Genomic DNA, 51339 nt, shown 5'->3' on the forward strand with positions numbered 1-51339 from the left:
CTGCGTCGACTAGTAAAAAACCCACTTAGCATCTTAATTTCTTCTTGAGAAGAGTGGATTTACCCTTATTAGGCTATCCTATTTAATTTAATTAAGCTTTAATGTGTCTTTTATGACCATGCAACTTTAAAACACAGACAGTTGTCTTGCAGCTTTTACAAAATGACAAATTGTGCAGGAACGTGTTAAGGTCATTTCTTATAGCTTTTAGTCGGTAACACTTTACAATATGGACCCATTAGTTAATGCGTGAAATAATATTAGGCTATTTAAGAATGAGTTACAATACATTGTTACAGTTTTTGTGAAAGAAAGTTGGGCTAGTGTGATTGCGGAAAGTGTTTTTGCTTTTGCAAGAAGTAAAGGCTACTATGTATAATTATTGCAAGTAGATAGCCTATAGTTTTTTGTTTTTGTTTTCTCTCTGGGTTTTCTACACAGAATTAGTAGCCTACTGCAGTGTGGAACATTAAAGGGGTCCACTTTAAAATGAAAATTCTGTCATCATATCACCCTCATGTTGTTTCAAACCTGTATGAATTTCTTTCTTCTGCTAAACAGAAAGGAAGATATTTAGAAGAATATCAGTAACCAGACAGTTTCTGGTCTCATTGACTTCCATAGTAGGAAAAAAATATATACTATGGAAGTCAATGAGACCAGAAACTGTCTGGTTACTGATATTCTTCTAAATATCTTCCTTTCTGTTCAGCAGAAGAAAGAAATTCATAAAGGATTGAAACAACGTGAGGGTGAGTATATGATGACAGAATTTTCATTTTAAAGTGGAGTATCCCTTTAAAAAGTTACATGCATGGATGTTTCCGCCAACGTCCAGTAGGTGGAGGTATTCCACAGAAATAATGTCATAATCTGCACATAAGAAATTAAGTTACATTTAAGGCTACTTCCAGTTTACTATAATCAATTTACTCTGTATGGAATCTTCTGAAGCTAAGCAGGATTGAGCCTGGTTAGTACCTGGATGAGAGAGCTCCTGGGAAAAACCAGGTTGCTGCTGGAAGAGGTGTTAGTGAGGCCAGTAGGGGGTGCTCACCCTGTGGTCTGTGTGGGTCCTAACGCCCCAGTGTAGTGACGGGGACACTATACTGTCAAAGAGCACCGTCCTTCACTGGCGCCGTTGTACTGTGGCTGCCGTCGCATCATCCAAGTGGATGCAACACACTGGTGGTGGTTGAGGAGAGATCCCCTGATATGATTGTAAAGCGCTTTGGGTGTACAGTAGTACATATGAAAGCACTATATAAATGCCTCATTCTATTCTATTCTATTCTTTGAGCTGATGACCTTGAATCAACACCTAAAACGCCTGAACGATATTAATAACATTTCTGTTCCTTTCCATGATGGTAAGTGTTTCCATATGAAAGAAACAATCTCATGCTTTTTACAAGATAACTATTATGCTCGCTGTAAAGATTTTCTCAGAAAGATAACACCAGGACTATTAGACATATCAGTGCCCATAATGTTGGGAACAGAGAAAAGCCCCATAGCAATTACACACCAAGACTCATTCTCTATACAATTTATCAATCAAGAACAAAACTGATGATACAGCAACGATACAGCATAAGAGTGCGTCAGAATTTGACCAGGATGAGCCAATAATAACCAATATGCCACATAAGATCCATGACTTAAGTGTTCAAGAAAGTAAAAAGGCTAAACCGCACCCAGTATCATACAATGTGGCTTAGCCAAGCAGACCTCTTTGTACAAAGATCAATGCACTCTTCCCACATTTCACAAGTACATTGTTTAGTTGTGTTGCTGGCAACCATATATGTCATAACCACATGTAATGCCAATATAACATTTACAACCTTTTACACATGGCAACCCATAGAATCTAAAAAATCAGACGTAGTTTTTGAAATTAAGACACAGGACAACAGCCATCAACAAACCACCAATTTCCATAACACTCATTCAAATTTATGAAAACCAACATCAGTAGTATTTTAAAACAGCAATTCAACACCGACAGAAAAGCACATCAAAGACTGATTAGAAGTCAGTCAGCACCACTTAGTTTTTGTTTTTTTTAAAGCCATTGTATAAAGCATCCTGAAACCATTCAACGGTGTACAAAAAAAACACAGAGATCTCCCAGTAGTCTTGTGGAATCTGTGCATCCATCACACCATCACATGGGATGAAAAGATTACTGAGATCAACCAGAACATCCAGATTAAAGGACAGCTTCTTTTGTCACCGCGCTGTATACGTTTACATAACACACTGTCAAATAAAAAACACAGATTTATCATTCTTTACCTCCCATGACCTCCTCAAATATACTGTATCACATTTTGTATACGGTTTTATATACTGTACTGTTTATGGTTTATTACTGTGCCTTGTTCAGTAATATATTGTATAGTCTTTCCACAAGATAACAGGTATGCCATGTATAGCAATAAATTATTTTTATTCCCTGTGTAATTCAGTATGAAAAAGCAATTCAATCATATTTTAATGTTTTTTTTAGCATATTGTCGGGTTGAAATATCTTCATTGTTATTCTTGAATACAAACACATTCTATATTCTTCATTTCTAGTTTCAGATAAAATTAGCACACAATCCTGTCATTATTTTCTTAAGGAACATGGTTTCAAACATCAAATTAAGTACATCTTCATTGCCACAGGTGATGTGCATATTGGTCTACAGTATTAAGAAAGTAATAAAGTGCATTATAAATACAGAATTTTATGCAGATATGCTGACCTAAAGGCAGAGCCGGACAGTAACGGAGTACATTTACTTGAGTACAGTACTTAAGTACAATTTTGAGGGATCTGTACTTTACTAGAGTATCATTTTTGGGGAGTACTCATGACTTTACTCAAGTACATTTGAGAGGCAAATATTGTACTCTTTACTCCACTACATTTCTATCCATAACCGTGAGTACCCATTACTTCTTCTAAAAAATAAAAATAAAAAAAGGAAAAAAGAAACATCTCGGAAACCCTCAATTTGTTGTTTCCTTCTCAAATGTGATTGGATTGTGCAGGCGCCACTGATTGGGACAGCCTATCAGCAATCACCTTCAGCTTTCCGCCAAAGTCAACTCCATGGTCAGATTTAGATAAGAGACGAAACCATGGACTAAACAATGGATGAAGACGCAGCAGGGAGCTGCGATATTCCCGGGAGCGATATTGTTTTTCCCCAGGATGGTAGGGGAAGACTGATGAATATTCATTAGGGAAGTCATCCCTGATTGGTCTTAACCCCAGTGACGGGTAGGTTTAGGGGCGGGGTTAGGGAGGTCATAAGACCCCCAGTGACGGGTGGGGTTAGGGGTAGGTCATCAGACCAATCAGGGATGACTTCCCTAATGAATATTCATGAATCTTCCCCTACCATCCTGGGGGGAAAAAAATCACATCCCGGGAATGTGCCAACCCGTGCCCCCACCTCGCCAGACTTTAAATTTTCTGAACAAGTTAATGATAGTTTTCGCTTCAAGTGTTTGCTGTGTTTACCAATGTAAACACTGTGGCAGTAGTAATGCAATATTTAGAAAATGTACTCTTGTACTCTTGATACTCAAGTACTTTTAAAAACAAGTACTGTAGTACTTTTACTTGAGTAAAATTTAGCAAGAGGTATCTGTACTTTTACTCAAGTAATGTAGCTGTGTACTCTCTCCGCCTCTGCCTAAAGGTGTGTCTTAACAATATATGGCAGAAGGACCAATGAACTCAAAGCTGCAAACGTAACTGCTGATAAATCTGGGATTATATGATTGCATGGATCTCACATTTTCATAAATCACAGATTTGAGCTTTAAACAACTACTTTCTCACCTGAAAAACTCTTAAAATTACATTTCGTGACACAGTAACAGTAGTATTATATAAACTGTATATTAAAAAATGGCGCTTCTTATGTTGTCATTCCCCTTGTAGCACGCGCAAGTGACGATTCTCTGTCAACCAATCAACGTCCTGCAGTGAGTCTAGCTCCACCTTTTAGTACCGTACCACTGTGCTAGGTACCCCAATGGAAGGGTACCCAAAAAGTGGTACGGTACGGTTCGGCATTTTGGTACCATTCACAACTTTTGATAGTGGAAACGCAAATAAATGCGTACCGTTCCGTAGCGTACCGCTCAGTGGAAACGAGCCATTATTGATTCGTTCCTGATTGGTCCCAGGTGTGTCTTGTTTGCCAATCTCCCCTTGAGTGTATTTATACCCAAGTATTTCTCATGTTCTTTGTCTGGTGTTGTCCTTTGGATGTATGTTTGGTGATGCTCATTCGGTTTTCTGTTCCCTGTTCCCTGATTCTCTGGTCACAGTGGTCTTATGTTATTTTGTTATTAAACTATAACATTGCATTTGGATCCAGCTCTTCTTTTGTTTGAGTTCGCCCAGCATTACATAGTAGTGGCCAAAAGTGATGTCTGGAGGGGATATTTATTTTTAATGACCCTACAAGTTTTATTAAACCATTAAATGAAGAGGAAAATATCTTATGTATTTTTAAATATGAGGGAAGGACAAAACACTAAACTTGGTTAATATCTGACAAAATGTTTTGACACCAAAAAAAAAAAGCTAATTACAGGTTTATTTTAATTTTAGTTTTATTATGCAAAAAAAAAAAAATGCATAGAAAAGCAAAAAGCTCACAACACAAAATATATGAAGAGTTCAGATGCAAAAGCCTCTAAGTGCCATCTAAAATTTTCCTCTAGAATGATCATTTTTTATCAAGCTCATATATTTCAATCATTTCACTTAAATGGCAATGAAAATTACCTATTAATTATCATTTAAGTGAAATTATTGAACTTAAATATGCAAGCTTGATAAAAATGATCATTCTAGAAGAAAATTTGAGATGGCACTTAGAGGCTTTTGCATCTGAACTCTTCATATGTTGACTACAACATAATCAGTTATTAATATTTCATTGGTTTTGTCATTTTTGCATGTGTTAATGTATGACAGCCTGGACAAAAATTATGTCCACATAAAAATCCAAAAATCGCACATGAGTAATAAAGTGAAATTCTCTATATGTGGGAGGTTTAGCACTGTACAGCATGTCATCTATGACATTATACACATACATTTTTCAAATACCAAGAAAGAACAGAGACGTAATTGTGCATGGGAAGACAGATAAAAGTAAATGATGAATGAGAGGGATCTGTAGGTTTTGTGTATATATGACTCAGTGAACATAATGATTGAGTGTGAAGGTGAGGATTAAATCGTGCTGATCAATATAGCAACATGAGGTTTTGGTACAGTCATGACTCAGAGGACTATAATCTAACCATAGATATGGAACAAAGGTTTAAACTTACTTATCGCTGTAGTTTCCTGGAAACAAAGCCACTTATTAATGTTTTAGGCAATAAAAATAAAAAGCTCTCTCTACAGTGTCAAGGTGGGTTGTTGCAGTGAAGTGCACAACAACATGCAGGAGGATAACAAAAAACATCTTTATAGAATCCAAACAGAAGATAACAGGAGGAACAATAAGAACCACGTATCTACAGTATAACACTGACGATACCAGACCCTGAACTGAACAAAACAGAGTATATACAGATGCAAACATTGAGCTAAATGATACACAAGTGTAATCAGAAACCAACAAGGAATAAAACCACAGGAAACAGGGAAACAAAACTAAAACACAAATGAAACTAAACATAACCATGGCATACAGTACATACAATAAGTACATAATTCATCATAGGGGTGAATTCAAACTGCAAACGATCTACAGTAACATTTTATTGATAGATAATAAACAATACATTTCCAAGCATTTATTATATTGATCAGTGTTCATTTTTACATACACTACTGTTCAAAAGTTTAAGGTCGGCAAGATTTTTTAATGTTTTTGAAAGAAGTTTCTAATGCTCACAAAGGCTGCATTTATTTATTTATTTATCAAAAATACAGTAAAACAGTAATATTGTGATATTATTACAATTTAACATAACCGTTTTCTATTCAATATATTCTAAAATGTAACTTGTGATGGCATGAATTTTCAGCATCATTACTCCAGACTTCAGTGTCACATGATCCTTCAGAAGTCAATATGCGGATGTGAAGGTCAAGAAACATTTCTAGTTATTATCAATGATGAAAACAATTTAAAAACCGCTTAATTTTTGGTGGAAACTGGTATACAAGATCTAAAGAGATTTTAAAGAGATCAAGTTCAAAAGAACAGCATTCATTTGAAATTCAAATCTTCTGTAACATTATAAATGTCTTTACTGTCACTTTAATCAATTTAATGCATCCTCTCTGAATAAGTTCATTTCTTTAAATTCTATTCAATAAAATTTCTAACATTTCAATTGGTACAATGAACACTAGTTCATGTATTATGAAAAAACATGAATTAGCAATAAAAAAACAGTATATCTATAGCCTATAAATGAATAACCTAGATTTATAAATGCTGTAAAAAAAAAAAAAAGTTCATTGTTTTTTTACACCTAATCCATTTACAAATGTTAACAAAGTTACATATTATTGTAAAGTGTTACACAATCTACATGTGAATCAAATCACGCCCACTGTGTACAGGCATGAATACAAGTATATACATTTGTTAAATCTTTTCCCACACCTTTGTGACTTCCTTGTATGACTGTAAGACCGTAAGACCATTAAGTTCCAAGGCCTTTGCAATCAAAATGATGCATCATCTTTTTGCAAACAGATGCAAAAGTTTCAGTTGCAAAATAACACTTCACATTTTGACATTTGGGAAGAACAAACAGCACCAAACCAAACTAAATCCCTTTATTAATTCATGTGTCTTTAAGCACACAGATTCACACACACAAAAAGAAAAAGAAAAAAAAGGTATTTTCAGGTTTTGTTCATAAATTACACAAAACTACTTCTTTTCATCTGAAGACTGCATCCCGTATACAGATGATTCAGTAATAAAGTCAATAAAGAATTCATTACCTAACATGATATAGCACTTTAGAGATCAGTATGTACATTCAGATCTGTTAAACATTATATAACATAATGGTGTTTTTTACAGGCAAACTAATCAAATTATACAACAATTCTTGTGTATCTGATATCTGAATGATCCATTACAATATGGATTACAATAATGAAGTGTGTGAAGAAAAAAAGTGATCTTTTTTTAATTGTAAGTTTAGCCTGGACAAAATACTTTAGCTTAATTTAAGAGAGAGTTGACCTTGAATCATCAAGCTTTAGTGGCTCACATTGATGGGCTGAACCTGATTCGAAACATCATTTTCAGGGCGCCTCTTTTTACAGGCATCATAAAAGTACAGTACATGCGTTATCAGAGAACAGGGTGGATTCTTAGTGATTCCCATCAGTTCTTGTCACATGTATAGGACAGAATTAATTTAGCAACAGAAGTAATACTTGTGAGCACTGATTCATTTTCATCAATAAGAGTCATTATCTCAGTGGTTTTGTTACTAACTTGCTTCATAACTGGAAGACTGAAAATAATATTCAATTATTATACTTCAGTCATTTTGTGAAAGTCATAAAGGAAAACTAAACTTGTTTATGTGTTTATTTTATATTATTTTTTGCAAGATATAACAACAATTGCCACATGAGGTTTCTGTTTTTGTTAGTGTTTACACGACAACGATGTAGGCTACTAAAAACGGAAAAGTTTTTCCTTCGCGTTTTTCACATATAGACGATGTTGTCAAAACAATCCCTGTTCACGCGACTAAGGCTATGACTAAGGCCGTTGGCAATAAAGTCCAGTGAAGAAACTGAGATGCAAAGGCTTGATCAAAGTGCAGCATACCCTATTTAAAACTAGTAAAAGAAAAAAAAAAAGTATAAAACTCAGATAATATAATACGAGCAGTAATTTAATAAAAAAAAAAATTCTGTAGGCCTAATTAGTTACTTCTGATGTAGGCTAATTGCATTTAGTAGGCTACTGTATAGACAATTTTATATAAAACAATAGTGGATTAAACATAAAAATGTAACATCTAATGTTAAAATGTATGTTTTTAATGTAACCTTCCAAGTTCAAGAATAATTTATGCATTTTTATATTATTTATTTGAAAGGATTAAAAGAGCAGTTTCATGTCTATCTTTGTATTGTTCAACTGGTCGAAGATGATATGGGATTTAGAAAGTAATTAGTTTAGGTAGCCTAATGCAGTAGTTTTTAGAGAGAGAGTAATAAATAGCCTACAGTAATCCAATTACACTGTTGAAGATGTAATTAGTAACTATTGTTTAATTTATTTTTTAGAGTAACTTAACCCAACACTGAATGAGCAAATTTAACAAAACAGCATGCAGCACAATACCAGACTAGGGAACAGAACAAACTGAGCGACTTGAATACACAGGATAATGATCTAAACACGTGTGAGTACTGCGTTATTATTTTAGTGTAAACCCCAAAAAGTCAAATTTGTGAAAACGGTGACGTCATGAGCATGCGTCTTAGCTCCCGTCTTCTTTGTTCCTGTCATAGACAGTATAAGAAGGTCCCTGTTCATTTGTTGTCATGGGCTGTGTCCGAAATCGCACCTTATACCCTTAAACGTGGCACTATAATTGAGAGGACAGCTATTCGTATGGTGTCCAAAACCATAGTGGACGTTATCGAGTGCACTCATTCAATCCCATTATGCACAGCAATTACGGGTGTAAATCCGGTGTACGATTAATGGCTAGAGAATACCCATAATAATGCACTGAAGGGTCGTGCCGAATGAATTCCTGTGTCTCACCAGAAGATGCCGCCTAGGCTGAATAATCCATTCATTCATTTTCCAAACCGCTGTTCCAGTCAGTGCGGCTACAGTCAGCGTAATAGCATACAGGTATACATTTATTTTTAATTGATTATGAAATAGTTTAATTAAGGTATAAGTTAAATTTCCATGACAGAGTTCAAGATCTCTTCATATAGTGGAGTTGCCAGTTTGCTAAGTTTCAAATGATTATTATTAAACAAACAGCAAGCACAAAGTATGCAAAGCGGCAACCCTTCCAGCACACTCAGTTTCCTAATTCGTTCACTTGTTTTCATTCACTGTTTTAGCTGGACTTTATTAATGGACTAACGTAGGGAATAGTGAATGAGGGTATAAGTGGCGATTTCAAACACAGCAATGGTGTCTAGGTATGTTCCCATTTGTTTCCATGGTTACTCTTTTGTTCATTTATTAATCCCACCTGTTCCTTGTTTTCTCCCTTCACTGAGTCTATTATTTATAGCCTTCATTTTTTGTTGTTTCTTTGTCCATTCTCATCAACGTTAAGTTGGTTGTGTTACTCCTGCATGTTTGTGTTGTTAAATAATGTGACTAGATTATGATTAGATCCAGCCTCACAACTCTCATAGCTACAACCGACCTTGACAATAATTTAGCTTTCTACACATGCTAATTCTATAAAAATACAATTTTAAACTTTTTTTGGAAAATCCAAATGTTTAATTCATATATCAGAGCTTAATGATGTCAGTAATGAACTCCTGCACTCTCTGAAGAAAATGTTCTATGTATTGTAGAACCTTAAAGGGTTCTGTCAGAACCCTGTATAGAACCTTTTAATTTATGAATTTGGTTTTAATTAAAATATTTAATTCATTTTAAATAAAGTTTTTAGGAATTAAACAGCTTGTTGAAAAGTTGAAATAACCCCTTAAACATGAAAGCATTATGCAATAATTTAAGACATTTCTCCTTATACATGTATATCCTTTTTGGCATAAAGCATTCTTTAAAACTGAGTCAAGAACCCTTGGGCTCTATATACAACCCCATTGAACCTAAGAGTGCGGTGCTATTCAGAGTCAGACAAGTCAAAAAAACATCGTAAAAAAAATGGTAAACCACATGAGGGATTCCTTCTTTGATAGTTCAATTCAAAGGTCTATGTACTGTATGAGCTGAAATTCACTGCATCTTCTGATAAACGCTTCCACCCATAAGACGTAAGAAAACAGGGGGAACACACCCTGGTCCTATCACAAACAGTTACTGATTCACTAAACTGGTTTTGCAATGAGCTATGTAAAATAATATTCATGAAAGTGATAAAAACTGAAACACACCTTCTCATGCCCTGCCCCACCGACCCTACATCAACTGACCATTTATAAACTCACAGATCCTTCTCGCTTCTGTCTTTGTGAACCTAACACCAACCATTAATCCAGACATGGGACATCTGGAGTTAATACTAGTAGTAATATGGATAACAGGTTGCTTTACCATAGACAACAACGAGAATAGGTGAGATTCTCATAATTATTCTGTAATGTGGTATAATGTTTCAACAGTAATGTGAATTTAAACCTAATTTTGGTTTTAAGTATAGATTCAGTAAAAGATGATTATTGTATGTACTGGCGGAAATAGTATATACATACAAATGCACATTCTAAATATTAATGTCTATACAATGAACATGATTTATCCAATACTTGTTAATCACTTGCAGTATGCATTTAAATAGAGCAACACGTTTCTAACAATTAAATTAGGAAAACAGGCAAAGACCCCCAAAATTGTACGGGGAAATGCTCGATAACATATCAGAGTTTTGCTATTTCTTAATTTTGTACACAACATTATGCACAACATGCATTGCCAAGGCATTTATTGTCACTTTCTTACAGTCTTCGTTTAAATGTATTTAAAAAGCAACTTTGATTTTAGACATTAATCATAATGATGGGAACAGATGATAAATGTTAAGGTGATGACTACTATTATGTAACTGAATTACACTAATTTTCTGCCTGTGTATAAGAAATTCTTAAATGATTATCCAGATAATCTAATATTTAACATGAATATTAAAATATAGCCAGTTCTTTTGTCTTTTTCTGGTATTTGTTAACTCAGACTCAATTATTTCATGTTTTTATAGATATGACGTGACAGAGAGAGATGCTGGTAAGTAAATCATCATATAAAATGTTTAAAAGGACAATGATTAACCAGAGAATTAGCACTATTGAAAAATTCCCTGACTTTAATTTGTTCTGTCACATAAAAAACAAAAACGCACAAAATGTTCACACTTGCAATCAAGCAAGGACACTGGTTGTAAATGGGTTGAGTACGGAAGGCCTCCATAAAGCATATCTAAGGTCCATGTCTATTACCAACACATTATGAACATAAATAACATTTATGGCATTGTACAACTGGAAAACAATACAAAAATTAAAGCTGCAAGCAGCGATGAAAAGGGCCCTCGCACCCCTGCCACCGCCACCCGGCGCCTTTAGTAAAGGCCTTAAGATTACACTCACCAAATTTGATCAGATCAAAACTGTAGGAGGAGTTCGTTAAAGTATAACATTAGGAATTACAAAAACTGCCCAAAATCTGAGAGGAAGTTCAAAATAGCTGACTTCCTGTTGTGTTTAGGGCTATGCTCCAAGAGACTTTTTTGTAGGTATTGGGTCATTACATGTATGTACCAAATTTCATACCTGTACGTGAAACGTAGAGCCGGGGCAAAATGTGGGGGCAATAATTTACCGAATTTGCCCCCCCCAATTTTGAAAACCATATCACACGTAAATTTTCACCACTTCTGAAGCGTGTGCAAAGTTTCATGAGTTTTCGAGCACGTTAAGGCCCTCTAAAAAGCGATTCACTTTGGAGAAAAAGAAGAAGAAGAAGAAGAAGAAGAATAAACGGAGCAAAAACAATAGGGTCCTCTCACCATCGGTGCTCGGGCCCTAAAGATTAGCATGACTCATTCCACCCTCATTTTAGGACTGTTTATGACTTAACACCATATCCTTAAATAATTTTAAATTAACTAGAATTCCACGTGAAGTAAATATTGGACAATTTCTACCACTGAAAACTGAAATGTCATGTTTTTCTATCTTTTAAGTAGTGTTGGCCTCCTGTGACTTCAACAAAAATGAAGAACCTTTCTGCAACTTTCAACAAGACAACACAGATAACGGTGATTGGACACGCCATAGTGGACCCACCCCAACTCCAGGAACAGGACCTGATGGAGACTATCCGGATGGCTGTGAGTATGAGTGCCAAACCAACAAACAATAATCCAATGATCAGTCACTAAAGATGCACATTCATTGCCGAATGTTTTTCAGCAGCACTTTTTTAAGAAAATACTAAAATTACAGCAACCACAAATGTTTACAAAATAACAGTGCACTAATTATGTTACACTAATTAAATATGTTTTGTCAGGTAACCTACTAACCTATGAAATGGTAAAGCACTTTTTTGTTACTGTTCCTTGCTCTCATTCATTGTTAAATTGATCCCTTTTCCCCCATAGCTGGCTATTACATATATCATGAGGCTGACAACAGCATAAATGGACAGAAAGTACGCCTCCTCAGCCCAGTTATTAATAATGGACCTGCTGAGATCTGTGTACAGTTCTACTACTACATGTATGGCAGTGATGGCAGTAACACTCTGACTGTGCTGGCCAAACGTTCTGGCTCTGAGGAACAACTGTGGCAAAAAACTGGGATTCAGAGCCCGTCATGGCTTGGAGCTTCTGTCACAGTTCCCATACCAGCCGGGCAGACTCAGGTACATGGGTCTGCTTAAAAACAGCAAAAGATTGCCATTAGTGCTAATTCAAGTGTTCATGTAAGGCTCTAGAATTATTCAAAGGCTCTAACATGCATTTTTAAATGAAATACACATGGGTGCCATCCTGATATACCTGACCAAACTGCCAAAAGGATTGTGACCTTTGTAGAAGATTTTAGCTGTTAAATTTCAGTGTGGTCACTGTGCTTGTGGCTACAAGGCTTATGCATTACAGATTGTCTTATCTATATGGTCTTTATCTTCATCATCAGTTATAAAAATAAGTTAGACACTGCTAAAGCTTTTACTGACAGAATGACTCCAACAGCATGACAGAAAATTCCCTTTCAGCCTGCTTTAATGTAATTGTTCTCTTCTAGATTGTTTTTCAAGCAATGCGTGGGCTCTCTTCATCATGTGACACTGCCCTGGATAACATTGTCATCAACGAGGGAGCATGTGCTGGTACTTTATTCTACCCTTATTGCAGGTTACAAAGATACACATTTCATATCACTATAATAATAATAAAAAAATTATTTGTTTTATACAGGCTGTATAGCTGGGTGTGATTTTGATGATAAAGACTATTGTGGCTGGAGGAATGAGATATCAAATGACGATATCTATGGTTGGGAGCCTTGGACTGGATCGACAGATATACCGGGCACTGGTCCTGATGATGATTTCTCCAAACCAGGACGTGAGTCCAGCATTCCACCCTGTGACTTTGATCAAGACAACAATGATTTTAAGGACTTCCCTATTTCCCAAAATTCCCTATTTTCTCAAACTGTTTCTTTTCAATGCAGTGGGGTCATACTTGTTATTGGACTCCAGCTATAGCATTGAATCAGAATCCGCTCAGCTCTGGAGTCCCTCTACCTCAGCCTCTGGTTGCCTGCAGCTGGACTTTCATTACTACATGTATGGCAGTGCTGCCAACATGAAACTTAATGTCCATGCAGTCATCGCTGGTAAGAGTCATTCTATAGAGTGAAGATTAAGAGTTTATTTAAACATCTTTAAGTTCAAAGGACAATTATATTACAATATCATGAGGATCATATGCACATATTAAAGCAATTAATCAACTTTTAAAAACTGAATGATCAATGGTTTCTAAAAATTTTACAATACAGATTAATTACTGAGATTTTAGCTCAGATTTATTTATTCTTATTTTGTTTTAGGTGGGGCACTTGGAGACCCTATTTTCAGCCTCACAGGGAATCAAGGTCAAGCCTGGAAGCCTGCAAGTGTTCGCTACTTTGGCACAGCTGGTACAGTGCAGGTCAGTTTTATTCTCTCAGTTAGGAATTTGTGACAGAGCTTCTTGATATTTTTTTAAATAATATATTTTGCCAAAATAGCATGTGTTTACATTGTAATTGAATTTTTTTTATTTCAGTTTGTAATTGTTGGTGTTTATGGTGAAACAGACAAGACAGATATTGCTATTGATAGTGTCTGCATTACCAGTTGTACAGGTAGGTGGCAGACTGTTTCATTAATGTCATTTTAAGGCTAAATGTTGCGATTGTCAAAAAATGTCCAAAAATATGGAGAAAGCACCAGTCTATTGATTGTTTTCTTGCTTAATTTTAGCAACTCCAACAACACCTAAGCCATCCCCACCACAACCCACTACACCTAAACCAACAACACCAGGTACATCAACTGCTAAACCATCTACACCCCAACCCACTACACCTAAACTAACAACACCGGGTCCATCAACTCCTAAACCATCTACACCCCAACCCACTACACCTAAGCCAACAACACCAGGTCCATCAACTCCTAAACCATCTACACCCCAACACACTACACCTAAACCAATAACACCGGGTCCGTCAACTCCTAAACCATCTACACCCCAACCCACTACACCTAAACCAATAACACCGGGTCCATCAACTGCTAAACCATCTACACCCCAACCCACTACACCTAAACCAATAACACCGGGTCCATCAACTCCTAAACCATCTACACCCCAACCCACTACACCTAAACCAATAACACCGGGTCCATCAACTCCTAAACCAACTACACCTAAGCCAACTACTCCAAAACCAACACCACCAGGTAAGTTAAACTTGTTCTATTTCCCTTATAGTCTATCAAGAAATGACAAGATTTGTATAGCTAAACAACTCTTCATGTGTTCCAACAGTGAACTGCCCTCCAGACTCTGAATACATTGATTGCGGCCCAGCCTGTATTCCTACCTGCGCAGAACCCTCCACCAACTGCTCTGGTTCTTGCATCAGCGGCTGCTTCTGTAAACCAGGATTTGTTTTCCGTGGCCGGCGCTGTGTTCCTATTGAGCAGTGTGGGTGCCTGGATGAAGAAAACAATTACTTTGAGGTACAAGAGTTGTCGTTGATGTGAGGCTGCATTTTTATCCATTTATGGGACCTAAGCCTTTGCTCTAAACTTGTTCTGTATTTACACTCAGCCTGGTGAGATCATTTTTGGAAATGGCTGTTCCAAGTTGTGTCGCTGTGCTGGCAACTACACTTTCGACTGTGTGGACAACAGCTGTGACCCTGTGACAGAAGAATGTCGGGAGGTTGGTGGAGTGCATGGCTGCTACCTTAAAGGTAATGTACAAAACAACAACAACAATATTCCCTTTAATTATTTTTTTGAATTTTTGAATTTATATCTTTGACATCAAGATATTTTCACTCACAGGAACTTCCACCTGTATTGCTTCTGGTGATCCCCATTACACCACCTTTGATAATCGGCGCTACGACTTCATGGGAAACTGTTCTTACCTGATGTCTGAACCTTGTAACAGCACAGATGTGCCCCACTTTGCTGTATACACAGACAATGAGAATCGCTACAACAATCCTTATATCAGTTATGTAAAAGCAGTTCATGTCCATGCGCTGGGAGTGATAGTGTCTATTCTGAAAGGAGGAACTGTGCAGGTCAGAGAAAGGAACATTGATTTCAATATTACTGCTAATGTACATATACTGTAGACATCTTATTTAGAGGCACATTCAAATGGACAGTTATGTTTTCTGACTTTTCTCAGGTCAATGGTACCAAAGTGAACATTCCTCTGAGTCCTGTCAGTGGTGTTGACATTTTTATGTCTGGCAAGCACTACACAGTGGTCTTGAACTTTGGAGTAACTGTACGTTACGATGGAAACCACTTTATGGACATTAAAGTTATCAAGGAGTGAGTATGGTTCTTATAAAAGTTTTTTTAATAACTATTACAACTTGATCCACTTTTAAATGTTTCTACATGCTTGTGATAATTTTACAGCTATGAGGACAAACTTTGTGGACTGTGTGGGGACTACAACGGAGACTCTAAGGATGACTTCCAGACCCCGACTGGTGAACTGGTCCAAAACCCCAATGACTTTGGCCACAGCTGGAACACAGACCCTGAGTAAGTTAATATGCAATGCACATACTGTTAGTTCTAAAAGACTCATCTACAGTATGTTATCTTTTAATTCATTTCATAGATGACTTAACTCTGATTCTGCCTTTCAGATGTAACAAGCCAGAGGTCGACCCAACCCCAGGATGTACAGATGCTGAGCAGGAGTTGTATGAAGGGCCAGCTTACTGTGGTCTCATATTGGACACCAATGGCCCATTTGCTGCTTGCCATCCAAAAGTCAACCCAAATGTGAGTGAAGTCAGGTCAGATTATTTGAATTGCTTTAGTGTGTAATTTTAACCATATAAAAGATACTTACAGATCTTAACCCTGTGTGTAGGGTTTCTTCCAAGACTGTTTGTTTGATGTGTGTGAGCTGGATGGAGCTCATTCTGCATTGTGTGAAGCAATAGAGTCGTACGTCAACGAATGTCAGGACCGTGGCGTCACAATTGGACCCTGGAGAAACAGCACCTTCTGTCGTATGTCTGAAAAATACATATTCCTCAACCACAAACTCTAACAAAAACTGCTGACATCAATGGCTTGTATTATTTCTCACACTGTCAGATAGAGTGAAGTTTATGACTAGTACTAAAACACGTTCTTCCTGTCCAGCTCTGAAATGCCCACCCAACAGTCATTTTGAATCATGCGCCCCAATTTGCCAACCTTCCTGTAACCAAATTCCACCAAATCAGTGCACTGGGCCTTGTTCTGAAGGATGTGTTTGTGACCCTGGATACATCCTCAGTGCTGGCCAGTGTGTGAAAGAAGACACATGTGGCTGCAGGCATAATGGACATTATTATCAGGTGAGGAAACTGTATGTGGAATCATTTAGGACAGTGATGGTTTGTTATCGTCAATCAAGTAGTATTTTTCATCAAACTAACATATTTCTTCTCTGCATGGATTTAGCCAGGTGAAGAGTTCTACACCAAGGACTGTGAGCTACTGTGTAAGTGTAACCCCCCGTTCGTTTCCTGTAGCGCTGCTGACTGTCCACCAATGGAACAGTGTGGAGTACAGGATGGTGTAACTGGGTGTTACCCAGAAGGTGAGTACTTTGGTTAACTCCGAAAGCGTGTTTCCATTCACACTGAAATAGGATTTCAGTCAGACTAAAGCAATAATATGTCTTTTTAACATGTGAACAATTTAGTCTGAAATAATTTTTTGTATCATTTTGTAATCAAATCATACATGTGATTGTATCTTAACTTTGTCTAGCCTGTACATGTTAATCAGACTACAACTGGTCTCAGTGCTGTGTGCATGCTTTGAAAGATGTGACTTGCAATGTGTATTTAATTCTTCAAATACTCGATTACGTATTGTGTCATGCATACTTGGACAAAGAGCGGGAAAATGTGGCTTGACTATGCATGTTGACTGTACATGTAAATGTACATTATGTAATAGTATACTGTGGTCAGGTCATAGCACCACATACTTTCTTTTTCTTTTTTTATTATTATTCTTCCTCTTCTTTTTTTTCTTTTTTTTTTCTTACAAATAATGCACTATATACAATATTACATTATCATACAATATACTAAACAAACTACATATTTTTTAGCCCTTAACAAATGGTTGATTAATTTATTAAACACTTAATTTCTTTTCACAATCCCCCAGGATCTCAAGACTGTATTATCTCTGGTGACCCTCATTATAACACCTTTGATGGCAAATACTACAGCTTCATGGGCACCTGCACCTACACTCTGGCCCGCACCTGTAAAAACAACACTGGTAAGCAATGGCCAAGACAGGGTGCAAAGATCCAAAACATGCAATGAGTTTACAGTGCTTTGGTTATCAGTAGTTTTTATGGAGTAGCACAAAAATCCTATTTCGTATCAATGTGCATGAAATATTCCTGAAACAAAGTTGAAATGTTTTAATAGTTTAAACTTTAAAGTATAATAAACTTTTAAAACAACTTTACTTTCCTCTCTCCTGGGTCTGCAGGCCCCTGGTTCTCCATAGAGGGTAAGAATGAAGAGAGAGGAATTTCTGGTGTTTCTTACCTGAGGAAACTGTACGTGACTGTTGATGGTGTCACTGTGACAATGATGAAAAACAGAAGAACTCTGGTCAGTATCCACAGCAGCTGCCATCATTAAACCACCACTGAAGTCATTCTGTAATCTTGAGATCAACAATTGAGATTTTAAGTCAACCGCTAAACTATATTTTAGTTTTTCTGAAATGTTCATTTCTGAGATTAAGTAAATGGACTATGGACATAATAGTTTTCATCTTAAATATTTTCTTTCAGTTGTTCCTAATCTGTTCATAATCACAATATCTCTGTCCATTTTTCATTTCTTCAAGAATAATATTTCCTTTACAACAAAAGAAAAAAAATCTCACAGTTCTTCTAGTGAAAGATAAAATTAGTCTTCAATCCATCTCTATTGTTTATCTCTTTTTCACACATCCAGGTAAATGGACTCAGGGTGTCCCTCCCCCACTTGCCATCTCCGCTCATTTCTCTGTCTCTTGCTGGCCAATATGTAATCCTCACAACTTCGTTCGGCCTGGAGGTGAAGTGGGACGGCAACCATTACGCCAAGATCTCTGTTCCCAGGTACTAAAGCTCTGAAAACAGCCTCATTGAAATATATACACAGTACATAACTCTGACCTGAAGTATTTGTCAGGAAACACTAAGATCCACCATGATTGTTAAGGGTTAGGATTTGAGTAAATCCTGCAAAAGAAAAAACAAAAAGTGTCTCTAGGGAAAGGAACATCTTTACATTAATCTCGCTCTCTTTTTTCCTCTCTCTCATATTTTATCAGTTCCTACTATGACCAGATGTGTGGCCTGTGTGGAGACTACGATGGAAACCCTAATAATGACTTCACTAAGCCAGATGGCTCCCAATCTGACAGCTCACATCAGTTTGGCGACAGCTGGCAAACTGATGAGGACGAGGATGCAACGTCAGTACCTCTTTCTTTTCTGCATTTTATCAACTGCACATGCAGGTGTAATGAACTTAGGCCAGTAAGACTGTGCATGTAAACCTCACTCCCCTAGCCTCCAGAGGCATGTTAGCGACTGACGCTAGAGGCTGCTGCCGTTAGCGTCCTTGTTAGCGCGCCCGCCTCCCACACCGGTTCGAATCCCCCTCGGAGCGGGTCGAGTAGGACAGGTTACATTTGGTGCAGTTGAAATGGATAAGAGTGAGGTTTAGGGGGGCGAGTGTAACGCATGTAGGCCAGTAAGAGCTGTGTGTGTAAACCTCACTCCACTATCATCAGTCACTAATGCGCCTCTTGAGGCCAGAGTCTGCGATCTTAAGTGTCCTTGTTAGGACGCCCGCCTCTCACACCAGAGACCCCAGTTCAAATCCCGCTCGAAACGGGTTGGATAGGACCGGTCACACAGGCAGCACAATGTTTTGAGGATCAGGTCGATTTCATATGTTCGATGATGTTGTGTTTTCAGGTGCAAGCCTGACCCTGGACCTCAACCACCCTGTGATCCTGTGCTGGAGGGTGTGGTGTCAAACCCAGATAACTGTGGGAGAATAACTGACACAAATGGACCTTTTAGGTCAGGATTTACCAAACTATGACATTTCCAAAAACTGCTAATAAACAATGATGAAAAACTTTTAGTGCTTACACATTGTACACTTTCTCTTACATTTGCTCCTCACAGGGACTGTATAAATGTGGTGGACCCGTTGCCGTTCTTCCAGAGCTGTGTGTTTGATATGTGCCGTGATCAAGGGCTGCTGCAGGCCCTTTGTGACCAGCTTCAAGCTTACACTGATGCTTGCCTGAGTGCAGGTGCACCTGTCCATCAGTGGAGGGAGCCAGCCTTCTGCCGTGAGTCACACTCTCTTATAGGATGTATCGTATCGCACAGTGTATAACGTTTTAAACATATACTAAAGAAGTACAATTTGGCAACTTACATCCATGCAAGAATAACATTTCACATTCTCAGTGACAAACCTGCTTTAAGCTTTCTCTAATGCACAATATGAATTATTGAAATGGAGTTCAGGAGGTTGGAAATAGACAGCTAGAGTCGATTACTTATGTTAGCTTTAGTCTTTTTGATTATTTATTTGACTTCTATGACAGGAATGCCATCACTGAGGGAAGAGGACATGAGACTGGGAAACTACATACTCCACATTGCATCCTCACTTCAGCCTTAATTTCACACTCATTTACTGATGCTTTACCCCTTTTTTCTACAGCTCTGGTATGTCCTCCAAACAGCCATTACTCCATATGTGTGAGCTCCTGTCCGGAGACATGTCTGGGTATCAATGGACCACCAGGCTGCAGTGAGAAGTGTGTAGAGGGCTGTGAGTGCAACCCTGGCTTCATCCTCAGTGACGACAAATGTGTTCCTGTTAAAGACTGTGGCTGTGTGGACCCCTCAGGCTCCTACCACCCAGTGAGTTTAAAACCAGGGCCGACCCGTGGGCTTCTGGGGCCATGGACGAGATTATGAAAATAAGACCCAAAACATTGATTTCAACATTCATGAAACCACTGCAAAAATGACAGACATTCCTCTCAATGTGGCCATGTTTAGGTGAATGAGAGCTGGTCTCTGGAGGGCTGTAAGCAGAAGTGTACATGTGAGGGTGGAGGAACTATTCAGTGTTACGACACCAGCTGTCTTCCTACTGAGAGTTGCCAACTTGAAGATGGAGACTATGTCTGCAAACCAAGTGGTAACAATTATAGTACTGGTTTATTCATAATAATGTTTTGAGCACATGTACGGGTACATTTATTTACACATATTTAACACATCATGAATACACACATGCAGTTATACACAAACCAATTGAACCTCCTGACAGATCTGGAACTTATATTTCTAACTTCATTTTTATCTTTCTCTTTAGATATAAGAATTTGTTTTGTCTCTATTGACCCTCATTGCCTCCTCTGATAATAAAGTAGATCACTTCATGAGTACCTGCTCCTACTCTATCAAAAAATGACAAGATTTGTATAGCTAAACAACTCTTCATGTGTTCCAACAGTGAACTGCCCTCCAGACTCTGAATACATTGATTGCGGCCCAGCCTGTATTCCTACCTGCGCAGAACCCTCCACCAACTGCTCTGGTTCTTGCATCAGCGGCTGCTTCTGTAAACCAGGATTTGTTTTCCGTGGCCGGCGCTGTGTTCCTATTGAGCAGTGTGGGTGCCTGGATGAAGAAAACAATTACTTTGAGGTACAAGAGTTGTCGTTGATGTGAGGCTGCATTTTTATCCATTTCTGGGACCTAAGCCTTTGCTCTAAACTTGTTCTGTATTTACACCCAGCCTGGTGAGATCATTTTTGGAAATGGCTGTTCCAAGTTGTGTCGCTGTGCTGGCAACTACACTTTCGACTGTGTGGACAACAGCTGTGACCCTGTGACAGAAGAATGTCGGGAGGTTGGTGGAGTGCATGGCTGCTACCTTAAAGGTAATGTACAAAACAACAACAACAATATTCCCTTTAACTATTTTTTTGAATTTTTTAAATTATATCTTTGACATCAACATATTTTCACTCACAGGAACTTCCACCTGTATTGCTTCTGGTGATCCCCATTACACCACCTTTGATAATCGGCGCTACGACTTCATGGGAAACTGTTCTTACCTGATGTCTGAACCTTGTAACAGCACAGATGTGCCTCACTTTGCTGTATACACAGACAATGAGAATCGCTACAACAATCCTTATATCAGTTATGTAAAAGCAGTTCATGTCCATGCGCTGGGAGTGATAGTGTCTATTCTGAAAGGAGGAACTGTGCAGGTCAGAGAAAGGAACATTTATTTCAATATTACTGCTAATGTACATATACTGTAGACATCTTATTTAGAGGCACATTCAAATGGACAGTTATGTTTTCTGACTTTTCTCAGGTCAATGGTACCAACGTGAACATTCCTCTGAGTCCTGTCAGTGGTGTTGACATTTTTATGTCTGGCAAGCACTACACAGTGGTCTTGAACTTTGGAGTAACTGTACGTTACGATGGAAACCACTTTATGGACATTAAAGTTATCAAGGAGTGAGTATGGTTCTTATAAAAGTTTTTTTAATAACTATTACAACTTGATCCACTTTTAAATGTTTCTACATGCTTGTGATCATTTTACAGCTATGAGGACAAACTTTGTGGACTGTGTGGGGACTACAACGGAGACTCTAAGGATGACTTCCAGACCCCGACTGGTGAACTGGTCCAAAACCCCAATGACTTTGGCCACAGCTGGAACACAGACCCTGAGTAAGTTAATATGCAGTGCACATACTGTTAGTTCTAAAAGACTCATCTACAGTATGTTATCTATTAATTCATTTCATAGATGACTTAACTCTGATTCTGCCTTTCAGATGTAACAAGCCAGAGGTCGACCCAACCCCAGGATGCACAGATGCTGAGCAGGAGTTGTATGAAGGGCCAGCTTACTGTGGTCTCATATTGGACACCAATGGCCCATTTGCTGCTTGCCATCCAAAAGTCAACCCAAATGTGAGTGAAGTCAGGTCAGATTATTTGAATTGCTTTAGTGTGTAATTTTAACCATATAAAAGATACTTACAGATCTTAACCCTGTGTGTAGGGTTTCTTCCAAGACTGTTTGTTTGATGTGTGTGAGCTGGATGGAGCTCATTCTGCGTTGTGTGAAGCAATAGAGTCGTACGTCAACGAATGTCAGGACCGTGGCGTCACAATTGGACCCTGGAGAAACAGCACCTTCTGTCGTATGTCTGAAAAATACATATTCCTCAACCACAAACTCTAACAAAAACTGCTGACATCAATGGCTTGTACTATTTCTCACACTGTCAGATAGAGTGAAGTTTATGACTAGTACTAAAACACGTTCTTCCTCTCCAGCTCTGAAATGCCCACCCAACAGTCATTTTGAATCATGCGCCCCAATTTGCCAACCTTCCTGTAACCCAATTCCACCAAATCAGTGCACTGGGCCTTGTTCTGAAGGATGTGTTTGTGACCCTGGATACATCCTCAGTGCTGGCCAGTGTGTGAAAGAAGACACATGTGGCTGCAGGCATAATGGACATTATTATCAGGTGAGGAAACTGTATGTGGAATCATTTAGGACAGTGATGGTTTGTTATAGTCAATCAAGTAGTATTTTTCATCAAACTAACATATTTCTTCTCTGCATGGATTTAGCCAGGTGAAGAGTTCTACACCAAGGACTGTGAGCTACTGTGTAAGTGTAACCCCCCGTTCGTTTCCTGTAGCGCTGCTGACTGTCCACCAATGGAACAGTGTGGAGTACAGGATGGTGTAACTGGGTGTTACCCAGAAGGTGAGTACTTTGGTTAACTCCGTAAGTGTTTTTTCATTCACATTGAAATAGGATTTCAGTCAGACTAAAGCAATAATATGTCTTTTTAACATGTGAACAATTTAGTCTGAAATAATTTTTTGTATCATTTTGTAATCAAATCATACATGTGATTGTATCTTAACTTTGTCTAGCCTGTACATGTTAATCAGACTACAACTGGTCTCAGTGCTGTGTGCATGCTTTGAAAGATGTGACATGCAATGTGTATTTAATTCTTCAAATACTCGATTACGTATTGTGTCATGCATACTTGGACAAAGAGCGGGAAAATGCATCTTGACTGTACATGTAAATGTACATTATGTAATAGTATACTGTGGTCAGGTCATAGCACCTCATACTTTATTTTTCTTTCTTTTTTTAATTATTATTATTATTCCTCTTAGTTTTTTCTTCTTTTTATTACAAATAATGCACTATATACAGTATTACATTATTATACAATATACTAAACAAACTACATATTTTTTAGCCCTTAACAAATGGTTGATTAATTTATTAAACACTTAATTTCTTTTCACAATCCCCCAGGATCTCAAGACTGTATTATCTCTGGTGACCCTCATTATAACACCTTTGATGGCAAATACTACAGCTTCATGGGCACCTGCACCTACACTCTGGCCCGCACCTGTAAAAACAACACTGGTAAGCAATGGCCAAGACAGGGTGCAAAGATCCAAACTAGTAATGAGTTTACAGTGCTTTGGTTATCAGTAGTTTTTATGGAGTAGCACAAAAATCCTATTTCGTATCAATGTGCATGAAATATTCCTGAAACAAAGTTGAAATGTTTTAATAGTTTAAACTTTAAAGTATAATAAACTTTTAAAACAACTTTACTTTCCTCTCTCCTGGGTCTGCAGGCCCCTGGTTCTCCATAGAGGGTAAGAATGAAGAGAGAGGAATTTCTGGTGTTTCTTACCTGAGGAAACTGTACGTGACTGTTGATGGTGTCACTGTGACAATGATGAAAAACAGGAGAACTCTGGTCAGTATCCACAGCAGCTGCCATCATTAAACCACCACTGAAGTCATTCTGTAATCTTGAGATCAACAATTGAGATTTCAAGTCAACAGCTAAACTATATTTTAGTTTTTCTGAAATTTTCATTTCTGAGATTAAGTAAATGGACATAATAGTTTTCAACTTAAATATTTTCTTTCAGTTGTTCCTAATCTGTTCATAATCACAATATCTCTGTCCATTTTTCATTTCTTCAAGAATAATATTTCCTTTACAACAAAAGAAAAAAAATCTCACAGTTCTTCTATTGAAAGATAAAATTAGTCTTCAATCCATCTCTATTGTTTATCTCTTTTTCACACATCCAGGTAAATGGACTCAGGGTGTCCCTCCCCCACTTGCCATCTCCGCTCATTTCTCTGTCTCTTGCTGGCCAATATGTAATCCTCACAACTTCGTTCGGCCTGGAGGTGAAGTGGGACGGCAACCATTACGCCAAGATCTCTGTTCCCAGGTACTAAAGCTCTGAAAACAGCCTCATTGAAATATATACACAGTACATAACTCTGACCTGAAGTATTTGTCAGGAAACACTAAGATCCACCATGATTGTTAAGGGTTAGGATTTGAGTAAATCCTGCAAAACAAAAAACAAAAAGTGTCTCTAGGGAAAGGAACATCTTTACATTAATCTCGCTCTCTTTTTTCCTCTCTCTCATATTTTATCAGTTCCTACTATGACCAGATGTGTGGCCTGTGTGGAGACTACGATGGAAACCCTAATAATGACTTCACTAAGCCAGATGGCTCCCAATCTGACAGCTCACATCAGTTTGGCGACAGCTGGCAAACTGATGAGGACGAGGATGCAACGTCAGTACCTCTTTCTTTTCTGCATTTTATCAACTGCACATGCAGGTGTAATGAACTTAGGCCAGTAAGACTGTGCATGTAAACCTCACTCCCCTAGCCTCCAGAGGCATGTTAGCGACTGACGCTAGAGGCTGCTGCCGTTAGCGTCCTTGTTAGCGCGCCCGCCTCCCACACCGGTTCGAATCCCCCTCGGAGCGGGTCGAGTAGGACAGAATACATTTGGTGCAGTTGAAACAGATAAGAGTGAGGTTTAGGGGGGCGAGTGTAACGCATGTAGGCCAGTAAGAGCTGTATGTGTAAACCTCACTCCACTATCATCAGTCACTAGTGCGCCTCTTGAGGCCAGAGTCTGCGATCTTAAGTGTCCTTGTTAGGACGCCCGCCTCTCACACCAGAGACCCCGGTTCAAATCCCGCTCGAAACGGGTTGGATAGGACCGGTCACACAGGCAGCACAATGTTTTGAGGATCAGGTCGATTTCATATGTTCAATGATGATGTGTTTTCAGGTGCAAGCCTGACCCTGGACCTCAACCACCCTGTGATCCTGTGCTGGAGGGTGTGGTGTCAAACCCAGATAACTGTGGGAGAATAACTGACACAAATGGACCTTTTAGGTCAGGATTTACCAAACTATGACATTTCCAAAAACTGCTAATAAACAATGATGAAAAACTTTTAGTGCTTACACATTGTACACTTTCTCTTACATTTGCTCCTCACAGGGACTGTATAAATGTGGTGGACCCGTTGCCGTTCTTCCAGAGCTGTGTGTTTGATATGTGCCGTGATCAAGGGCTGCAGCAGGCCCTTTGTGACCAGCTTCAAGCTTACACTGATGCTTGCCTGAGTGCAGGTGCACCTGTCCATCAGTGGAGGGAGCCAGCCTTCTGCCGTGAGTCACACTCTCTTATAGGATGTATCGTATCGCACAGTGTATAACGTTTTAAACATATACTAAAGAAGTACAATTTGGCAACTTACATCCATGCAAGAATAACATTTCACATTCTCAGTGACAAACCTGCTTTAAGCTTTCTCTAATGCACAATATTAATTATTGAAATGGAGTTCAGGAGGTTGGAAATAGACAGCTAGAGTCGATTACTTATGTTAGCTTTAGTCTTTTTGATTATTTATTTGACTTCTATGACAGGAATGCCATCACTGAGGGAAGAGGACATGAGACTGGGAAACTACATACTCCACATTGCATCCTCACTTCAGCCTTAATTTCACACTCATTTACTGATGCTTTACCCCTTTTTTCTACAGCTCTGGTATGTCCTCCAAACAGCCATTACTCCATATGTGTGAGCTCCTGTCCGGAGACATGTCTGGGTATCAATGGACCACCAGGCTGCAGTGAGAAGTGTGTAGAGGGCTGTGAGTGCAACCCTGGCTTCATCCTCAGTGACGACAAATGTGTTCCTGTTAAAGACTGTGGCTGTGTGGACCCCTCAGGCTCCTACCACCCAGTGAGTTTAAAACCAGGGCCGACCCGTGGGCTTCTGGGGCCATGGACGAGATTATGAAAATAAGACCCAAAACATTGATTTCAACATTCATGAAACCACTGCAAAAATGACAGACATTCCTCTCAATGTGGCCATGTTTAGGTGAATGAGAGCTGGTCTCTGGAGGGCTGTAAGCAGAAGTGTACATGTGAGGGTGGAGGAACTATTCAGTGTTACGACACCAGCTGTCTTCCTACTGAGAGTTGCCAACTTGAAGATGGAGACTATGTCTGCAAACCAAGTGGTAACAATTATAGTACTGGTTTATTCATAATAATGTTTTGAGCACATGTACGGGTACATTTATTTACACATATTTAACACATCATGAATACACACATGCAGTTATACACAAACCAATTGAACCTCCTGACAGATCTGGAACTTATATTTCTAACTTCATTTTTATCTTTCTCTTTAGATATAAGAATTTGTTTTGTCTCTATTGACCCTCATTGCCTCCTCTGATAATAAAGTAGATCACTTCATGAGTACCTGCTCCTACTCTATCAAAAAATGACAAGATTTGTATAGCTAAACAACTCTTCATGTGTTCCAACAGTGAACTGCCCTCCAGACTCTGAATACATTGATTGCGGCCCAGCCTGTATTCCTACCTGCGCAGAACCCTCCACCAACTGCTCTGGTTCTTGCATCAGCGGCTGCTTCTGTAAACCAGGATTTGTTTTCCGTGGCCGGCGCTGTGTTCCTATTGAGCAGTGTGGGTGCCTGGATGAAGAAAACAATTACTTTGAGGTACAAGAGTTGTCGTTGATGTGAGGCTGCATTTTTATCCATTTCTGGGACCTAAGCCTTTGCTCTAAACTTGTTCTGTATTTACACCCAGCCTGGTGAGATCATTTTTGGAAATGGCTGTTCCAAGTTGTGTCGCTGTGCTGGCAACTACACTTTCGACTGTGTGGACAACAGCTGTGACCCTGTGACAGAAGAATGTCGGGAGGTTGGTGGAGTGCATGGCTGCTACCTTAAAGGTAATGTACAAAACAACAACAACAATATTCCCTTGAACTATTTTTTTGAATTTTTGTAATTTATATCTTTGACATCAAGATATTTTCACTCACAGGAACTTCCACCTGTATTGCTTCTGGTGATCCCCATTACACCACCTTTGATAATCGGCGCTACGACTTCATGGGAAACTGTTCTTACCTGATGTCTGAACCTTGTAACAGCACAGATGTGCCCCACTTTGCTGTATACACAGACAATGAGAATCGCTACAACAATCCTTATATCAGTTATGTAAAAGCAGTTCATGTCCATGCGCTGGGAGTGATAGTGTCTATTCTGAAAGGAGGAACTGTGCAGGTCAGAGAAAGGAACATTTATTTCAATATTACTGCTAATGTACATATACTGTAGACATCTTATTTAGAGGCACATTCAAATGGACAGTTATGTTTTCTGACTTTTCTCAGGTCAATGGTACCAACGTGAACATTCCTCTGAGTCCTGTCAGTGGTGTTGACATTTTTATGTCTGGCAAGCACTACACAGTGGTCTTGAACTTTGGAGTAACTGTACGTTACGATGGAAACCACTTTATGGACATTAAAGTTATCAAGGAGTGAGTATGGTTCTTATAAAAGTTTTTTTAATAACTATTACAACTTGATCCACTTTTAAATGTTTCTACATGCTTGTGATCATTTTACAGCTATGAGGACAAACTTTGTGGACTGTGTGGGGACTACAACGGAGACTCTAAGGATGACTTCCAGACCCCGACTGGTGAACTGGTCCAAAACCCCAATGACTTTGGCCACAGCTGGAACACAGACCCTGAGTAAGTTAATATGCAGTGCACATACTGTTAGTTCTAAAAGACTCATCTACAGTATGTTATCTATTAATTCATTTCATAGATGACTTAACTCTGATTCTGCCTTTCAGATGTAACAAGCCAGAGGTCGACCCAACCCCAGGATGCACAGATGCTGAGCAGGAGTTGTATGAAGGGCCAGCTTACTGTGGTCTCATATTGGACACCAATGGCCCATTTGCTGCTTGCCATCCAAAAGTCAACCCAAATGTGAGTGAAGTCAGGTCAGATTATTTGAATTGCTTTAGTGTGTAATTTTAACCATATAAAAGATACTTACAGATCTTAACCCTGTGTGTAGGGTTTCTTCCAAGACTGTTTGTTTGATGTGTGTGAGCTGGATGGAGCTCATTCTGCGTTGTGTGAAGCAATAGAGTCGTACGTCAACGAATGTCAGGACCGTGGCGTCACAATTGGACCCTGGAGAAACAGCACCTTCTGTCGTATGTCTGAAAAATACATATTCCTCAACCACAAACTCTAACAAAAACTGCTGACATCAATGGCTTGTACTATTTCTCACACTGTCAGATAGAGTGAAGTTTATGACTAGTACTAAAACACGTTCTTCCTCTCCAGCTCTGAAATGCCCACCCAACAGTCATTTTGAATCATGCGCCCCAATTTGCCAACCTTCCTGTAACCCAATTCCACCAAATCAGTGCACTGGGCCTTGTTCTGAAGGATGTGTTTGTGACCCTGGATACATCCTCAGTGCTGGCCAGTGTGTGAAAGAAGACACATGTGGCTGCAGGCATAATGGACATTATTATCAGGTGAGGAAACTGTATGTGGAATCATTTAGGACAGTGATGGTTTGTTATCGTCAATCAAGTAGTATTTTTCATCAAACTAACATATTTCTTCTCTGCATGGATTTAGCCAGGTGAAGAGTTCTACACCAAGGACTGTGAGCTACTGTGTAAGTGTAACCCCCCGTTCGTTTCCTGTAGCGCTGCTGACTGTCCACCAATGGAACAGTGTGGAGTACAGGATGGTGTAACTGGGTGTTACCCAGAAGGTGAGTACTTTGGTTAACTCCGTAAGTGTTTTTCCATTCACATTGAAATAGGATTTCAGTCAGACTAAAGCAATAATGTCTTTTTAACATGTGAACAATTTAGTCTGAAATAATTTTTTGTATCATTTTGTAATCAAATCATACATGTGATTGTATCTTAACTTTGTCTAGCCTGTACATGTTAATCAGACTACAACTGGTCTCAGTGCTGTGTGCATGCTTTGAAAGATGTGACATGCAATGTGTATTTAATTCTTCAAATACTCGATTACGTATTGTGTCATGCATACTTGGACAAAGAGCGGGAAAATGTGGCTTGACTATGCATGTTGACTGTACATGTAAATGTACATTATGTAATAGTATACTGTGGTCAGGTCATAGCACCACATACTTTCTTTTTCTTTTTTTATTATTATTCTTCCTCTTCTTTTTTTTCTTTTTTTTTTCTTACAAATAATGCACTATATACAATATTACATTATTATACAATATACTAAACAAACTACATATTTTTTAGCCCTTAACAAATGGTTGATTAATTTATTAAACACTTAATTTCTTTTCACAATCCCCCAGGATCTCAAGACTGTATTATCTCTGGTGACCCTCATTATAACACCTTTGATGGCAAATACTACAGCTTCATGGGCACCTGCACCTACACTCTGGCCCGCACCTGTAAAAACAACACTGGTAAGCAATGGCCAAGACAGGGTGCAAAGATCCAAACTAGTAATGAGTTTACAGTGCTTTGGTTATCAGTAGTTTTTATGGAGTAGCACAAAAATCCTATTTCGTATCAATGTGCATGAAATATTCCTGAAACAAAGTTGAAATGTTTTAATAGTTTAAACTTTAAAGTATAATAAACTTTTAAAACAACTTTACTTTCCTCTCTCCTGGGTCTGCAGGCCCCTGGTTCTCCATAGAGGGTAAGAATGAAGAGAGAGGAATTTCTGGTGTTTCTTACCTGAGGAAACTGTACGTGACTGTTGATGGTGTCACTGTGACAATGATGAAAAACAGGAGAACTCTGGTCAGTATCCACAGCAGCTGCCATCATTAAACCACCACTGAAGTCATTCTGTAATCTTGAGATCAACAATTGAGATTTCAAGTCAACAGCTAAACTATATTTTAGTTTTTCTGAAATTTTCATTTCTGAGATTAAGTAAATGGACTATGGACATAATAGTTTTCAACTTAAATATTTTCTTTCAGTTGTTCCTAATCTGTTCATAATCACAATATCTCTGTCCATTTTTCATTTCTTCAAGAATAATATTTCCTTTATAACAAAAGAAAAAAAATCTCACAGTTCTTCTAGTGAAAGATAAAATTAGTCTTCAATCCATCTCTATTGTTTATCTCTTTTTCACACATCCAGGTAAATGGACTCAGGGTGTCCCTCCCCCACTTGCCATCTCCGCTCATTTCTCTGTCTCTTGCTGGCCAATATGTAATCCTCACAACTTCGTTCGGCCTGGAGGTGAAGTGGGACGGCAACCATTACGCCAAGATCTCTGTTCCCAGGTACTAAAACTCTGAAAACAGCCTCATTGAAATATATACACAGTACATAACTCTGACCTGAAGTATTTGTCAGGAAACACTAAGATCCACCATGATTGTTAAGGGTTAGGATTTGAGTAAATCCTGCAAAACAAAAAACAAAAAGTGTCTCTAGGGAAAGGAACATCTTTACATTAATCTCGCTCTCTTTTTTCCTCTCTCTCATATTTTATCAGTTCCTACTATGACCAGATGTGTGGCCTGTGTGGAGACTACGATGGAAACCCTAATAATGACTTCACTAAGCCAGATGGCTCCCAATCTGACAGCTCACATCAGTTTGGCGACAGCTGGCAAACTGATGAGGACGAGGATGCAACGTCAGTACCTCTTTCTTTTCTGCATTTTATCAACTGCACATGCAGGTGTAATGAACTTAGGCCAGTAAGACTGTGCATGTAAACCTCACTCCCCTAGCCTCCAGAGGCATGTTAGCGACTGACGCTAGAGGCTGCTGCCGTTAGCGTCCTTGTTAGCGCGCCCGCCTCCCACACCGGTTCGAATCCCCCTCGGAGCGGGTCGAGTAGGACAGGTTACATTTGGTGCAGTTGAAATGGATAAGAGTGAGGTTTAGGGGGGCGAGTGTAATGCATGTAGGCCAGTAAGAGCTGTGTGTGTAAACCTCACTCCACTATCATCAGTCACTAATGCGCCTCTTGAGGCCAGAGTCTGCGATCTTAAGTGTCCTTGTTAGGACGCCCGCCTCTCACACCAGAGACCCCGGTTCAAATCCCGCTCGAAACGGGTTGGATAGGACCGGTCACACAGGCAGCACAATGTTTTGAGGATCAGGTCGATTTCATATGTTCAATGATGATGTGTTTTCAGGTGCAAGCCTGACCCTGGACCTCAACCACCCTGTGATCCTGTGCTGGAGGGTGTGGTGTCAAACCCAGAGAACTGTGGGAGAATAACTGACACAAATGGACCTTTTAGGTTAGGATTTACCAAACTATGACATTTCCAAAAACTGCTAATAAACAATGATGAAAAACTTTTAGTGCTTAAACATTGTACACTTTCTCTTACATTTGCTCCTCACAGAAACTGTATAAATGTGGTGGACCCGTTGCCGTTCTTCCAGAGCTGTGTGTTTGATATGTGCCGTTATCAAGGGCTGCAGCAGGCCCTTTGTGACCAGCTTCAAGCTTACACTGATGCTTGCCTGAGTGCAGGTGCACCTGTCCATCAGTGGAGGGAGCCAGCCTTCTGCCGTGAGTCACACTCTCTTATAGGATGTATCGTATCGCACAGTGTATAACGTTTTAAACATATACTAAAGAAGTACAATTTGGCAACTTACATCCATGCAAGAATAACATTTCACATTCTCAGTGACAAACCTGCTTTAAGCTTTCTCTAATGCACAATATTAATTATTGAAATGGAGTTCAGGAGGTTGGAAATAGACAGCTAGAGTCGATTACTTATGTTAGCTTTAGTCTTTTTGATTATTTATTTGACTTCTATGACAGTGATGCCATCACTGAGGGAAGAGGACATGAGACTGGGAAACTACATACTCCACATTGCATCCTCACTTCAGCCTTAATTTCACACTCATTTACTGATGCTTTACCCCTTTTTTCTACAGCTCTGTTATGTCCTCCAAACAGCCATTACTCCATATGTGTGAGCTCCTGTCCGGAGACATGTCTGGGTATCAATGGACCACCAGGCTGCAGTGAGAAGTGTGTAGAGGGCTGTGAGTGCAACCCTGGCTTCATCCTCAGTGACGACAAATGTGTTCCTGTTAAAGACTGTGGCTGTGTGGACCCCTCAGGCTCCTACCACCCAGTGAGTTTAAAACCAGGGCCGACCCGTGGGCTTCTGGGGCCATGGACGAGATTATGAAAATAAGACCCAAAACATTGATTTCAACATTCATGAAACCACTGCAAAAATGACAGACATTCCTCTCAATGTGGCCATGTTTAGGTGAATGAGAGCTGGTCTCTGGAGGGCTGTAAGCAGAAGTGTACATGTGAGGGTGGAGGAACTATTCAGTGTTACGACACCAGCTGTCTTCCTACTGAGAGTTGCCAACTTGAAGATGGAGACTATGTCTGCAAACCAAGTGGTAACAATTATAATACTGGTTTATTCATAATAATGTTTTGAGCACATGTACGGGTACATTTATTTACACATATTTAACACATCATGAATACACACATGCAGTTATACACAAACCAATTGAACCTCCTGACAGATCTGGAACTTATATTTCTAACTTCATTTTTATCTTTCTCTTTAGATATAAGCATTTGTTTTGTCTCTATTGACCCTCATTGCCTCCTCTGATAATAAAGTAGATCACTTCATGAGTACCTGCTCCTACTCTATCAAAAAATGACAAGATTCGTATAGCTAAACAACTCTTCATGTGTTCCAACAGTGAACTGCCCTCCAGACTCTGAATACATTGATTGCGGCCCAGCCTGTATTCCTACCTGCGCAGAACCCTCCACCAACTGCTCTGGTTCTTGCATCAGCGGCTGCTTCTGTAAACCAGGATTTGTTTTCCGTGGCCGGCGCTGTGTTCCTATTGAGCAGTGTGGGTGCCTGGATGAAGAAAACAATTACTTTGAGGTACAAGAGTTGTCGTTGATGTGAGGCTGCATTTTTATCCATTTCTGGGACCTAAGCCTTTGCTCTAAACTTGTTCTGTATTTACACTCAGCCTGGTGAGATCATTTTTGGAAATGGCTGTTCCAAGTTGTGTCGCTGTGCTGGCAACTACACTTTCGACTGTGTGGACAACAGCTGTGACCCTGTGACAGAAGAATGTCGGGAGGTTGGTGGAGTGCATGGCTGCTACCTTAAAGGTAATGTACAAAACAACAACAACAATATTCCCTTTAACTATTTTTTTGAATTTTTTAAATTATATCTTTGACATCAACATATTTTTCACTCACAGGAACTTCCACCTGTATTGTTTCTGGTGATCCCCATTACACCACCTTTGATAATCGGCGCTACGACTTCATGGGAAACTGTTCTTACCTGATGTCTGAACTTTGTAACAGCACAGATGTGCCCCACTTTGCTGTATACACAGACAATGAGAATCGCTACAACAATCCTTATATCAGTTATGTAAAAGCAGTTCATGTCCATGCGCTGGGAGTGATAGTGTCTATTCTGAAAGGAGGAACTGTGCAGGTCAGAGAAAAGAACATTGATTTCAATATTACTGCTAATGTACATATACTGTAGACATCTTATTTAGAGGCACATTCAAATGGACAGTTATGTTTTCTGACTTTTCTCAGGTCAATGGTACCAAAGTGAACATTCCTCTGAGTCCTGTCAGTGGTGTTGACATTTTTATGTCTGGCAAGCACTACACAGTGGTCTTGAACTTTGGAGTAACTGTACGTTACGATGGAAACCACTTTATGGACATCAAAGTTATCAAGGAGTGAGTATGGTTCTTATAAAAGTATTTTTAATAACTATTACAACTTGATCCACTTTTAAATGTTTCTACATGCTTGTGATCATTTTACAGCTATGAGGACAAACTTTGTGGACTGTGTGGGGACTACAACGGAGACTCTAAGGATGACTTCCAGACCCCGACTGGTGAACTGGTCCAAAACCCCAATGACTTTGGCCACAGCTGGAACACAGACCCTGAGTAAGTTAATATGCAATGCACATACTGTTAGTTCTAAAAGACTCATCTACAGTATGTTATCTATTAATTCATTTCATAGATGACTTAACTCTGATTCTGCCTTTCAGATGTAACAAGCCAGAGGTCGACCCAACCCCAGGATGCACAGATGCTGAGCAGGAGTTGTATGAAGGGCCAGCTTACTGTGGTCTCATATTGGACACCAATGGCCCATTTGCTGCTTGCCATCCAAAAGTCAACCCAAATGTGAGTGAAGTCAGGTCAGATTATTTGAATTGCTTTAGTGTGTAATTTTAACCATATAAAAGATACTTACAGATCTTAACCCTGTGTTTATAGGGTTTCTTCCAAGACTGTTTGTTTGATGTGTGTGAGCTGGATGGAGCTCATTCTGCGTTGTGTGAAGCAATAGAGTCGTACGTCAACGAATGTCAGGACCGTGGCGTCACAATTGGACCCTGGAGAAACAGCACCTTCTGTCGTATGTCTGAAAAATACATATTCCTCAACCACAAACTCTAACAAAAACTGCTGACATCAATGGCTTGTACTATTTCTCACACTGTCAGATAGAGTGAAGTTTATGACTAGTACTAAAACACGTTCTTCCTCTCCAGCTCTGAAATGCCCACCCAACAGTCATTTTGAATCATGCGCCCCAATTTGCCAACCTTCCTGTAACCCAATTCCACCAAATCAGTGCACTGGGCCTTGTTCTGAAGGATGTGTTTGTGACCCTGGATACATCCTCAGTGCTGGCCAGTGTGTGAAAGAAGACACATGTGGCTGCAGGCATAATGGACATTATTATCAGGTGAGGAAACTGTATGTGGAATCATTTAGGACAGTGATGGTTTGTTATAGTCAATCAAGTAGTATTTTTCATCAAACTAACATATTTCTTCTCTGCATGGATTTAGCCAGGTGAAGAGTTCTACACCAAGGACTGTGAGCTACTGTGTAAGTGTAACCCCCCGTCCGTTTCCTGTAGCGCTGCTGACTGTCCACCAATGGAACAGTGTGGAGTACAGGATGGTGTAACTGGGTGTTACCCAGAAGGTGAGTCCCATAGTTAGGTAAACTCAGTAAGTGCATTTCCATTCACTTTTCATCCATCCATCAAATTTCAGTCAGGCTAAAGCAATAATTGTCTTTTTTTTATGTCTGCTTAAAATCATACTAGTCCAGTTTTGCAATGTTGAGCTAACAAATTTAGATACTAGTTCGGCTTTGTCCAGCATGTATATGCATTAATAAGACAACAGCTGGTCTTAGCTTGCATTAATTCTGAAAGACAGATGCTGTTTGTAATTAATCCTTGTTAATATTTGATTATACATTGTATCATGTATGTTTGGCTAGAGAAATGGAGACTCTAGCTTGACTATGTGTGTGTGAACTTACTTTATATAATAGCATACCATGGTAGTAGGATGTTGTATTACATGCAAACAGATTATAACATCACAAACTTTTCATTACATACGAAAAGTATATCTGACAATATACTATTGCACTTTACACAAACTTTAGCACTTAAAAGATGGTTGATGTATTTAAAAATACTTAATCTTTTCACAATCCCCCAGGATCTCAAGACTGTATTATCTCTGGTGACCCTCATTATAACACCTTTGATGGCAAATACTACAGCTTCATGGGCACCTGCACCTACACTCTGGCCCGCACCTGTAAAAACAACACTGGTAAGCAATGGCCAAAACCATTTTAAAACCATCCACAATCAGCAGTGACATTAGAATGCTTTGGTCAACAGTAGGTGTTATGGAGAAACAAAAAATCCTGCCATTCTTAATATTGATTCAATGTACATTAAATGTTCCCAAAATTTACTTAAAAATGAAGTTTCAATAAGAATTTAAAATAACTTTACTTTCCTCTCTCCTGGGTCTGCAGGCCCCTGGTTCTCCATAGAGGGTAAGAATGAAGAGAGAGGAATTTCTGGTCTTTCTTACCTGAGGAAACTGTACGTGACTGTTGATGGTGTCACTGTGACAATGATGAAAAACAGGAGAACTCTGGTCAGTATCCACAGCAGCTGCCATCATTAAACCACCACTGAAGTCATTCTGTAATCTTGAGATGAAGAATTGAGACAGCTAAAATATGTTTTAGTCTCTCTTCGATTATGGCATTAAGTAAATAAAGACAATAGTTTTGAGACACTCCTCATATCCAAAATATTTTCTTTCAGTTGTTCCTAATCTGTTCATAATCACATTTCTTCTAGTGAAAGATAAAATTAGTCTTCAATCCATCTTTATTGTTTATCTCTTTTTCACACATCCAGGTAAATGGACTCAGGGTGTCCCTCCCCCACTCGCCATCTCCGCTCATTTCTTTGACTCTTGCTGGCCAATATGTAATCCTCACAACTTCGTTCGGCCTGGAGGTGAAGTGGGACGGCAACCATTACACCAAGATCTCTGTTCCCAGGTACTAAAGCTCTGAAAACAGCCTCAATGAAATATATACAGAGTACATAACTCTGACCTGAAGTATTTGTCAGGAAACACTAAGATCCACCATGATTCTTGAAGGATTAGTTAACCCCAAAATTAGAATTCATTCATTTCTCACCCTCATGTCGTTCCAAACCCGTAACACTTTTGTTCATCTTCAGAATGCAAATCTTTTTAATGAAATCTGAGAGCTTTCTGTCCCTCTATTGACAGCCTACACAATTACCGCCTTCAAGTCCCAGAAAGGTAGTAAAGTAATCCATGTGACTCCAGTGGATTAACCTGGTTATGAAGTGACGTGAGTGCTTTCTTTGCACCAAAAAATGTAATTTACCACTCTACTTTTAAATATGAATGTCTAATGCACATTCATGTAACAACGTCCGCTCTCGTGTCAACACGCATGCGTCATGGTGCTCTCGTGAACACGTGCTGGAGATTCATATTTTGTAAATAAAATGGTAAATTGTAGTTTTTTGCTCAAACAAAGCACTCATAAATTTGAGGCTAAACCTCTGGAGTCACATGGATTACTCTAATGATGTCTTTACTATATTTCTGGGGGTTTAAAGTTGCGTAGACTGTCAATGGAGGGACAGAAAGCTCTCAGATTTCATTAAAAGATCTTCATTTGTGTTTCGAAGATGAACAAAAGTCTTACGAGTTAGGAACGACATGAGGGTGAGACATTAATGACAGAATTTTCATTTTTGGGTGAACTAACCCTTTAAGGGTTATAGGATTCTTCCCACAAAATCAAAAAAATCAAAAACCATCTCTGGGGAAATGAACATCTTAAAATTAATCCCTCTCGCTTTGTTCTTCTCTTACTCATCAGTTCCTACTATGACCAGATGTGTGGTCTGTGTGGAGACTACGATGGAAACCCTAATAATGACTTCACTAAGCCAGATGGCTCCCAATCTGACAGCTCACATCAGTTTGGCGACAGCTGGCAAACTGATGAGGACGAGGATGCAACGTCAGTACCTCTTTCTTTTCTGCATTTTAACAACTGCACAGGCAGCACAGTGTTTTGAGGATTAGGTTGACTTCATTTGTTCAATGATGATGTGTTTTCAGATGCAAGCCTGACCCTGGACCTCAACCACCCTGTGATCCTGTGCTGGAGGGTGTGGTGTCAAACCCAGAGAACTGTGGGAGAATAACTGACACAAATGGACCCTTTAGGTCAGGATTTACCAAACTATGACATTTCCAAATACTGCTAATAAACAATGATGAAAAACTTTTAGTGCTTACACATTGTACACTTTCTCTTACATTTGCTCCTCACAGGGACTGTATAAATGTGGTGGACCCGTTGCCGTTCTTCCAGAGCTGTGTGTTTGATATGTGCCGTTATCAAGGGCTGCAGCAGGCCCTTTGTGACCAGCTTCAAGCTTACACTGATGCTTGCCTGAGTGCAGGTGCACCTGTCCATCAGTGGAGGGAGCCAGGCTTCTGCCGTGAGTCACACTCACATGTCTCATATTGCATTAAGTGTTGAACGGATTGAGAATGTGATAAAGCAGCAAAATTTGGCAACTTGCATCCGTGCAAGAATAACATTTCATATTCCCAGTGAAGTCAGCTTTCAGCTCTCTCTAATGGACAAAATAAATTATTGAAGTAAATGCAGTTCAGGAGGTTGAAATAGGACAGCTAGAGTTGAACACTTACGTTAACTTTAGCCTGATTGTTTTTATTATTTATGAAGCTTTTATGCCTTTAAAGGCCAGAGTGGTAGAGACAGGAATGCTGTCACTGAGGGAAGAGGACATGGGACTGGGAAACTACATACTCCACATTGCATCTGCACTTTAAACTTATTTTCACCATCAGTTAATGATGTTTTTCCTCATTTTTCTACAGCTCTGGTATGTCCTCCAAACAGCCATTACTCCATATGTGTGAGCTCCTGTCCGGAGACATGTCTGGGTATCAATGGACCACCAGGCTGCAGTGAGAAGTGTGTAGAGGGCTGTGAGTGCAACCCTGGCTTCATCCTCAGTGGCAACAAATGTGTTCCTGTTAAAGACTGTGGCTGTGTGGACCCCTCAGGCTCCTACCACCCAGTGAGTTTAAAACCAGGGCAAAAACGTGGGCTTCTGGGGCCATGGACGAGATTATGAAAATAATATTAAAAATTTTGATCAAAACATCCACAAAACCATTGCAACCATGACAAGTTATTTTAAAAGTCTAAAAATGTCCCATGTTCTCGAATCATCCATGATGTTATTGTTCTATCTCTCTGTTATAGAATAAATAAACATTCAGACGTCTTGAAGAGCAGATATTCGTAGAAACTTTAGTTTGCATATTAATTGCTAAATTTGTCATATTATTCTTCAGAAAACGTGACAACCACATTGTGTCTGTCATAAAAAGTGCTTTAAACACTGAACAGCAAGAGCACCAACTCAAAAAGTCAAATTTTTCATGATTTACCTTCTGAATGTCTGTCCAATGTGAGCACATTTGAAACAATACTGTGATTAACGGTACGAGTTCCCAGCCATGCACCGCGACGTGAATAAATTATGCAAATCAATACTTTAATGGAGATTGTTTTACTGTTTTCTGTTTTATTTATGCTGTTGTTGTTGTGTTTGTCACTTTCAGATTTAAAAATAGATAGTTATTAGAAATTAGGTAATTCTAATTAGAATTAGAATTAAAATGGATGGTTATATCAGACAAATTAAAATAAAGGATAACCAAATATTCGGTCGACTGGATGTTTCAACAAATAGGCTGAGTAAATAATTCAACAATAGAACACAACGGCTGCTAAATTAACCTTTTTGGTGAACTGATCAAATGAATCGAGTCACTGGGATAAATCATAGTCTATAGGATTGCTTAAAACATAGTGAAGATTTATTTTATTAATATAAGGCATTTATGTTTTAAAAAAGAAGAAATGTGGTTAATGTTTTAACACATTCCTCTCAATGTGGCCATGTTTAGGTGAATGAGAGCTGGTATCTGGAGGGCTGTACGCAGAAGTGCACATGTGAGGGTGGAGGAACTATTCAGTGTTACAACACCAGCTGTCTTCCTACTGAGAGTTGTCAACTTCAAGATGGAGACTATGTCTGCAAACCACTTGGTAACAAATACTGGTTTACACTTAGTACAGTTTATAGCATGTGCACTGGTATATTTGTTTACACATCTTATCACATACACGCAGTTCTGCACAAACCTGTTGAGACATGGAACTCTTTTTTTTAAAATCTCTTTTAGGTACAGGCATTTGCTCTGTTTCTGGTGACCCTCATTATAACTCCTTTGATGATAAAGTACATCACTTCATGGGTGCCTGCTCCTACACTCTCACTAAGCCCTGTAATGAGACCTCCGGCTTGCCATACTTTTCTGTGGAGACACAGAACGAGCACAGAGACAATAATAAGAAAGTGTCTTATGTAAGATCTGTTATCATCAATGTCCATGACACAAAGGTCATTTTGGGCAAGGGTCGCAAAGTTCAGGTAAGGGACATTTCTGAGATTTGTGAGAGCTAAATAACAGATTAGAGAAGATCAGAACTGTGGTGCATACGTAAGCTTACCTTATTCCTACATCCTGCAGGTGAATGGAGTTCAGGTCACTGTACCTGTCACACTTCCAAACGGCATCAAGATCTTCCTAAGTGGCAAATTTGTGGTGCTTGAGACCGACTTTGGATTGCGTGTCCGTTTTGATGGAAATCATCATGCAGATGTCACCCTGCCTTCTTCCTACAGCGGACTGTTATGTGGACTCTGTGGTAAAGACTGCAAATTCAATTATCTCACTTTATTGATGATTATAATGAAGACTCAAGAGCTCAAGAGTTGCTACTAATCAAATATTAATAGTCTTATATGATTCATTTAAATAATGATAATATATTACAGGAAACTATAATGATAACCCTGATGATGACAACATCAAGCCAGATGGAAAGCCAACAGACAGCACCAACGAGCTTGGAGAGAGCTGGCAGGTGCCCGATGACAGACCCGAGTAAGTTTAAAGCATATTTGACTCTGCACTGCACCAGTAATAGTAAGGTTTTGTTAATTTTTAAATGAATATGCTCTTTTTATCATTGAAGCTTTAATCATTCATGCCTTTCGTATCTTGCATAGTTGTACTCATGACGGAGGAGACATTGAATGTGATGACAAGATCCAGAGTGAAGCTACGAAACCTACTAGCTGTGGCATGATCACCGATCCAAATGGTGGGACACACATACACTCAAACATACTGTTTTTCAAATAATTTCAAATCAGCATATGATTTGGTTGCAGGATATAATAATTTAACAGTGTTTTGGGGCTTAGTGTTACTTTTCTCAATCACCCATAGTTATTGTCCACTTTGCTCCCCTCAGGTTGGATTGTTTGTTATACTTATATTGCTTATGCCAGAGTTATTATAGTTATCTGAAATAAAAAATAAAAAATTATAGCTTTAAAAAAATAAATAAATCTGTTAACTGAAATGAATCAAAATATAAAAGAAACATTAACTTATTTATTTCAGCTGATTGCCAAGGCAACATTTCTCATCTTCATTTAGTTTAAATTCATGTACTAAAATAACTAAATCTAAAACCAAAAAAAAAAAAAATCTATAGACATATTTTTTTTTTAAACATACAAAACATGCAACAAAATTACTAAAACTTTAACTAAAATTAAAATTATATACAAATAAAAACTATAATAATATCTGAATGATACTAAAATGAATAACACTGCTAATGACCTGAACGTCAAGACTAAAGTGTGCAAGTCCTCATTCTGCTCTATTTATGCTTCTATTCCAGCACATCTGTTCATTTCATTGATTTTCTCAGTTTTATAGGGCCGTTCTTCTGACACCTGTTTTGTGCACCATTAAAGGCTATTAATCATTATTTTCCCAGGAATCTTCAAGCCATGTCATGCAGTGGTGCCTCCCGAGCCTTACTTTGAGAACTGTGTGTTTGATCAGTGTGGCACCGGTGGCGCCGCAGTGGCACTGTGCCAAGCTATTCAAAGCTATGCTGACCTGTGCGCTCAAGCTGGGGTGCCAATTAACTGGAGAAATAACACCTTCTGCCGTAAGTGTTTGAGCCCTACAGGCACTCTGTAACGCGCCCTTTAAAACCTGCTATTAACTGTATCCTGGTATCCTTTTTAAGACTTTGTAGTGTGCACCCTTCAATTAGAGAGCCTTCAATAGGTGCTGTTTCTCTCTTTTGTTGCGAAAGTGGCTGAGTTAAAACGGTTGTACTTGTTTTGTCTCTCCTTCTCCGGCCATTGTCTCCAGTTTCTCGTCTTCCCACTATTTTCATTCCTTTGTTCTCATTGTTCTCATCTGTTTATTGAACACCACTCCTTTATTTCCATTTCTTGCAGCTATTAAATGTCAGGTTGGTAGTCACTATGAGCCTTGTGGTTCAGCGTGTCCAGCCAGTTGTCAGGACCCTGGATCTGAAGGCACTTGTACTGAGCCCTGTGTTGAGGGATGTGTGTGTGACCCTGGATTTGTCCTCAGTGGAGACCAGTGTGTGCCCTTCAAGGAGTGTGGTTGCACTGACAAAGACAACAACTACAGGCCTGTGAGTGGTTCTTTAGAAGATTGAATGAAACTTTTACTTCTGTTTTCACGTTTTAAACAATTTCATCTCAAAAAAAGATATTAAATAATATAACTGAATAATAGTTTAATTCAGTTCATTTTTGTTTCTAGTTTCCTTTGTGCAATCAAATGATTAATTCATTTCAATTTGTTTTTCAGGTTGGAGACAGCTGGTTCACAAAAGATGACTGCACAGAGCGCTGTGTTTGTTCACCTTTCAATAACGTGACATGCGAGGCATGGCAGTGCGGTCCCGCTCAGGAATGTAAAGTCAATGAGGGTCAGCTGGGCTGTGTGAATACAGGTACATACTCTACCAAAAACAAATGTTAATCCATGTCTATCCATCCATACATACATCTCTCTATCTGTCAGACAGACTACTAACTGGCCTTCTTTGCAGGAGTGGGCATTTGCCACATTGCTGGTGATCCTCACTACTACACATTTGACGGGATCATGCACACCTTCATGGGTACGTGCACTTACACGCTGGTGGCAATATGCGACATCTCTATGGTGACACCCTTCACCATTGTGGCCAAGAACGAAGAACGCGGCCAGCCAGAAGCTTCGTATGTTCGCTCCGTGACCGTCTACCTGCCCACTGCCAACATCACCATCAGCAAGAACGGAAGAGTACTGGTGAGAGTCCGAGAAGGAAAGAGGAAGAGATGGAGTAGTGGCTTTAACTATGTTGCATTTGCATGTCTTCTGATTAGACAGTGAAATATTGCATAATATAATAGATACGATTCTAAACCATATGAATTCAGTGATCTTATTGTGCTAAATCTCTGGCCTGTACTCACATGTGTTTTCTCCTCCGACTAGCTGGATGAACGCAGGATAAAGACCCCCTACGACATCACTGCAGCCAAGGCACGGGTGTTTAGCAGTGGAGTAAACACCATACTAGACACTGACTTTGGCCTGATTGTGAAGTTTGATGGAGTGCACCATATTGAGATCACAGTGCCTGGAGACTATTTCAACAAGGTATGAAACTACACAAAAACAAAACTAGAACATCACTCTACTTTGTTTTTGTAGTAAATATATTCTTTTGATACTGATATTTGATTAATAAACCAGACGGTTCCCTTTTTGTACCACATTAAAGATTTTCCACAAGAAGCAAAACACACTTTTTTTTGTCCTTCAACATTTCTATTATAGGTGTGTGGAATGTGCGGTAACTACAACGGTGATTCATCTGACGATAACTTGATGCCTGATGGCAAACCAGCCAAAAATGCCATTGAACTTGGTAACAGCTGGAAAGCAGAGGGAGACAGTGATCCTGGGTGAGTGTTAGATTATTTGGTGCCTCTAAGCACCTCTCCATAATTCAGAAATAAACAAACCTAGATAGATAGCAGCATTACAAACACACTTATATGATGCATATGAATTTGTGGCATCATGGTGAAAAATTAATAGAGTTCCACTTTTTTCATTCTTCTGTTGTATTCATCCGTTCCTTGTTCCTCCATCCGCAGCTGCAAACCTGATCCAAGACCTGAAGACAAGCCCAACTGTGACGAGAATGAGGAAGAAATCTTCCAGTCACAATGCGCAGCTTCGATCCTGTCTGATCTCTTCAAGCCCTGTCACTCTCTCATTCCTCCAGAAGCCTTTCTGGGGAACTGTATCTATGACATGTGCGAATATGATGGTATGGAGTCGACTCTGTGCGATAACATTGAGGCTTACGCCCAGGCATGTTATAGCGCTGGAATCAAGATCAGCTGGAGGAACAGCACATTCTGCCGTAAGTGACAGAGAAAGAGGGAAGAAAAGGCGAAGAGATGTGCTGAGAATGTTATGCTGAGCTGGGTGACAGCTGGGAGAAATGGTCTCTAAATATGTCAGAGAATCATTGTAATTTAAGTTCAATGCATCATACCTCTTTCCTTTTGTGTGTTTTTATTTCCAGCTCTCCCATGTCCACCAAACAGTCACTACTCTGACTGCACAGCACCATGTCCTCCTACTTGTGCCGACCTCTTCCCCATATTCTGCCCATTACCACCCAATAGCTGTGTTGAAGGCTGCCAGTGCAATGCAGGCTTCGTGTTAAGTGATGGCAAGTGTGTTCCCCTCTCAAGCTGTGGATGTGTTGACAGCAATGGAGAGTATCATGAGGTAAGTAAACTTTGGGGCAAAAAAGAAATAAAAAATCAGCTTTCCTTAAAGTGTTCACCCAAAAATGAACATTTTGTCATCATTTACTCACCCTCATGTTGTTCCAAACCTGTATGGGTTTCTTTCTTATGTTGAACACAAAAGAAGATATTTTAAAGAATGTTGGTATCCAGACAGTTGACGGTAGCCATTGACTTCCATTGTATTTTTTTTCCTACTATGGAAGTCAATGGCTACCGTTTACTCTTTGATTATCAAACTAACATTCTTTAAAATATTTTATTTTGTGTTCAACATAAGAAAGAAACTTATATAGGTTTGGAATAGGGTAAGTGATGACAAAATTTTCATTTTTGGGTGAACTATCGCTTTAATACTAGAATGCCATGATGGTTGACTGAAATATTGAGTGATACTATTGTTCAAAAGTTGTTGGTCTGATCTTTTTCTTTTTTTCTTTTTTTTGAAAGAAAGAAAGAAAATTTTATTCAGCAATTGCACATTAATTTGATCAGAAATTCAGTTAAAAAAAAATTAATGTTACAAATTATTCTGAACTTTCCATTCTTTAAAAAATCCTGAAGACAATTATTTTAATTATTTCCACAAAAATAAGCAGAACAACTGCTTTCAACATTGATAATAAAAATAAATGTTTCCTAATTTCTGAAGGATCATGTGATCATGTCAGCTTCGCATCACATGAATAAATTACACTTACTGTTATTTATTTTTATTTTTATTTTTTGTTCAAATAAATACAGCTTTAGTGAGCCTTCTTAGAGACTTTTTCTAACGTTAAAAATCTTACCGACCCCAAACCTTTGAATAGTAGTGTATATATATATTGAAGACATCTATTCTTCAAATCTATCCTTTTCTATTCTATTCTTTAAAACTCTTCTATTCTTCATCTCATGATTGATATCATTTTCTATGTAAATGTATAATATATTAGAAAAGGGTGCTGTAAAGATAGCTGTGCTTTTATTTTATATGACACATAATAGTAATGCCTGGTATACATTTCAGGTGGGAGATTCGTGGATAACTGACCACTGCGAACAGAGGTGCAGCTGCAGCCTTGGAGGACTGCTGTCCTGCACATCCTTTGAATGCAATGAGAACTCAATCTGTGATCTTGACAGCAATGGAGACCGTTACTGCAAACCTGAGAGTGAGTTTTACAATGCGAAACACTAAGAATGAGGGAAAAATGTCCAAAAATTGCTTAATTCAGACCATCTGAGCTGAATTCTGAATTCGAAACTTACACTGAAGTTACATTGGGCCTGGTTTACATCTAAAGAAATGCATATCTTAGACCCTCTAAGCAGTTTCCAGATTAGTCTTAATGTCCACCTCAGGGATAAACTAACTCAAACTTCTTTTACTTTTCGCAGAATTCGATGACTGCAATATTGCTGGGGACCCTCACTATCGAACCTTTGACAATTACAATCACCACTACCAGGGAGCGTATACGTATGTATTAACCAAAGGAAACGATCTGCCAAGCTCCCTCACCCCTTTCACTGTCCGCGGCAAAAACCAAAGGCAGGGAGGAATCAGTCGGGTGTCCCTTCTGCACGAGGTCTATGTGGACGTGTACGGCATTAGTGTTCGCATGCAACAGAAGAAGAAAGTGCTGGTGAGAGAATCATGGGATATGTAGTCAGTCCTAATAGCTGTATCTAACAGACTTTCAAACCACTGCTACTTGATACGTGGATTACACTATATAGTAAAATGCCACATCATAGAAGTCTTCTGCATTGTTTTCCTCCATCAGGTCAATGGCGAGAAAGTTGGCCTACCGTACAGTCCTGTACAGGGAGTTAACATTAAAACCAAGTCTCGCTTTGTTATGCTCACAACTGACTTTGGCCTTTCTGTGCGCTTTGATGGCAGTTCCCAAGGAGGTACAAGACCAAATCTCAAACTTAAAACGAACATTAGAAAAGGATTTTCTGTAATGCCTAGCTTGCTTATTTTTTGAAGTATATAATCACAAACACTCTCTCTCTTTCTCTTTCTCTTCCTCTCCCTCTCCCCTAAAGTGGTGAGTCTTCCTAGTGTGTACAGATCTCGTGTGCTCGGTCTGTGTGGTAATTATGATGGACGCACCAGTAACGAGTACACAAAACCAGACGGCACAGTTACGCGCAACCTCAATGAGTTTGGAGACAGCTGGAGAGTAACTGACAAAGATGGGGCTAGTCTTCGGATCACACCCCTACCGAAGATGGTGCACCTGCACAAGTACGGGAGAATCAGTTTACCTGTTATGCTATGCATTATAAATCAGCTGGGATGAAAATTCTCATGGAGTTCACCCTAACCATATAAAATAAAATTTATCCTACTCCTAAAAATCCTGTCTTCTTTACGATTAGGCGTGAAGTGGAGGGAGATCTAGATTCAGGGTTTGAGATGGTGGGCTGCACAGAGGATCAGCTGACTGAGCTGAGGAATGAACAGTGTGGGGCTCTCAGTGACCCTGATGGTCCTTTCGCTGCCTGTAATGCTGTGGTCGAACCAAACGTGTTCCAGGAGTGAGTAATGTGTGCATTCGTTTGTGTGTGAGAGTGTGTACACTCTAGGGACAGCAAGTACTGTGTGAGTTAGACAATAACATAATGTGTAGTGGGTGTGTATTGCACTAACTCTGAATGAGAGCATGTGTTATGTGCATTGTGTTTGACTGAGATAAACTCTTGATTTATGGGTGTTGGTACAGATTCACAGTTCTTCATGACCGTGTGTGTGTGTGCATTGCAGTGATTGTGTGTTTGACCTGTGTGCTGAGCCGGGCAGTGAAGTACTGCGCTGTGCAAGTTATGCTGTCTACGCTCGGGCTTGCCAAGATCAGGGTGTCCAAATAAAGCCATGGAGACAGGAGCTGAAGTGTGGTATGACAAAAATAAATAAATAAATAAATAAATAAATAAATGCAGACTTTATCCAGCCTGTAGCACACTACTTTTCCAAAAAGTTTGGGATCAGTAAGATTTTTCCCACAAAAATATTAAGCAGCACAACTGTTTTCAACATTGATAATAACACCTGGTGTAACTACACAGGAACAAACGAGTAACGCACTATTAACATTCTAGTAACAACTATTAACTAACAAGAAACTCTGATTAACTAATTAGTAAGTAATAGCGCTCAGTCGAATGTGGTAGTTCACTATTAATCATTAACTACTATTTTTCATACCTCACTGAAGACTACTAAGAACTACTATATACAGGTTCATAATTAATATTAATAATGCATAATGTATAATACAAGGTAATGGATCCTACATCTTTCTAAAGGAACTACTAATAATTTGGATCAGTATTCTAAAGTGAAGATCATGGGAACACACTAGTAATGACTAAAGTGTTACCAAATCCATCGGAAGGAATTACTATTCAAAATCTTACAAATATCTCAAAAGCTTACAATGACTTCAGTCAATATTAGGTAGTTATCATGTTTTTCACTTTAGAATGCTGATCCAAATAATAAGTAGTTCCTTTAGAAGGATGTAGTAACACTTGATTCATTACTATTGGGTCACCGTATAACATGCATTATTCATGTTATTGTTAACTATAAACCTGTATATAGTAGTTCTCTGGGATGTATGAAAAAAACTGATTAGCTAATAGTGAACTACCAAATTCAACTGAGCGCTATTACTTAATTAGTTTCTTGTTAGTTAATAGTAGTTACTAGAATGTTAATAGTGCATTACTCATTTGTTCCTGTGTAGTTATTCATTAATGAAGTAACAGTATTCTAAAGTGTTACCAATACTTACTGTTACCAATAAAATCTTACTGACCCTAAACTTTTGGTAGTGTATGTAAAAACACTGAATTCGTCTTGTATATCCACGTTTCCTCTTTCGCATATACTTTCCTGATTGTGTGTGTTTGTGATCACATTCAGATCTGCAATGTGGGGCCAACAGCACCTACTCCTTCTGTATGACTCCATGCCCGGCGTCCTGCGCAGACCTTGCGGCTCCTTCGGAGTGCGAGCAAACAGAATGTGTGGAGGGATGTCAGTGCGCCTCTGGCTTTGTCCTGAGCGACCAAGACTGTGTGCCTTACAGCCAGTGTGGATGCACTTATCTAGATCGCTACTATGTGGTGAGGCTTTTGATGCATGTAATATACTACAGGTTAAAGGTTATGATGTAACATGAATTGTACCGAAAAATGAAACAAGACATTGCACTTGCTGATCATGTTTCTCTGAACCCTACAGCTCAAGGAGACATTTGTGACAGACGATTGTTCACAGAGTTGTGAGTGCACTACAACTGGTGCTGTGTGTCAAGCAAAGAGCTGTGGAGACAACGAGATCTGCACTGTGTACGAGACCAAACGCGACTGCTATAAAAGTGAGCATTTGATTGAGATTACTCTTAAAGCATTTTATCAATGAATATTGGATATTCTGGCTCGAAATATATTTGATAAATATATCATGATGCATAGCTTGAGACCTTTCTTAGTCTACAAATAATATCGGATAGGATATTATGTGGATTCATTATCATATTACAGATGCTTCAGAAGAGTAGTGCACTGATTTTTAACTTATTTTGCTCTCTCTCTCTCTCTCTCAGTGAGTCCATGTTTGAGCTCACCCTGTCAGAACGATGGTACCTGTGTGGTAAAAACAGATGGTTCTGGGTACACCTGCACTTGCTCTGAAGGTTTTGAGGGCACAAACTGTGAGCTCTTTAAAGTCCCCACTGAGGATGAGGAAGGCCTGGGTAAGTGAATGTGAACATACTGTATTCTTTAATGCTTAAAAATGAAACCATATATGCCAGTAGAGTTTTTACCTGCTTGCTGTTTTATAGATAAAACATCTATCATCTTGATTGGAGTCCTTGTTCCGCTTGGCGTCATCCTCATAGTCACTGCAATTGTGTGCATTTACAAGAAGTGCTGGTAAAGCCCATTTAAAGAATAAACTCTTATCAAAAACACTGATTGTCTATGATGTCAAAAAGTAGAAAGCCAAGCAAATAAAATAATTCAATTTTTATTTTTTTTTATTTTTTTTGGATAAATATGATTTTTTATCTCTTTTTACACAGCCGCAAGAAAATTACTTATGAGACAAGTAAAATTGAACTGAGCAAAACAGGTAGGTGATAACTGATTGTCTTTCTAAAACACCATAAAAACTATGAGAAGTATAATATGAGCTGTAATATGAGTGTTTTTGTTCACAGCGCATCCCTATAAAAATCTGGATGATAGTAAGCAGGGAGCAGACAACAGCGAGCTGAAGGCAACAACATTCTGAAATGTTTTTTGGCATTGATTTGCTGATATGTGCAGATTTCTTTTAAATATTTATTCACTTTAAACGTCTTTGTGGAATATGTGAAATAACTGGTAAAACCTCTGTTAATAGTTTTTCAACCTTTCAGTAACTTATTTGTAAACTTTATTGTAATTTTTGGTGTGAGGTATGAGGTGTGAGGTATGAGGTGTGATATGATTGGGGAAACAAGTGCGATTTTCAAATGTCTGTGAACATCTGATATGAAATAAATTATATTTTCTGTCCTTTTATGGCAATTTTTTATTATTATTTTGAATAAGTTAAGGAGACGATTTATGCCCTGACTGCTTTTATTTAACTTGTTCAAGTGCAACAATCCAATATCCAACAACACACATTTCCAACAACTCTGAACACTTTTGTTAACACTTTAAACAGCATTGTAATTAAAGCTGTATAAAAACAAAAATGCGCAAAGCAGTAGTTCATAGAGCAGAAAAGTAAAAATTGTCTTTGTTGACTAGTTATCTATATGATTGAGTGCCACAAGGGACGTCCTCCAGAAGAGCTTGGCAGGTCTTTGCAATTCAAAAAATGCAAATAGTCCAAACACACAATACAAGCGCAATACTCAACATATATTGCCTCAGTAGCTCTGATACCTTTTTCACAACTTCTAACCTCATGATATTTATACAGACGGAGTAAATCCAGTGGTTACAGTTGGCATTTCTCATCCCTGCCACGTCAATTAATAATTGTTCCGTGTAAAAAAAGTTTTTGAACTTATGAGCATTTTTGAGCATATGGTCCCTTATTTGAACATTCCTTCTTTTCCCCCCAATAAAATAAGTTACAAAAATGTGAATAAAGTGCTTAAAAAAAAAACTAAAAAAACAAACAAGATCGTCTA

At 38.9% G+C, this 51339-nt stretch overlaps 1 protein-coding gene across 1 annotated transcript; it reads left to right on the plus strand.

The window, feature by feature from the left end:
• Nucleotides 1-10230: 10230 nt before the first annotated feature.
• On the plus strand, nucleotides 10231-50768 carry zanl (zonadhesin, like; the record flags this gene model as incomplete). Its single annotated transcript, XM_084108580.1, has 85 exons — nucleotides 10231-10304; nucleotides 10945-10970; nucleotides 11932-12075; nucleotides 12349-12611; nucleotides 12995-13079; nucleotides 13168-13317; nucleotides 13427-13591; nucleotides 13808-13908; nucleotides 14026-14104; nucleotides 14223-14705; nucleotides 21074-21267; nucleotides 21359-21503; nucleotides 21598-21842; nucleotides 21953-22101; nucleotides 22192-22320; nucleotides 22428-22566; nucleotides 22658-22799; nucleotides 22936-23132; nucleotides 23239-23377; nucleotides 23951-24067; nucleotides 24286-24410; nucleotides 24755-24900; nucleotides 25116-25259; nucleotides 25768-25875; nucleotides 25984-26153; nucleotides 26534-26736; nucleotides 26878-27019; nucleotides 27338-27531; nucleotides 27623-27767; nucleotides 27863-28107; nucleotides 28218-28366; nucleotides 28457-28585; nucleotides 28693-28831; nucleotides 28923-29064; nucleotides 29201-29397; nucleotides 29504-29642; nucleotides 30222-30338; nucleotides 30557-30681; nucleotides 31033-31178; nucleotides 31394-31537; nucleotides 32046-32153; nucleotides 32262-32431; nucleotides 32812-33014; nucleotides 33156-33297; nucleotides 33616-33809; nucleotides 33901-34045; nucleotides 34141-34385; nucleotides 34496-34644; nucleotides 34735-34863; nucleotides 34971-35109; nucleotides 35203-35344; nucleotides 35481-35677; nucleotides 35784-35922; nucleotides 36453-36569; nucleotides 36781-36905; nucleotides 37175-37320; nucleotides 38185-38328; nucleotides 38430-38537; nucleotides 38646-38815; nucleotides 39222-39424; nucleotides 40323-40464; nucleotides 40602-40849; nucleotides 40950-41127; nucleotides 41258-41366; nucleotides 41492-41586; nucleotides 42277-42453; nucleotides 42752-42954; nucleotides 43134-43278; nucleotides 43378-43619; nucleotides 43809-43973; nucleotides 44154-44281; nucleotides 44477-44748; nucleotides 44914-45122; nucleotides 46155-46299; nucleotides 46526-46773; nucleotides 46915-47044; nucleotides 47183-47384; nucleotides 47519-47677; nucleotides 47904-48034; nucleotides 49068-49270; nucleotides 49389-49524; nucleotides 49753-49902; nucleotides 49993-50083; nucleotides 50233-50282; nucleotides 50371-50768. 85 exons carry the CDS (start codon nucleotides 10231-10233, stop codon nucleotides 50442-50444), a joined length of 13362 nt encoding a protein of 4453 aa, XP_083964706.1. The 3' UTR covers nucleotides 50445-50768.
• Nucleotides 50769-51339: the final 571 nt, after the last annotated feature.

This window comes from Abramis brama, assembly GCF_963993115.1.
Source record: "Abramis brama genome assembly, chromosome: 3".
Taxonomy (NCBI): domain Eukaryota; kingdom Metazoa; phylum Chordata; class Actinopteri; order Cypriniformes; family Leuciscidae; genus Abramis; species Abramis brama.